This window comes from Tachysurus fulvidraco, chromosome 16 (assembly GCF_022655615.1).
Source record: "Tachysurus fulvidraco isolate hzauxx_2018 chromosome 16, HZAU_PFXX_2.0, whole genome shotgun sequence".
Classification (NCBI taxonomy): domain Eukaryota; kingdom Metazoa; phylum Chordata; class Actinopteri; order Siluriformes; family Bagridae; genus Tachysurus; species Tachysurus fulvidraco.
In genome coordinates, this window is record NC_062533.1 from 20,465,136 (window position 1) to 20,526,522 (window position 61,387).

Here is a 61,387-nt window from a genome sequence, read left to right on the forward strand (position 1 = left end):
CGAAATAGTAAAAGCACTTCATCCTCAACACTCCCCCAGGTTTGTCAGGGATCTTTCCCTTGCTGGAATCTCTGAAAGCTTCTTGTTATTACTTCAAGACGAAATGGTGGCTCTAAAAGGCACTTTTTTTTTTATCAGCAGTTACTTGCATAATCTGTGACCTGCTCAGCATGCGTATTTATAACCCAGGTCATTGATGTCCTGGTCATACAGACTTACATTATCTTTATTTACTGCCTTGGTTATTAGTACATTTTAAAAAGGAGGGCATCATGGGGTAAACGTAATGGCTGCACATTGGAGGGCGATGTGGTAACCTAGTGCTTAAGGTGGACTACCATTCGGAAGGTTGTGAGTTTGATTCCAGTAAGTGCTCAGTTGTATACAGTGCTATAATTTGTAAGTTGCTCTGTATAATTGTGTCTAAATGCTGGAACACTTGCACCGAACAAGATGTGGATTATTTAGACACTTCAATAAAACTATTTAAAATGCATGATGTCATTTTAGATTCAGCTCTCAGACAATCTTCTTTATTCAATCTCAGATATTTACATGAGTAATTATACATTTTTATGCATATGAATTAATCTATTTTAAGCAAAATATAAGCCCCAGTATTTGTGTCCTTTTCATAAAAGGAAATAAAAATGACAGGAAACTTAGCTTATAATAAAATGCAGGGAAAAGACAGATGAGAGAAACCATTACAGGAAGCAGGCTCTGAAAGCACCGCTCTATGAACATGGCAAAGTGAGGCATGAACAGGAAACAAAAACTCAATAGAATGTAAAAAAAAAATCTCTAGCTGTTGCACAGGAAATTGAACCCACAGAAAAGCAGCTAAAACAATAGCTGTGGCTGGTGTAAAAAACATCTGTGTCATCTTAAGCACACACACACACACACACACACACACACACACACACACACACACACACACACACACACACACACACACACACACACACACAGTCTGGAGATTCTGACTAGTAGCTCAGGTCTCCTTATCATGACAAGGGAGCAGCATTCATCAGAATTACATTCAACACAATCATCCCTCAGCACCTGATTGAGAAGCTGAGCCTGCTGGGACTGAACACCTCCCTCTGCAACTGGATCCTGGACTTCCTGACTGGGAGACCTCAGTTAGTCCGGATCAGGAACAGCATCTCCAGCACCACCACACTACTGGAGTACTGGAGCCCCTCAGGGCTGTGTGCTCAGTCCACTGCTGTTCACTCTGCTGACTCATGACTGTGCAGCAATGCAGAGATCGAAAGATATCATCAAGTTTGCCGATGACACGACTGTGGTGGGTCTTATCAGCAAGAACGATGAGTCAGCATACAGGGAGGAGGTGCAACAGCTAACTGTCTGGTGTAGAGCCAACAACCTTTCTCTGAATGTTGATAAAACTAAAGAGATGGTTGTTGACTTCCGGAGAACACAGAGAGACCGCTCTCTGCCGAACATCGACAGATCATCTGTAGAGATCATCAAGAGCACCAAATGTCTTGGTGTTCATCTAGTGGAGAACTTCACCTGGTCCCTCAACACCAGCTCCATCACCAAGAAAGCCCAGCAGCGTCTCTACTTCTTACGAAGGCTGAGAAAGGCACATCTCCCTCCCCCCATCCTGACTACGTTCTACAGAGGGACCACTGAGAGCATCCTGAGCAGCTGCATCACTGTCTGGTTTTGGAACTGCACCATCTCTGATCACAAGACCCTGTAGCAGATAGTGAGGACAGCTGAGAAGATCATTGGGGTCTCTCTTCCCCCTACCATGGACATTTACCCCACATGCTGCATCCGCAAAGCCAACAGCATTGTGGACCTCACACATGTTCTTCACCTTACACACCCGTCACACTGTATGGACTGCACTGGAACGTACAAATCACTCAGTCGGTTGTTGTTTTGCACACACCACATTTCAATACTTCATTTAACTGCTGTTGTAAATGTTTACAGTTGTTGCACAAGATACTTTATAGTACAGTATACACACTGGTCAGTGCTATTTTTGTCTTGCATTGTTTTGTATTGTCTGTGTGCACTGCCCTTGTCTCACACTAGGTTGCACAGGTGGCACTTTATGTGGTTTGGATGTGACATTAGAGATACTCGAGCATGAGTAGATCAGATGTCTGATAAATGGTGTGAAAAAACCTCACGCGCAGCTCAGGACTCACAGCTGAGGAGTATCACTGCCTTTTGTTTATTATACTGTATCATATACAGTACATGTGTGTTTTGAGTAAAGTGTCTATATATATATATATATATATATATATATATATATATATATATATATATATATATATATTATTTATTTTTTTTTTTTATTGTGACATATGGCTAAGTACGGTGACCCATACTCAGAATTCGTTCTCTGCATTTGACCCATCCAAAGTGCACACACACAGCAGTGAACACACACCGTGAACACACACACACCGTGAACACACACCCGGAGCAGTGGGCAGCCATTTATGCTGCAGCGCCCGGGGAGCAGTTGGGGGGTTCGGTGCCTTGCTCAAGGGCACCTCAGTCGTGGCCGGCCCGAGACTTGAACACACAACCTTAGGGTTAGGAGTCAGACTCTCTAACCATTAGGCCATGACTTGCCCAAATACATATAGAATATAATATATTAGTACAGTATACACAACACACAACATACACAACACACTGATGTACAGTACTGATATGATACACAACGTTTTCATTTATTTCATACAGAACTGATAAGAATATAATTACGACCATTCTTCTCTAATCCATTATTGTAATTTTTAGTTTGTGATTCTCTTTTTAATCAATAGAGAGTATGTTCACACACATATACTGTATACACACAAATACACATGCACAGAGATACACACACACACACACCCACACACACACTGAGCTCTGCATTAAGAGAAGTGCTGAGCTGGGATGCCCTGCCAGGGATTTCCTCAGTCTGATGTATTCCCCCACTGTAGTGCGCAGTAATCTACCCCCTGCACACACTCCAGGACGACCTCAGGAGTGTGTTTATTGGAAGAAGCCACACTGCAGATGCAATGCAGAGGCAATAAAACTAGGCAGAATGCAGAGCGGTGCAAGAATCAGTGCAGATTTGCTCAAATGCATTACTTCCAGCTCAGCTGCCACTGGACAAATGAAATGGCATTTTGTGTCTGCAGAGTTAAGATCAATTGATGCTGCGGTACTTACAGCGCCTCAAGCTTCTGCCCGTCTGCTGGACGTTTGTGATGTCCAGCTGACGTCCAGAATTTTTTGCATTTCTCCCAGAACATAAACCGAATGTGAGGATGAATTTACTGTTGGAGACAAAAATCTCACATCACAAGAGATTTATGTAGTCGTGTCTCGAGTACGACAAGCTCATATTATTACTGACTGATTTATTGGTGCTGTAACTAGAGATGATCATCTACAATCCGCCAAAGGGATGATATCTTACAGTACGACAGCAACGAGAGCCAAACCTACACAAAATATTTGCTTTAAAGACTCTGTGTGTGTTTACGAAATTGAGCCTGTTTACGCCTCAGTATAATCTGACATGGAGAACACATGCAGTCACACACTAATACAAGTCTGCTTTAATGAAAATAACCTTAAATCTACCTGAATCTGTGTCAAGCATCTAATCTGATATTGTTCTCCATCATGGTAAAGACAGAACACACTGCTATCATATTCCTTAGCATATTAACCTTTAAACATGTGTTCATTTAGACAGATGAATCCCTTGTATATAAATATAAATATAGTTCACACGGGGTTGAGGCGAAGTTCTTTATTTTATTCCTTTAAGCTATAAAGGGTTCGTCGCCAATAAGCTGAGAGAAATGTTATAAATTCAGACCTCCACAAAGTTGACCAGAATATCTCTGTCCTAAAGGATGTAGTGAAGCTTTATATCTTATTTAAACAACAGAAACAAACTCCAACATCTGCACTGAACCTCACACATGAAAACAAAGCCTGATCCTTATTGCTTGTGTTTAACTATCCGTTATTTAGCACAAATTTAATTTTTACCTGCTTTGCTAATCCTGAACAAAGCCTGATTGAAGACGAGCATGTTAAATCATCTAATTTAAATCAATCCTGAAGCAGAGATGAACACGAAGCTGTACTTTCCTGTGGTTCTTTAAGGATTAGTGTGTATTAGACTCATATTAGTGGAGGATATTTAGAATAAACATATTACTCTGGAGATCCAGTTTCTCTCTGGTGCCTGTCACAGCTTGTGGTAGACAAATGAACACCTGACTCATTATTCGCTCCAGCTCACCTTCACGCTGATATAGAAACAGTATTAAAATCATTGACAGATACGAAATACGGCAGTTTACACTGAATGTGATTTCTTAACTCCGTTAATCAGAATAGCTACAATAATATTTCAGGCTTGAAAAATATTTTATTTCTTTCAGTTATTATTTGATTTATTTAAACAGCCTGTTGTACTTTATCACGCAGCATGTGGACAATATTGACAGTCTGATTGCACTCAGTCATAGACACAGAGTCTTAAGGACACATGCTAGTAACACATGCCACCCGACTGCAGTGCATCGTGAGATTTCATGTGTGAACTAGTTTCATTTCATATATTTCAACTATACAAGCGGTATGTTTTTCTTGCACAATCGCACTTACACCAAATGATGTGTTCAAGTGAAACACATTGTGGTTAGGATGAACCAAAACAAGGTTCTCCACAGCGATGCCACAGAAGTAACATTTTTGATTCCCCAAAAAACTTTGCAGTAAACTCCGTCTTTTCTTAGTGCCATAAAAAAAAACATTTTCCACTATACAATGCATCTTTTGTGGAATGGAAAGGTTTATAAATTTTAAACGTCCTTCTTTGAGCATTCACCAAGACCAAGAACTGTTTGAGATCTTTTATTTTTCATGGTTTGTGAAAGGAGACAGGAGACAGGAGACATAACCCAAGGATCACTTTATTGCTCTGTAAACTACAATGTAAAAGCAGCAGCTGACCAAGAGCTCTGATAACAAACCCTCTGAATAGGAAGAATTTCCGTCAAATGCGTGTAAAGTGAATTTTAAACAGAATTAATCCACTAGAAATCAGCAGGACGTAGGGAGCTTTACTGGAAATGTCTACTGCCCCCTAGCGGCTTAATAATAAACCCCTGTTCGGTGAGGCAATGGTTTATACAGCATATGTTTTAGTGTCAAAGCAATAATCGGCAATGAAATAAAATTAAATATAGTTAAATAAAAACATAGTCAAATTCCGACATGATGGAAAGTCTTTACTGACACTGCAGTTTGTTATAGTAAAATAATTCGAAATTAAATCATTACTAGTCATTTTTTAAGCTCTCCTTAAGAAAACAAGCTTTACGTCGTGTGTTTTATTTACGTTTTTATGAACATTGATGTAATTCAGCTGTAAGATATGAAAAATCTCACCTTCCCATACCGGGAGTCGAACCCGGGCCGCCTGGGTGAAAACCAGGAATCCTAACCGCTAGACCATATGGGAGATGAAAACGAGTGACGTCTCAGTAAACACTTTCCCACAGTCAATCGATTTAACTGGAAACGGTGAGTAATGTTTTTTTTATTCACACGCTTTTAATTAAATTCTACTCCATAACTAACGACTCAGAAGTGCTTTACAGTCACAGACCAAAAGCTTTTACTTGATATTTCGAATATAACCCAATGATTAGTTTTATTAATTAGAATTAATTATAAACAGCTCTTTCCATCCTAAATGACTCCTTGCTGTATTTTAACCTTCATCTTTGTTAATCAATCATTAATGAATTCAGTAAAATGATTATATAATAGAAATAAGATGTTACAAATCACAGTGCTATTGTTACATGCTGGTCAGACGGACACCTGGACCACCAGGTGAGTCGCCGTGCTCCAAGACTCAGGTCGGCCCACCGCCGACCGCTTCACAGTGAGTTCTGGAATGACACGATGGTGCTGTGTCTTGGATCTGGGAAAGGCTTGACATGGCCCAGGTTGACCGCTTCACATGTACAAAAGTCAGGACACAGTGGTCCATGATAGCAAACTCGGTGGAAGCAGTAGCTTGGCAGATTCCTCCAGGAATGGACCTGTTGTCCCAAAGAGACAGAATGATAAAAGGCCAGTGTGGACACTCAGGACAACAGCAAAGTCCATTCAAAGTTGCTGGTGGTCACTGTAGTGTGTCACACAATGGAAGGTTCCTTCATCTACTAAACTCCTTCATGTGTCAGCGTGAATGTTTTTCTTTTTACATTTGATAAAATGTTGGATCGACAGGCACGACTACACCACGCTACTTCATCTGGTAAGAGACTGTGAATGTGGTGCATACATTTATTAAATTAGGTCAGAACTTCAGCTTCAGAACAGTTCATCAAAGTTACATTCATGATATTTTGACAAATATTTATGGCAAACCAACAAAGTAAACCTTATAGCTCTGATGTCCTCTTGAAGATCCGGTGGAAGATTCAGTCACCTCAAAAATTGTCTCTGTCACCATCGTGTCTATAGCACGATCTAGAAACTGTCCGATTGCTTTGAATAAATGACATAAAATGCAACAATGACAAGTAGCACAGAACAGTCATATACAGTGGTGTGAAAAAGTTTTGGCCCCCTTTGATTTTTTTTTTTTTTTGCATGTTTGTCACACTTTAATGTTTCATATCATCAAACAGATGTAACTATTAGTCAAAGATAACACAAATAACCACAACATCAGTTTTTAAATGAAGGTTTTTATTATTAAAGGAAAACAAAATCCAAACCCACATGGCCCTGTGTGAAAAAAAGTATTTCAATTTGTTTGATGATCTGAAACATTAAAGTGTGACAAACATGCAAAAAAAAAAAACAACAAATCAGGAAGGGGCCAAAACTTTTTCACACCACCGTATATCTGTATTAGTATTGTACACAAGAAGACACATGCTCACAGTTAGCAGCCCAATTTATTCAAAAGGAACATAAATTACTAGTGAAGGGTTTCTGTAAAGCAGCTCGGTGACAATAAGAGCACTACAGAAATAAAAACTCTTAACAATGTACTTGAATTTTAGGGCCAAAGAGACAAATCAAATGTATAAAAAAAAATGCACCAGAACATTTTTTTAAATATTTCGATGGCATCGGCAGCAGGAAATCCCGTAGCTGTGACTTCAGTAGTGTATATTAATGTGGAGAAGTCCGACAGCTAGAAGTTCTTACACCGTGATGACTGACATGGCTTTTCTGGCGTGAATGCGCTGGTGCGTTTGAAACGTGCTCTGCCAGGTGAAACTCTTCCCGCACTGCGAGCAGTGATATGGTTTCTCTTCTGTGTGAATCTGCTGGTGTGTTTGAAGATTACCTTTTTGACTAAAGCTCTTCCCGCACTGCGAGCACTGATACGGTTTCTCCCCAGTGTGAATGCGCTGGTGTTTTTGGAGATCGCTCTGGCGAGGAAAGCGTTTCCCGCACTCAGAGCAGTGATGTGGCTTCTCCCCCGTGTGAATGCGCCGATGTTGCTGGAGAGAACTCTGGCGAGTGAAAGTCTTTCCACACTCCGAGCAGTGATGTGGCTTCTCTCCCGTGTGAACCACCTGGTGCTGCTGGAGAGAACTCTGTCGAGTGAAGCTCTTCCCGCACTGCGAGCACTGGTACGGCTTCTCCCCGGTGTGAATGCGCTGGTGAGCTTTAAGGTTGCTCTTGTTCGTAAATCTGTTCCCACACTCCAAACAACGGTAGACTTTCTGCATTTGTCCGAGAGAGCTGTTACCGGTGACTGAATCATAGGATATCTGACGGACTCTGGAGCTTCTTGTCAATAACAGATTATCACACTGAATCTCTCCTGAAATCACCACTTTCTCATATTCATCAGTGTGGCTTCTCTTGATGTGTTTTTCGAGGTCTGTTTGTGACGTATAAGAGAGCGAACACCACGAGCAACAGAAGACTTGCAAGTGATCGTCGTCCATTTCTAGAGAAAAAATATATATATCTTGTGAAATGACGCCAGTGAGGCAGATTCTATAAAATCTGTTTAATCAAAGGTAGACATCGTTAATATTCCCTGCAAAGTCACCAGGTGTCTCACACACAGTAAGATGTATTAAAGTTGAGGTCTCTGATGTTTTAAAGCCAATGTTGACATACTGTATAAAATCACCAAAACAAACACGCCCCTAACCCAAACGGGTCCCACCCCTGTATCGATAGCTCCGCCCACACATACATACGTAACCCAGGCGACTAACAGAAAGAAACGTGTCTTTATCATAGCTGAAGGGAAGAACAATACGATTGTAGATAAACAAACAAGCAAAAATGCCACACAAGCATAATGATGTAAAGGACAAAGGCATATATTAGTTCTGTGTAACAAAGCAAAACCAACGTTACTCACCTATCGAGAAGGAAAAAAGCGCCTCGGCGTCTTAAGTAAAGTCGGCCACATATTCACAGGTCGGAGTTTCCCGAGTCGATAACTCCTGAGCTAAACGCTGTTACTACACAAAACGCGGTTGTAGCTGCCTCTCTACATTACTACGATAGAAAAGAGGTGTTATTTGTGTAGTAACAGCGTTTAGCTCAGGAGTTATTGACTCGGGAAACTCCAACCTGTGAATATGTGGCCAACTTCCTGCTCCTTCAGTTCTCTCCAGCGCTGGAAAGCTGATCCTATATTAACACGTCCTACTTCTTGTCCTTGTCGTAAGTCTTTCTTCTCTTTCTTTCTTTGTTTTTATCCTCCATGTCGATGTTAAAACCGCTTTCTGCTAATGTCACACATGTGCACTGAACACTCTCTCCGCCCATATCGACAAGACACGCCCCTTTCTGCTCATTGGCTACACATTTGTTTTGATTTTTGTTTAGTTTGTCGTCCCGACTAATTTTCTGAAGCATTTCTCAAACATCAGAGACCCCACCTTTAGGCCTCTGGGCCAGAAAAAACCCATAAATACCATAAACAAAAATTACTCAATAAATTAATACAAGTTTCAGAAACCTTAAGCAAGGTTCATGTTCAGGCTGTTTCTGTTCTACCCCAGAAGATAAAGATAGAAGAAGCACAGTGTGGAGTTTAAGAGAGCTTCAGAGTGATACAGATAACAAACTGTGTTGTGATGATTCTTCTGGTGCTGTAAGAACGTTTTAAATTTCCTGCTTCAATATAATTATTCAAAATAATTTGTTCCACACCTGGACGGATGAATGAGATTTGAAGGTCCACAGCTCGTGTGCAACATGTGCTGCTGTTCCACAGGATCTAACGAACACAGTCTAATCACCGTTACAGTCTGTCTGATTAGGATCGGGATCACCGATCAGACGTGAGCAGTAGCCGTGGGACTCGGGACAAAACAGAAAGATGATGTTTAGTTTGAGTGTTAACGTAGAAGCCTTACCGCAAACTGTCGTTGTACAGATGCTGCCATCGTCTTCGGACTCTTCCTCTTTTACAAGCATGATCTGAAATTCTTCATTCTCGTCGTCCACATGGCTGCTTTGCTCCACGGGACTCGATGTTCCCTCACCTGAAATGAGGTTATTTACAGTTAAATACTTTCATTTCAATGAAATCCCGACCCAGAGATTGTTGTCCTTCTTACAGAGGTAGTCTTCGTCTTCAGGTTCTTCCTTTATTACGGGTTTCTGGACATCCGCGGGTGTGACGTCTCCCACGGAGCTTGATGTTCCTCCACCTGGAATTTCATCAGGTGAATTTAAACAGGACAGATGTGTACGACAAAGCACAAAACAGAAGAGAACCGAGCAACGTAAGGGTGGCTCCATTCCCAAATCAGGTGTAGTTAAGACACAACAGTACATCATCAGACCATCAGACCATCAGACCAGCCCGTGACAGCCCTGTGGACTTACGGCGGTAATCTTCTTCCTGTTTAATACGTTTCCGATGGTTCACAGTGTCGACCGATGCTCCTCTGCCTGAATCTGTCTGTGTTTCTGTCCTCACATCCTCACTGCACTGAAAAGCACACAGTAATTACACTTCAGAAAAACATGAATCATCGCTGGAGATGCTGATGTTAACTCACAGACTAACCTCAGACTCATCTATAGGCCTTTAAAGCTTCATGACCGTTGAGTATTAAAGGCCCGGTGGCCTCAACTCTGAAGAGCAATCAGTCGGCCTCTGTGAGGGCCCGAGAGTCTCTGTGTCCTCTACATCAACTCTCTGATAACTAACCTACAGTAGTCTAATCTGCCTCTGTGTTGTTTATCATATACAATATTCACCTACAGGAAATGATCAGAAAACCTACAGTACATTCACACACTCAGCAAGTTTATTGCTGTAATCCGCCACCTTCTGTCCTCCCATTGGATGTCACCGCACTAACTCGCTCCACTTTTAAATAAAATTATATTTTTTCTCGACTGTGTCGTGCCACTGGACACGCCCACATCCCGTCACCAACGGTCACGCTCACTGGAGAAAATGAACGATTTTGTCACTTTGTCGCTGCGAGTCACTGTACATGTGAACATAGCATGAACCTTTACCTGACAGCAGGAGGTCCTGAAGGGGCTCGGCCGCACCTCGCCTGACTCCATTATGAAAAGTCTAAAAGATCCTGAAAAAAAAAGAAAAAGAAACCACTTTATAAAACAGAATCAGAACTACAGATTCATCATTTCATTAAATATATTTCATATAAAAAAAATTAACTGGTCTAAACTTTGACAACACAAAATAAAAAACATCCGGACAAGTCACAACAAACTGTTACCATAATACAGCTACAGTTCCCTTTGTTCCTTCTCGCTGCTTTTGAAGGCCGTGTAACTGGAGCTCTGTTTTACTCTGTGAACATGAATCTGACTGATGACTGCCACAAACAGTTCTGAGTCCATCAGCAGTCTCAGGCTCTAACGTGATGTCTGATGTCGAGACTCTCCTCTGGTGCTGATGGGAACATGTGTGAATACACAATAACATGTCAGTTGCTGGTATCATCAGACAGTCAGCATGTCTCAGGCCTGTATCAGAGGACAGGACCTTCACATATCTTGGTGTAGACTGTGACAACAAGCTGGACTGGAGGTTCAATACGGAGACCATGCGCAGGAAAAAGATGAACAGACTGGTTTTTGAGGAAGATCACATCAGCTGCATGAGCTACTGATCAAACAGAGGAACATCTTCTCAACTCAGTTCTAGCAGGAGGTCGTTCTTCCTTGTACAACAGTGTTCACCCAGTACAACAATTCATCAGTGTTTGTGAGAGCTTAGCTCAGTCACATCTGGTGCTTTGCTGCAGTAGGTTGCATTCTGTTTACTGGATCTAGATCAAGGACTTTTACAGCAGACATCTTCATCCAGAGTGATGTACAGAAGTGAAGGTTCATTTTTATTACTCCCTGAATACTTTTTACTTCCAGCTCTAATCTGGGAATTAAATTCTTTCATCTTAATGAGGGTAGTGGTAGCTCAAGTGGTAGTGAAGTTCTTGTACAGACCCTGAACAGCTCCATCAATGACATGATCAGGGACTAATCACAGTCCAGTCTCTTCATGGAGCATTAATCTGATCTGCTGGACCTGTTCTGTATTTATGTACATAATATAATAAGTAAATTAGATCATTAAAACATAATCAACACATAAATATGCATATCAGAACAGATTTGGTATTTATTCTGAAGCAGATTAACCAACGCTTTTGATCAGTAGTGTCTGATCTCATCTGATAAGGGTCTGATAACAGAAGCCACACCTGTGGAGATCAGATCCTTTTGTTTATTGTTGCAGTGACACCTGAGAGCCACAAGACGTCGCTGTTTACACCAGTACAAGGTTTCAATACATTCTGTGAAAACACTGAAAGCTTCAAAGCTTCACCCACTAATCACTAATAAACAGCGATATCACTAATTAATCAGTTAATTTATCGCTAATTATTCAATTAATTTATCACTAATTAAACAAATCTACTTCATCAGCAGGAGAAACCCAAACAGCTCAACTTACCTCATGACTTTAACGCACAGAGCAACATCTTTATTCTCCTCCCTTTTCCCATCAGTTAAAACCAAACCAGGGATAAATGTTCATTCAGACCGAAACCAGGGATAAATGTTTATTCATCTCAACTCAACCGTTCACTCGGAGGAAAAATAACAACAAAATCCTTCCGTCTTCTTCGGTGGTGTGTTCACAGCGCCGCCTGCTGCAGAAATCTGTAATCACAGCTACAAGGAACTGAGTGGTACAATCACACTAACACTTCCTCGTCCCTGTCATCACTGTTCCTCAACTTGTTTGCATTTCTTCTGTTATTAATCATGAGGCATTGTGACCTCACTATGCTGAATAGTGATTTTCATGTTTATTACCTGGTGCAGAGTGGAATGATTGAGGTGATGTGCTGCAGTAGGACTGTAGCTGGTTCCTCGGCTCCTCCGTTCCCCCGGACAGGACACGACTAAAGACGGCGGTTCAATGTCCACACAGTAATCATGATTCTTTGTGGGATGTTGTGAAAAGAAGCGAGTGTTTTCTCTGCTCTCGCACACACAGACCCACTGCGCCCTTCACCAGCCTCCTCCGACTCCCAGTGGATTTGGGCTCTATTAGTTGATCCGGTGTGAAATGTTTTGCTGCAGACCTTCGTGTGGGATGAACTAACGAGATGGTCACGGTGTGTGTTTACTAAAGATCGTGTCCTGAGCTCATTCTGGGCTGGGAGCTCAGAATTGTCTCTGAAAGTGCTGTGTTTTAAATATTTTATGCCGAATATTCATTATTCATTATGAAACTGAACATTCATTCAGTTTCTTGATTCTTCTGGATCAAAGATTAATATATTACATTTCTCTGCACATCATGTGGTGTATGTGACTAATAAACTGTTGGAAATTGTGATGCTACAGATTACAAAGACATTCAATACAATTATGTGCTTTAAAACAACAGTTTGAAGAAGAAGCACACATGGGTGTGATGGTCAGGGGTCCACAGGGTTCTTCTGGATATACAGCGTATCATCAATGTTTACAGTTCAAAAAATAAATCAGCTTTTTCCATTAAACTCACTACATTCTACAACCATCGGTTGTCACTTGTCCACACTAAGCATTAACGCAGATGTCAAGTCAAGAAGCTTTTATGGTCATTTACACCATATATATGTGACACAGTACACAGTGATATGAGATGACGTTCCTCCAGGACCAGAGAGCTACAGAGAACAACACGAGATAAAGACTGAAGTAAGTTAGTGTATCTGTACAACCTGGTGTACACAGTGTGAGACACAAGACAAGAAGACACTGTGAGACACAAGACAAGTAGACAGTGTAGGACAAAAAGTCAGTCAGGACAAAAGACAGTGAGGGACAAAAGACAGTCAGGACAAAAGACAGTCAGGACAAAAGACAATGCAGGACAAAAGACAATGCAGGACAAAAGACAGTCAGGAAAAAAGACAGTCAGGAAAAAATTACAGTCAAAACAAAAGACAGTGAAGGACAAAAGACAGTACAGGACTGACTGAAATAAAATATGTTGTTGTAGTATTTTTGTCTCGTGCTGTTTTATAGCAACAATTAAACATTATCCATTCAGTAAAGTTGATAGTTTATGAAGCTGTTTTGTTTTAACAGTTAAAGGTTACAAAACGTTTCACATCTGGTACAAAGGCAAGGTTTTCTACAAGCAGGTGTGTATTGACCACAAACAACACACCAGAGCTGAACGAGGATGTGAGGCGCGATACAATCTCCACCCACCTCCACAAAAACTCTTCAGCTTTGGATAAAAACTTTCTATCTTAAGAAACATCCGTTTGCACTTTTCACTACAGTGGTGATCTGTATCTGGAGAATACATGTTAAAGTGAGTGTGAATGAAGGTATCTGGTGTGTGTTCCTCTGACCATCACACTCAGTTTGGTATGCAATATCGTGCCATCTGTCAGAGAGACGGAGAAAAGAGATGTCTAGTATTTATGGTGAAAGTACAAGTCTTGTTACTGTTAGTATTAACAATAATGAAAAGCCACAAATAAAAGAGTTGAGGATCAGCTCAATTTTCCTACTGTTTGGAATGTAAATGGCTGGATTTGTCTTTTAAAACATGCATTATTCTTAATACAAAACTCTACGTGCTTCTGCTGGTCCTGTCGTAGATTGTTTGGATTAAGTTTAATTTCCGATGTCTGTTTTGGGTGCCAATATTTTTTTACCCTTTCTTTTATTAGTATTAAACTCAAATTAAACTGTAACTGAAAGTTCGACATTTTAAAACGTACATGTTTGAGGTTAAACACCACAAAGGTAGAAAGACTTTTCTCACGAACACATTCAGGCCTCATCCGATTTGTACAGTACAACCCTCAGGTCTTTACACACGTGCTTTACACCTTGCTCCAGCAGGCGGCGCTGTAAACACGAACTGCACCTTAAACTCACCTCAGAAGAAGACGGACTGCAGGGTAAACAGTGTGACCGGGTTTATTATTATTATGTGACAATATTCCTGACTTTTTCACTTCAGTTTTGTTTCTGTCTGTTTTTTTTTTTGAAGATGTTCTTTAAAACCTGAGGTAAGTTAAACTGATGTGCTGTAATGAGACGAACAGGGATATTAAATTGAAATAAAAACACATACAAACTCATTTATTTCTTCATATTTGCTGAATTGTTGTTGTTGTTGTTTATTACCGAGTCTCCAGCAGGTGATAATAATGATGTAGTGATGATAATGTGGTTTAACACTTTAACTCTGGGCCTCATGCATCAGCGCTTTAGTAAAGTTTCTGTATAAATGTTTGTATGTGCAGAGCTCTCAAGGCAAGAGTGACATTTCCAAACCCCCCAGCAACCCCCCCCCCCAAAAAAAAATCTATTTATTGTGTGTGTGTGAGAGAGAGAGAGAGAGAGAGAGAGAGAGAGAGAGAGAGAGAGTGAGTGAGAGAGAGTGTGTGTGTGAGAGAGAGAGAGAGAGAGAGAGAGAGAGAGAGAGAGAGACACAGACACACAGTTTGTTTGTGTGAGAGAGAGAGACAAAGAGAGAGTGTGTGTGTGTGTGTGTGTGTGTGTGTGTGTGTGTGTGTGTGTGTGTGTGTGTGTGTGTGAGAGAGAGAGAGTTTGTGTGTGTGTGTGTGTGTGTGTGTGTGTGTGAGAGAGAGACAGTGTGTGCGTGTGTGAGAGAGAGAGAGAGACACACACAGAGTGTGTGTGTGTGAGAGAGAGAGAGAGAGAGAGAGAGCACGAGAGTTTGTGTGTTTTAGAGAGACAGAGTGTGAGAGAGAGCGCGAGAGTTTGTGTGTGTGAGAGAGAGAGACAAAGAGAGAGTGTGTGTGTGTGTGTGTGTGTGTGAGAGAGAGAGAGAGAGAGAGAGAGAGAGAGAGAGATTATGACTGCTGGTGTTTATTGTAAGTTTTTGTTACCTTTTTGGACCCTTTTTATCATGTGTAATGTTGCTCCCATATAAAACAGTTCAGCACAAGCCCAGACATGTTTAGGGACATGATTGAGGATAATGTCTCATACAGAGACATGATTGAGGACAATGTCCCATCCAGAGACAAACTGTTTTGTGTTGAGTTCAAACCCACCATCGAAAATACCCTCTCTATTGAATGTTTTTTTTTCATCGGTTGTTGCGTTAAATCCTACCCAGATACAATAGTGCTATTTTCTGATTGGCTGTTGTGTAGCCTCTTTTTTTGATTGGCTAATAAGTGTCAGGCTCGACTAAGAACTGAGACGCGCTTGGTTCCTGCCCGTTTCCATAGAGACAGTGGTGCGGACTGATACGTTTTGGGCGCTGCGGCTTATCAAATATATAAAAAGTTTGTCTGCGTGAGAAATACGATGTGTGGAGGGAGAGCGTGACAAAAGACCGACATGAGGGACGTCACGTTAATGCGTGATACTTGACAGCATCGCTTGTGTATCTGTTGAACATCGTTAATCACGTGTGAAGTGCAAAGACACCACCAGACAGCTCATTTGCATATAGTCACGCCTCCATAAAAGGTCATTTGCACAAACAGGTGGGAGGGTGAAATGAACACTCAGGGTAAAGACTGAAAAACAGAAGTGAGTTATTTACACTCTTATTTGACAAATACGTAAAGATTTAATCATATGTAAAGCCAAGGCTAAATCTAGTGTTCAGCTCTGTACTGACCGACAGGCTCACACTAAGTTTATACACCTGCATTACTTTTGTCATAATAAAATTAATTGTTTTATTTCTCTTTATTTAAGGCTTTGTGTCGGCTCACCTAACACTTTCCGGTTGTCTCAATGTAGCTGATCGGGTGAACTAGCATGAGGATGTGTTTTTGATCAATACTCCATATCTGTGGACCCGGGTGTCTGCTAAATGCTGTAAAAATAAGAACAATAAGTTATTTAATCTCTAAAACATATTCCATTACTTATATATTAAAGTGCAATAATAAACAAATTGCATTAGTATGTTGACATTTAAAAAAAAAAAAAAATAAAACAAACAGGGAAAATAAGTGCTAGTTCAGGTGTTTTCAGGAAGAGGTAGGTTTTAATTCGTCCTTTGAAGACATCCAGTGACTCGGCTGTCCGGACCTCTAGGGGAAGTTCATCCCACCACCTCGGTACAGAACAGAAAAGTGTCTTGTAGTAAACGTCCCTCTTACCCTGAGAGGTGGGAGCAGTGGTGCAGTGCTGTAGATCTGAGGGTGTGGGGTGCAGTGTGAGGAGGGATGAGGGCTTTGAGGGAAGAGTGAGATGGTCTGGTTTTGGCTTTGTAGGCCAGCATCAGTGTTTAAATCTGATGTGTTCTGCTACCTTGCATGACTAGCCGTTCCACCTTATGAGCAGTCATCCGTGACAAAATGTCCACCAGTCATGCTGAGATCTGAGAAGAAACCGTGGTATTCGAAGGAGGGAAAGAGAAGATAAGTTGAGTGTCAATAATATAGCAGTGGTAAGAGAACCCATGTGAAAAATAAGTATACAGGGAGAAAAGCAGAGGACCTAGTGATGAGCGATGACCTAGTGATGAAGCTCGACTGATCCAGCAGCAGTTTCTCAGTAACAGCCAAAAGGACAGTCTCTGTGGAATGTGGCACTGTAAAGCCAGACTGTTGGGATCTTGGAGGTTGTTTTGTGAGCGAGAGACAGACAGTCGATAATAAACAATGTGTTCAGGGATATTAGAAAGAAAAGAGAGAAGTGATACCAGTCTGTGGTTACTGATGTCTGAGGGATCCAGGATAGGTTTCTCTTTATAATTGAGGGGTATCTTTAAGTGTGATATATTTTTCTGTCCATGGATTCTCCAATGATTTTGAAACAATTTTTTTTTTAACAATAGGTTATTGATTTGAACCTATTATTTCCATATAATGGAAGCAGCAGAGGTTCGACTGGGCTGTTGCAGAAACCCTCTCTACACTCCTACTCACTCACAGGTAAAGGTTCTCCACAAGTTGGTAATAGTTTGTCAAAATGATTCTTCTTACACAAGGAGATATACAAAGACTGCAGACCTTCTTTGTTAATTAATATAGTTCTTCTTTGCTCAATAGCTTTGTGATGATGTACAGACAGAAACGTGTACAGCTTCAGGCGAAGGCCCTTTGGGACCCGTCGACCCCGCAGACCATCAGAAACGTATAAAAAAGGAAGAATCTGAGGATGAAGACTACTTCTGTAATGCAACCTGGCACATTCTAGTCCAGTCTGATACTCATCGTAGTGTGATCTATGCTCAGTTTATTACTAAACACATGTCACAGCGGACTCTTCTGTTTTGTACTTCACACTTTTACTCTGTCGGATTTTCAGCTAGATGGACTTCAGTTGCTGCGAAAGGCTTCACACCTATGGATGAACAGAAACATGTAATAAAGGAAGAATCTGAAGACGAAGACTTCTACCACTGTAAGAGAACAAGGTGTTTTAGAGTCCAGTCTCAAGCTCAGTGACTTTGAATGATCTTATTTCTGACTGATCTTATTAAAGAACACATTCCTACATATTCTTCCTTTATTTTGCACAGTTTTGATTCAGAAGTAAAAGTAATTAAATTTAAATATTGGAATTTCAGGTAAAGGGACATCAAACCCCATGGGCCACTGCTCAGCTGCGGATGAACAGAGTGGTGGAAATAAGAATATAAAAGAGGAAGAGCATGATGAAGAAGACTACATCTGTACAAGAGTCTGTGGTAATGTTCTCACCGTAACACTCCATAATCTATATGATTTCACGAACACATTATAACCATTAAAGAGTTCTTCAGGAGCTTTCAAACTACACTCCTCCTCCTGTGGTCTACAGTGCGAAAAAAGAGGCCATTTTAACAGATTTTGGAGCTCTGTTTCTGTTACAGAGCTCTTAGGGCCTTTTTACACCCGGTCACTTTGTGTGTTGTCTCTGACCCGATATCTGTCTGATCTGTTAAAACTGTCCCATTTACATCAGGCCACATAAACGCGTCTCGGCGAATCGGATATCGATCCGATCTTTCTACTCCCGCCCAAAATGCTAATATATTTGCCCTCATTTCCGGGGTAATTGAAACAGAACACACTTTGGTGTCTGTGGTTTTCAGAACGCGATCAAAAAGAAGACGTAAAAACTGGTTACGTAGTCGAGTGACGTAGTTCCGTTTGGGAGGAGTATAGCGCTGACGTATGTGGCTTGAACAACCACATTCATTTACACCTGTCCAGTTTCATCTGAAACGCGTCCCAGACCACTTCCTGAAGGGGTTTGTACCATTTTTTTTGTACCTTTTTACCATCGGATAGCTATCGGATCAAAGAAAACGCAGGAAGTGACCAGGTGTAAAAAGCCCCTTTGTCTCACTCAGTTTTTTCCTGGATCAGACACGAATTTTTAACATATGGTGAACCTGTAGTTGGGTACGTTTGGTTTAAAATATTATAGATATAAATATTTACTTTGTTCATTATACAAACAATTTTTTTTCTTTATTCAAATTGTTTGTTTTCTGAGAATCTACTATTGAACACGGTATAGTGAATCAGTCCAAATTAAACCATGACAGGAGTGTCTTCACTTCCCGTGTCACACACCAGGATTACTGTCATATAGGATTATTGCTGTTGTCACACTAAGAGTGTTCGAGGGAGAAGTTAAGAATCAGGCTAATATACCGCTATAGATTCGTGAAGCGGTAATATACAGTGGGTACGGAAAGTATTCAGACCCCTTTAAATTTCAGCACCCCAGCTTGACAGAAAAAAACAGACATGTATAAATTTTTGCACATTTATTAAAAAAGAAAAACTGAAATATCACATGGTCATAAGTATTCAGACACTTTGCTGTGACACTCATATTTAACTCACATGCTGTCCATTTCTTCTGATCCTCCTTGAGATGGTTCTACTCGTTTTTTGGAGTTCAGCTGTGTTTTAATTATACTGATTGGACTTGATTAGGAAAGGCACACACCCATCTATATAAGACCTTACAGCTTAAGACCTAAACATAATTGAGCATCTCTGGAGAGACCTGAAAATGGCTGTCCACTAATGTTCACCATCCAACCTGACAGAACTGAAAAGGATTTGCAAGGAAGAATGGCAGAGGATCCCCAATTCCAGGTGTGAAAAACTTGTTGCATCATTCTCAAGAAGACTCATGGCTGTACTAGCTCAAAAGGTTGCTTCTACTCAATACTGAGCAAAGGGTATGAATACTTATGACCATGTGATATTTCAGTTTTTCTTTTTTAATAAATTTGCAATCAATTTATAGATGTCTGTTTTTTCTGTCAAGATGGGGTGCTGTGTACATTCATGAGAAATAAAATTAACTTTTCTGATTTTAGCAAATGGCTGTAATGAAACAAAGAGTGAAAAATTTAAATGGGTCTGAATATTTTCCATCGGGGGGCACGGTGGCTTAGTGGTTAGCACGTTCGCCTCACACCTCCAGGTCTGGGGGTTCGATTCCCACCTCCGCCTTGTGTGTGTGGAGTTTGCATGTTCTCCCCGTGCCTCGGGGGTTTCCTCCGGGTACTCCGGTTTCCTCCCCCGGTCCAAAGACATGCATGGTAGGTTGATTGGCATCTCTGGAAAATTGTGCATAGTGTGTGAGTGAATGAGAGTGTGTGTGTGTGAGTGAATGAGACTGTGTGTGTGCCCTGTGATGGGTTGGTACTCCATCCAGGGTGTATCCTGCCTCGATGCCCGATGACGCCTGAGATAGGCACAGGCTCCCTGTGACCCGAGAAGTTCGGATAAGCGGTAGAAGATGAATGAATGAATACTTTCCGTACCCACTGTATATTAAATAAAAAATAAAAAGATTACATAAGTTTGAGGTTATAATCTTCCATGTAACATATGTGCTTATATTATTGTTTATATCAGAGACTTTTACATTCGTACTTTGTTACAAAAATGGTTCAGATAGTGCCTGTTCTAAGTTTCTAAAGCTGTTTATTTTCTGTCCCAGAAACGAATGAGCCCCAATTAAAAGACTTCTCTTGCTCCTGGTGTTCCCTTTCCTACACATCTCAAATTTACCTCCAGAAACACATCAGACAATGGCATGATGATGAATATCAGAGACTCATAATATCAGGAGAGTTGAAAAATGGGAATCTGCCCAGTCATAAACAAACCGTCTCTGATCGCCTGAACAGAAACGTGTCTCATGGACAGAAAGAAGCGTATCCCTGTTCAGTGTGCGGTAAGAGTTTTTCTCAACAGAGCAACCTCCAACGACATCAGCGCATTCACACAGGAGAAAAACCTCATAACTGCTCAGAGTGCGGGAAAACTTTCGCTCACAAATGTAATCTTCAACGACACCAGCGCATTCACGGCCAAGGGAAGAACTACAGCTGCTCGGTGTGCGGGAAGAGTTTTGCCCAACAGAGTTACCTGCAGCAACACCAGGTCATACATACAGGACAGAAACCGTATCAGTGCTCAGAGTGCGGGAAGAGTTTTATTCGACAGAGTGATCTCCAGCAGCACCTAGTGATCCACACAGGAGAGAAGCCACACCGCTGCTCAGAGTGTGGGAAGAGTTTTATCAGACAGAGTCACCTCCTCCGACACCAGAGGATTCACACCGGAGAGAAGCCGTATCGCTGCTCGGAGTGCGGGAAGAGTTTTGCCCAGCAGAGTTATCTCCAACAACACCAGCGTGTTCACACGGGAGAGAAGCCGTACCGCTGCTCACAGTGTGGGAAGAGCTTTATTCGACACGGTAACCTCCAAGATCATCAGCTCGTTCACATAGACGTGAAACCGTATTGCTGCTCAGAGTGCGGCAAGAGTTTTATCCGACAGAGCGAACTCCAAGCACACCAGCGCATCCACACGGGAGAGAAGCCGTATCCATGCTCAGACTGCGGAAAGCGTTTTAGAGGCAAGAGGCATCTCAAAGCACATCAAGTCATTCACACAGCCGAGAAGGCTTATTATTGTACAGGGTGCACGAAGAGTTTTATCAGACAGAGCGATCTCCAAAACCACCCGTGTCTTCACACGGAGGAGAAGCCGTACCACTGCTTTACACTGTGGGAAGAGTTTTATTCCACCGAATGCTCCTGATACGTTCACACAGGATAGGAGAAATTTCACTGCTCAATATGAGAGAAAAACTGTCAGTCATCGTTTCTAATATTCCTTTAGTTCTCTTATTCTTATGATAATATTGATGTTACTCTGATGCATTTAAGATACCTTTTACTGACAAGGAGGCCTGACTTCCTAGTGATAGATTTCACATGATCATATTGGCATGATTTGTTTAGAATATGTACAAGTACTGTATATTTCTGTGTGTTTGTATAAAGTTTTATAGTAAATCATGTATTTATATTGTATAAAGACCAGTGAGTGTAGGAATTCAATGTCATGACATATGACCACTTTTAGTATAAATAATATAAAGCAATGACTGTGGATTTTGATCTCGGGTTTCATTCTCCCCGCCTTAATCAGAAGTTATTATAGCAGGTTGCTTAATTATTAATGATTATAACATGATGTATTTGGAATAAAGACTGTCACTCTCTCCATGTTATAACACATCATACAGTCATTTCCTCACCAGCCCCTGTCTTTCCTCTTCTTTTGAAGCTAATAATAATAATAAAAATATTCATTGATAAACTGAAAATCATAAACTTTTAAAAGATCTATAGTGAAAACTACCATGGTGGAACATTTAAAGCTGTATCTTTAATAGATTCTGTCCATAAACAACAAACAGTGTTTACAATGTCAATGATTATAGGGTTTTGTTTGTTAAATAATAAATGCTTTATTTATCAATTCAGTATTAGTCCTAGGTTTTCGATCATAGATGTAGATTGTCTTTGTGAATGAAGTGTTATTATAGGGAGAAAAGGAGAGGACCGTGTACTGAGCCCTGTGGGACATCAGTAGAGAGACTGCATGGAGCAGATGTCACCCCCTTCCATGCTACCTGATATGAGCAAATTTCCAGGTAGGAAGCAAACCATTCCGATGCTGATCCACCAATTCCAAGACTCCTGAGGTTGGACTAGAGAGTCTTGTGTTTGACCGTATCAAATGCTGTTGAAAGGTCCAGGAGGATGAGGACAGATGAAGCTTGGCTGATCAAGCAACAGGTAGTTTCCCAGAGACATCCAAAAGGACAGTTTCTTTGGAATGTGCTGCTTTAAAATCAGCCTGTTGTGATTTTGGGTGTTTTTCTGTGAGTGATAAACAGACAATAGATTATAGACAATGAGTTTAATAAGTTGTTAGATAAAAGAGAAAAGTGATACCAGTCTGTAGTTACTGATGTCTGATGGATCCAGATCAGGAAAATAACCCTTGCTCTCTTGAGGGTAGTTAGTACATAAAAATATGTTAGGGATCTATTGATAATCATTGTGATGAAAGGCAGAAGGTCTTGCGAGATGGTCTGGAGCATAGTGGAAGGGAGTTGTTCCAATGGGCAGGTGGTAGGATTGCAAGACTAGATGAGTTGTAAAATCTCCTCTGCTGCTACTGTTGAGAAATGCGACAATGAAGGAGTGGGGGGAATCCAGACTGTGAGATGTAGGTGCAGTTGATTTTCTCAATCATTTGAATTTAAGTTGGAGGTGGAGCCGGGGGATTGAGTAAAGAAGAGATGATGTAGTGGAGCTTATGAGTGTTTTGTGCAGAAGCTTCAAGCCTTTCCTTGTAAAAGGAAGTCTTGGCAGAAGTCACATCTGAAGAGAACTTGGCCAGGAGTGTAAGATCTGCATCAGGTTGTGATTACTCCCACTTTCTCTCTGACTATCTTAGCTCTCTTTGATTGCTGTGCAACACATCTAAAAGTCAAGGAGCAGAACAAGTCTTCTTGGGTTTAGTGGACAGAGGGCAGAGAAAGTCCTTGGTTGAGGAAAGGAAAGTTTCTGTGCCTGAGTCCAATGGTAGTGAGGAAAAGGAGACAGGATCAGGAAGAGATGAGCATGCCAGAAGCTACAGAAGAAGGGGAAACAGAGTGGAGGTTGCAGTGGGCAAGAGAGAGGGAATGAGAGTTAGTTTTGGGTAGGATAGGGTGAGTGATGGTGAAGGATACTAATCAAGGATACCAGGTGATGATCAGAGATGTGAAGTGTCACAGACATTCATGTCTGTAGCTTTGGAAGGACGGGTGAAAGCCAGGTCCAGGACATTTCCTCCCTTGTGTATGGGGAGGCAGTTTTCAGGCAGCCTCATTTGCCCAATCCATCAGGGCAAATGAGTCCAGAAGAGTCAGGAGGGAAGAAGAGAAAAGACTGAGAAGCGTGTCCATTACTTCCAGGAAGATTCCTAGGGGACCAGGAGGGCGAAGGACAACAATTATGACAACTTTGGTTTGAGAGGTTACTGAAATGGCATGCAATTCAAAAGAGGAATTGGGTAAATGAGAGGAGAAGTGTGAAACATCATCTCCTTGACAACAGAAGACTGAGATTTAAAATATGGTTTTGTAAAGTAGATCACAGCAGTACTAGACACTAAACACCAACCCCCGATCAAATGGTACCGCGCCGCCCAAAGAACATTAAATTATTTCCATTTTATTTACTGTGGTATATTTCTCTCCGGTTTAACCGGGAGACGTCGAGAGGTTAACAGAGACCGTGAGAGGTTAACAGAGACGTCACCTAAAGCCGCACCAATACCGTGCATGTGTATCGGTACTTTGTCATGTTTAACAGAACTTGGTGTACGTATATATTGTGTTTGCTCAAATTTAACCCACAAATTGGCAAAAATGAGCATGAAACAGATGTCGTTAGAACTCTGTGCACTGGATTAAAGTCATGGCGGAATACCCTGAGCTTGCCACCACAGCACTTAAATCCCTATTGCCATTTCACACATGCTATCTGTGTGAAGCGGGTTTTCTGCAGTGACAGCAAAAAAAAAACAAAAAAAAAACCGGAATAAACTGGACATAAGCGACACACTTCGGGTGTCATTGTCTCCTATTACCTCAGATGGAACCGTCTCGTTGCAAAGAAACAAGCTCAGGGTTCTCATTGATTTAGCGTTGTAGTGAGTTAAAATGTTAAATCACTTTATATTCATTTTTTGGTGTAACTATTTTATTTTGAAGGCATGTTTAAATACAATTAAATAAAAATTATTAAATAAAAACAATCTAAAATATAAACAATCAGACACCACCCCCGGAATATTCGAATAAACTTCTAATATGGCTAATACGCAAACTAGCTAGATACTGGTAACAGCTCAAATTTAGAGATTAGCTGAGTAGTTATATATTTTACATATATATATAACATGAACATGAGCATGAGACAGCTGATCATGTGTGTGTGTGTGTGTGTGTGTGTGTGTGTGAACAATGCCCTCCCCCCTCTATATAGAAGTGAAAGTGAATTTTTTTTCGATAGCAAAGCACTTCTTGAGACAAACACAGTAAGTATCTAAATCTAAAGTTATAATATTATGTTCAAATATGATAATTAGTATCTGTCTTTTACTAAATTAATAAAAAACTGATGAAATTAATAATTCATGAATATAAAAATGTTTATCCTTCGCCTCAACTCTTGTAAAACACTGAGGTAAGATGAGAGGTATAAACAAATAGTCTTTTAAATTGTATCAGCCTTTAGAACCCTCCAGTTTTAATCCATTTTAATCAATTACCATGATTTTTCTGTTGTAATTCTTCCTTCAGATGTATAGACAGAGAAGCTCCTTGTTACATGGTTTCATCATGATGTTCAGAATAATGTTTTTTTTTTAGACAAATAGAAATATGATCTTAATATGTACATTTCCCTAATTATTATTCAAGATGAATTTACTCAAATAATATCTGGATTCTAGAATAATGAAGAGAAAGACATCAGACCCACCAGATCCCAGCTGTGTGTCAATAAAGAGTGACCACTCATTGGATTATATGCATAACTTCTCAGCTGGAGAATGTGCTACTGATCAGAGGTCAGTAAAGTGAAAGAGTTTATTACGCAGGCACAAATTTGCACTCAACTTCCATTTTATTTCCATGTAATTGCATTACATCTCCATGTATACAGATTTGTAGCTGTATTTGGAAAGTCTCCTTCAGTAAAGTTTGTTCATTACTGAGCTCCTGACTAAACACTCTATCTATCTATCTATCTATCTATCTATCTATCTATCTATCTATCTATCTATCTATCTATCTATCTATCTATCTATCTATCTATCTATCTATCTATTTATTTATTTATTTATGTCTGTTATTATTGTTTAATTATTTTTGTAGATATAATACAGCTGGAAGTAATGCTATGAACCATTTAACCCCATTTTGTCACTTCTAAGCCTTTGATTTGACTTTGGTTGTTTCATTATTCTTACATGTTTTGTGGCTGATTATGTTCAGAAATTTTAAGTGCAACACAATTAAAGTCTATATACAATCCACCATATATGAAATATTGTATTAGCACAAATGTGCATCAGTATTTGTTTTTTGTGCAGTTATGAATTCAGTCTATATTATGTGATGTGTTTTGTTTGTTGACAGTCGACAAAAACAGACATTAAACAAAACTCATTTGGAGCTAATATTCAAGGTTTGTATCGTTTTCTTGTGGATTACTTATGAAAATAGTTTGCAAACTTTTATGTATCCTTACTTACTTTGTAACCTTATAATATTTAGATCTCTTACTATGTGTTTCATACAGGATGTGGAACACAAAGTCATCACTCTGATAAAGAATGAGCTGAAGAGGTTTAGGAAGCTCCTAAGTCCAGATTACCCAGCATGCACTGAGAGGGAGGTGGAAGATGAGGAGGATCTGCACAGTGTCAGAGAGGGAGCGCTGAAGATCACACTGCACGTCCTGAAGAACATGAACCAACCAGACCTTGTTAACACACTGAAGAACAGTAAGAGATCTGAACCATCAATTCAATATTTGACCACATTGTGTTGGAACGACTGACAAAACGATCAGGAATCACCAACAGATTCCAACTATCATGATAGCTAGTAATGTAGATCATTCAAGATTCTGTTGGAAAATGTGGTGTTTTTAGCTTTAAGATATACAAAAAAATATAGACAAAAGAATGAAATAATTAAAGCAGTCATTTCCTCTTCACAAAACATAAACAGAGATTGTGATGTTGTTTATCAGGGATCCCTCATTATGTAATAATTCAGTGTCTCCACTGCTGTTCACTCCAGAGCATTGGCACATGTAGTTTATACAAATTTATTTCAATTGTATAGAGCTTAGTAACGTTAAGTGTTTGAAGATGCCACGGGGAGCTCTATGCCGGCAGTGTCATCCAACGGTTGGCTGGTGAGTCAGTGATGGTCTATGGAAGAAATATCCTTGGAGGGTTGTAGAGACCTCCTCATGTTAGCGAACAGTACTCTTACTGCAGCTTCCAGGGTGAAATACTCAGAGCCTTCAGACCAGGATTCCTCCTGGTGCATGGCAATGCCTGGGCCTCATGTTGACAGGAGGCAGTTTCAAGGCTTTAATGCCACTGACTGTCCCTCATGTTCCCCAGAGCTGAATCCAACTGAGTACCTCTGGGATGTTGAGTAAGGGAGCAACAAGTTACCAAATAACACTACAGACTGTTCAGAAGCTCACTAGTGCCGTATCCAATTTCAGTCTTTTACTTTGATTTTCAGTGTGATTTTTGACTCCAGACTTCAGTAGGTTAATGCTTTGGTTTCCACTGACCCCTCCGACATCATTTTGTTTTCAATGAATTACAAAATGTATATTTTCAACTTGAATATTTCAATCATCAAGATCCAATTCATGATGTAAGTGTTCCCTTAATTTTTTGTGCAGTGTATTATCAATTGGCAACAAATAGTGGGCACAATAAGACAATGGCATTTTTCCCATTTTACCCACTCATATTCTACACCTAAATGTTTTCATCATTAGCAAATTGCAATGTTATTAGAGGAATAAAATACATGCTAAGAACACACTGAAGTTGATTATTTTCCTACCTCTTGTAAGTGGTAGTATAACTGCCCTTAATGTTCAATCCTTTTTAATGCATTAAATTTAACCGTAGCACATTTTATTTCTTTGGTTATTAGAGTTGGACCCAGTCTCTGAAATTCAGCAAATGCTCAAATCTACCCTGGGAGAGAAATGTCAAAGAATTAATGAAGGAATCTCACAGCCTGGAAGCTCAGCGTTACTGAGTGAGATCTACACAGAGCTCTACATCACAGAGGGTTGGAGTGGAGATGTTAATAATGAACATGAGGTGAGACAGATTGAGGCAGTGTCCAGGAGACCAGCAACACAGGAGACACCAATCAACTGTAATGATCTCTTTAAGGACAAGTCCATCAGAACTGTGCTGACTAAAGGAGTTGCTGGAATTGGAAAAACAGTCTCTGTGCAGAAGTTCATTCTAGACTGGGCTGAAGGAGAAGTAAATCAGGACGTCACCTTCATGTTCCCACTTCCCTTTAGAGAGCTGAATCTGATGAAGCAGAACAATCTCAGTCTGATGAAACTTCTTCATTACTTTTTCCCAGAAATGAGGCAACTACAATTAATAAACTGTGACTCCTTCAAAGTGGTGTTCATCTTTGATGGTCTGGATGAGTGTCGACTTCCTCTAAATTTCCAGAAGAATGAGAGAGTGTGTGATGTGACAGAGTCAGCATCAGTAGATGTTCTGCTGACAAACCTCATCAAGGGGAATCTGCTTCCTTCTGCTCTCCTCTGGATAACCTCTCGACCAGGATCAGCCAATCAGATCCCTCCTGAGTGTGTAGACCAGGTAACAGAGATACGAGGCTTCAGTGATCCTCAGAAAGAGGAGTACTTCAGGAAGAGGATCAGTGATCAGAGACTGGCCAATACAATCATCACACATGTGAAGTCTTCAAGAAGCCTCTACATCATGTGCCACATCCCAGTCTTCTGCTGGATCTCAGCCACTGTTCTAAAGAGAATGTTGGGTGAAGCAGAGGGCGGAGAGATCCCCAAGACTCTGACTCAAATGTTCACACACTTCCTGATCTTTCAGATCAAACACAAGGACCGAAAGTACCATCAGAAATGTGACCCTGATCCTCAGCAGACCAGAGAGAGTATCATGGCACTGGGAAAACTGGCTTTCCACCAGCTGGAGAAAGGCAAACTTATCTTCTACGAGGAAGACCTGAGAGAGTGTGGCATTGATGTCAGAGAAGCATTGGTGTACTCAGGAGTGTGTACCCAGATCTTCAGAGAGGAGTTTGGGCTTCACCTGGGGAAGGTGTTCAGCTTCGTACATCTGAGTGTTCAGGAGTTTCTGGCTGCTTTATACACATTTCTCTCCTTCATCAGCAGAAATGTAACAGAACATCATACCTCTGATCTGTCTGATCTTCTTAACAAATCAAACATGTCTGATCTCCTCAGGACTGCAGTGGACAAGGCCTTACAGAGTGAGAATGGACACCTGGACCTGTTCCTCCGCTTCCTTCTTGGTCTTTCATTGGAGTCCAATCAAACTCTCTTAAAAGGCTTAATGCCACAGACAGGAAGTAGCTCTCAGAACGAACAGGATATAGTTGAATACATCAAGGAGAAGATCAGGGAGAATCCATCTCCAGAGAAAACCATCAATCTGTTCCACTGCCTGAATGAACTGAATGATCATTCTCTAGTGCAGGAAGTACAAACTTATGTGAACAGCATAGGAAACGGCCGCCTCAGTGGAACCAGTCTCTCTCCTGCTCAGTGGACAGCTCTGGTGTTTGTGTTGCTTAATTCATAACAAGAGCTGGGTGAGTTTCATCTGAAGAAATATGACCCATCAGAGGAATGTCTTTTAAGGCTGCTGCCAGTGGTCAAAGCCTCCAGAAAAGCACTGTGAGTATTTTTATTAAGTAAAAAAAATGGTCAAATGGTTAAAAAGATGGTTTGTTTGTTATTATTTATATTCGAAATTACTGCTAATATTTTAAGAAATATTTTACAGTGTCTATTTATAAATAAAAATTCTATAATCACATTTTCTATTAAGTGACCTACAGTATTAAAACAACCTCTATGAGAACCAGTAACACTCAAATTTCCAATAGACTTTAAATATTAGGTGTTCTGTGGTTATTTGTACTGTATATTTCATATTTTTTCATTTCTCTTCCAGTCTGCGTGAGTGTAATCTGGGAGAGGAAAGCTGTAGGGTTCTGTCCTTGGTTATCAGCTCAAGCTCCTGCAGTTTGAGAGAACTGAACCTGAGTTACAATAACCTGCAGGATTCAGGATTGAAGCTGCTTTCTGAAGGACTGAAGAATCCACAGTGTAAACTAGAGAAACTCTTGTAAGATTAATACCTACACACATACTAAGACATGTTTGTGTTAAAAAAAAACCCCTCTGCTTCCTGACAGGATTTATTCTCCACATGCAGATCATCAGTATTCTGGAACATTTACAGCATTTACAGCATATGCCCTTATCCAGGGTAGTTTATAATCTCTATCAAAACATATTCTCATGCTACTTCACTAGGTATTTTTGTCTCTGTAGGCAAAGGTTTGATAGATTTTTTTAAAATCTGATCTGGGAAGGCAGTGTGGCAGAATGGGGTGCTGTAGAAGAACTTGCGGAGCTGCATTCAGGATCAGTTGCAGAGGTTGTATTGCACATAAATTGACATTGTGTGGCAAAAAGGGACGTTGATTGGCTGCATGCTCAGTCGGATAGTATGATCTGAATTTTGTCTATGGAGTTCACAAGATATTTATATAAGGAGGCTTGTCCTGGGATAAAGTTTTAGCTTCTAACAATTGTCTGCCGGACATTCTGTGATCTATGCAGGAACACGAGTGTGTGTGGAAGGGAAGATTATGACGAGAGTGTCATAATCAGCATAGCAGTGTTATGAAAACCAGTGTGAGTATTTGACCTCACTGAGAAAGTGGGTTTACAACTCTCTGCGACCTGATATTACTAAGACTTTAGGTAAGACACAAACCACCACCATGCTGTGAGTCTTTCCGAACCTCTTGAGAATGGACAGGAGAGTCTTGTGATTGACTGTGTAAATGAGGATGAGAAGTTAATGAGGATTTATGGTAGTTTTGGCTGATCTTGGCATGAGGTTGATCAGTAACGGCAGTGGCAGTTTCTGTGCTGCATTGAATTCAAGACTGGTTAGGATCTTTGAGAAAGATGACAGCGAGAGCACTGATAGTAAACAATATAGTAAGGTGTGTGTTCATGTACTTTAATCTTTTGCCATTTTAATTGCAATGAATTTTGATTCATAAAACTGAATATGTTAAGTTTAAGACATGTTTTTTTCTGCAGGATGTGTTGCTGCAATATAACAGGTGAAGGCTGTGCTGCTCTGGCTTCTGCTCTAAAATTAAACCCCTCATCAAACCTGACAGAAATTTATCTTTTTGGCAATAAAACAGAAGAATCAGGAGTGAGGCTTTTGTCTGATCTACTGAAGGATCCACAATGTAAATTGGAGAAACTACAGTAAGTTACTGACTTTTTGCTGCTTTTTTACACACACACACACACACACACACACACACACACACACACACACACACACACACACACACACACACACACACACACACACACACACACACACACACACATACTCACAAACACGCATACAGAGGCAATTACTTTAAGACTATAAGACTTTAAGATTGTGGCAATTAAATGTTTACCAAACCTCAAAGGGGCCTCACGGCCATCTGCCAATCACTGATATGGTAATAACTATGACTCATGTACATGTAAATTTTAAGTGGTTAGCTGAGTCCGCTTATCTATAACAGTTAGCATGATAATTTATCTTTGTAATTTGTACATATTTAAATTTTAGATATAAAGTTCTGTTTAATCATTTGGATTTGTTTAAGATATTTAGGTCTCACTAGCTTTTAGGTCTCACTAACTCAAGTGGGCTGCTATTGTCAGTCCTCTATATCCTGTAGCTGGAATACATGTTAACACCAGAACTCTGGTGTAACACATAACAGTTGGTGTGTTTGAGAAATCTATTGCATATGATAGACTTTAAACTGCTGCAAATTGTAGCAGCAATTTTGGTAGTAAAATAAAGTGTTTAAAAAAAGTGTGTAAAACAGCACTGTAATAAACACTGTGCCTTGGTATCCCAGGTGAGCACCAGGAGGTTTGTTGAAGGTTTTCATATTTGTCTGTTGGAGAATTTAAGCGTTGTATGATATTTATCGCCATAACATAATTGTTAGTTTAATTATGGTTATGTTACATAGTTATAATTTAAATACTTTATGTTTTAGCTATTTTAGATTTTATATTGTTACAGCTGAATTTGTCAATCAGTGATGACTAGCTGTGATAAGCTTGTGTCTTGTTTTCTGTCTTACAGTATTGAGACATATTAACCCACCAGCAATTACAGACAAGAGCAGTTTGGTGAACAGATACCATCCCACATTCCCCGCAGTTACTGATTACTGATTGCATCCTTTTCTCCTTATTTTGATAGCAGTGGTGCATCACCAAGTTTAACATGACTGTAAAATGTTTGTTTTTGCAGATTATTGTTATATGAATTTAATCCTAAAAACAATAAAAAATAAACCTTTTGTTGACTTTTTAGAGATAAATTTTTAATCATGTGTTGCTTGTGTATATCCAGAAATGTATTGTTTACTTTTTAAACATAAATAATAAGAATAGAAAAATATAAGAAAATATTAATGTGAATCCATTTCATGTTTATTAACACATAAAGTAATAAAAATACTAATAGGAATCATCATTCCATAGTCATCCTAATCATCATTATCTTCAGCAGCACCATTTTCATGCACCAAGTACCCAAGATTATGTGACCAAATTTGGTAAAATATTTTACAGGATTTTGAGGAGGAGTAATAATTGCTATTAGATGAAATCAGTATTAGAAGTTATAGGCTAGGGTTCCCAAGGTAGGAACATTAGAACTGGACTTGGGGGAGTCAAGTCGTGGCCTGATAGTTAGAGAGTTTGACTCCTAACCCTAAGGTTGTGGGTTCGAGTTTCGGGCCGGCAATACCATGACTGAGGTGCCCTTGAACCCCCCAACTGCAATGGAAGACATCGGCCTGGTCTGACGAATCCCGTTTTCTTTTATATCATGTGAACAGCTGGGTGCGTGTGATTTGAATATCCATAGGAAGAGATGGCACCAGGATGCCAGAGACTGCTGAGCTCTTGGAAATTTTACACAGTCTCAAGTTTACAAAGAATGGTGCGTAATACAAAAAACATCCAGTGATGAGAGATTTCAAAATTGAAAATTGTGAGAACAAGACACAGTGGTGTGAAAGAAGGGAAAGCAGGAGATGAAAGCATGATTTAATCAGTTAGAAATAAAAACAAGCTACATGAAAAAGGTTAATTTACTTTATAGCAAACTCACCAACAATTACACCATTATCACTGCTGCCCACTTCTGCTCTCTGGACCTGCCTGATCTCTTTTGATGCTCTGCTTCTAGTTGGAAATCTCACCAACTGAAGGCACAAATGCTACAGATGGCCACAATTGACAAACTAATTCAATTTCAATTGCCTTAATGCAATTAATATTTAGTAGCATTAATATCAGAATCAAACATATTCACCTTCCATTTCAGAAAACTGTCTTGAGTTACTTTAACAGATAAGCTTGATTGATCTACTACTGTACACTGGTATATTACTTTATTCCTGTTTTCTTCAATGACATGTAAATTCCCGTTAGTGGAGAAGCAGCTTCATGTCTAAATGACCCCACACTTCACTCTGTACTTCTCTGTAGGTATGATGCTCTTTTTCTAAACATGGAGACTTGAATCATTGCTAAAGTGTTTTATTTTTGTTTCTTTGCTTGTTGTTCTCAGTGCAACTGTTTCTGTTCCTGCTACTTTCAGGTCATCCTGTAGCTCTCTTGGAGCTGCTTCTGTACAACTGGTACTGCTGGGGAATTCCATGTCACGACCAAAGGGCATATAGAAGCATATAGAATTACAGCATATAGAAGTGAAGTTTACCTCATTAACCCTGGCTGTGTGTCTCAGTATTATAATTACAGCACTATAGAAATGAAGTTTACCTCATTAACCTCAGCTGTGTGTCTCAGTATTATATTTATAGCATATTCAAATTTTTATATTTTGATTCAAGGAACACAGGATAAGATGTTACTATCCTTTGTGCAAGCATTTCCAAGAGTTCATGAACAGAGAACCTGAAGAAATTTAGGAACGCATCATCAGTAGTGTACCTTTGGTTCCTAGGGTGTTTCGGCCTTTCACACTATACACCCTCCCCAGAGGCGTCAGCGACAGGGTGATCAGTCCTACGCTTGCGTCCTAAGTTTACCTCATTAACCCTGGCTGTGTGTCTCAGTATTATATTTACAGCAGATTAGAAGTGAGGTTTACCTCATTAACCCTGGCTGTGTGTCTCGCTATTATAATTACAGCATATAGAAGTGAAGTTTACCTCATTAACCCTGGCTATGTGTCTCAGTATTATAATATAGAAGTGAAGTTTACCTCATTAACCCCGGCTGTGTCTCTCAGTATTATATTTATAGCAGCATGGAAGTGAAGTTTACCTCATTAACCCCGGCTGTGTGTCTCAGTATTATAATTAATGCATACAGAAATGAAGTTTACCTCATTAACCCTGGCTGTGTCTCAGTGTTATATTTATAGCAGTATGGAAGTGAAGTTTACCTCATTAACCCTGGCTGTGTGTCTCTGTATTATAATTACTGCATATAGAAGTGAAGTTTACCTCATTAACCCTGGCTGTGTGTCTCAGTATTATAATTACTGCATATAGAAGTGAAGTTTACCTCATTAACCTCAGCTGTGTGTCTCACTATTATATTTATAGCAGTATAGAAGTGAGGTTTACCTCATTAACCCTGGCTGTTTGTGTCAGTATTATAATTACAGAATATAGAAGTGAAGTTTACCTCATTAACCCTGGCTGTGTGTCTCAGTATTATAATTACTGCAGTATAGAAGTGAAGTTTACCTCATTAACCCTGGCTGTGTGTCTCAGTATTATAATTACTGCAGTATAGAAGTGAAGTTTACCTCATTAACCCTGGCTGTGTGTCTCAGTATTATAATTACTGCAGTATAGAAGTGAAGTTTACCTCATTAAGTTCTGGTGTTCTGAGTTCCTAGCCTGATTGTCTCTTCGTACGTAGCTAATCCTGATGTTCTACCCCTGATTGGAGTCTTGTCTCTCGGTGGTCACCCTGCCAGGGATTGATCTTCATGGTCAGTCTCATGGGATTGTTGTGTATGAAGCCACCCGGAGACGGTCATGTCTTCTTCTGTACCAATGTTGTGTCAGTCAGCTGTATGGTCTGGTCTTTATCAGCAATCAGGTCTGTGCTGAACTCAGAGTTTATGATGACCCATTAGTTCCTCAGGAGCTCTCGGCTGCACTGTTATAAACTGTCATAGAAAGGAAATTATTTACATTTACACTATTTACTGTAGAGTGTCACCCAAATTAAGATGAGTTTCCCTTCTGAGTCTGGTTCCTCTCAAGGTTTCTTCCTCTTATCATCTCTGGGAGTCTTTCCTTCCATCGCCTCCAGCTTGCTCATTAGGGATAGGGTTAGGGTTAAATAAATTTTAAACTTTATTTGTATATAATAATTAATTTATTTATATCCTCATTTTTTCTTATCAGTATACATTTGTTTCTTTTTCTCTCTCTTCTGTTTCCATACTTCTGTAAAGCTGCTTTGAGACAATGGGAAATTGTTAAAAGTGCTATGGAAATTAATTGGATTGAAATTTAATTGAATTGAATTTAATGGCACTGGCCAAGAATATGACCATGACCCTGGAGAAAAGACTTAAAGAAATAAATCCAAAATATGCAGCCAAAGCAGCCCAAGAATGATTTGTAGATATCTTTATAGTTATAAATACATACATTCTGTTCACATTAATAATACAAAATACAATATGGACTGGAATACTTTTCCCTCAGTGTATGTACTGTATATATACACTAATTGTGTTACAATACACACATATACACACATCTTAGCAAATCACTAGTTTAAATAAACTAGCTTTCTTAAAACACGTCTTGATTTATTTCATGCTACACAAGCTGACGGCTCCACGTTGGGGCATTTATGTATATTAAAAGCACCTGAATAAGTAAATCTCTGTCCGCACTGCAAACACTGTATTGGTTTCTCAGCTATATGAATGCGCTGGTGTTGATGGAGGGAACTCTGCTGGGAAAAACTTTTCCCACACTCCGTGCAGCAGTACGGCTTTTCTCCCGTGTGAATGCGCCGATGTATTTGGAGGTTTGAGTGTCGAATAAAACTCTTTCCACATTCCAAGCAGTCATAAGGCTTCTCTCCTTTGTGAATGACCTGGTGTGCTTTTAGATACCTGTTGGTTATAAATGTCTTGCCACACTGAGGGCAGAGAAACGGCCTTTCTCCTGTGTGAGTGCGCCGGTGTGACTCGAGATTGCAGTGTCGAATAAAACTCTTTCCACACTCTGAGCAGCTGTACGGCTTCTGTCCTGTGTGAATGTGCTGATGTTGTTGCAGCGAACTCTGTCGAACAAAACTCTTCCCACACTGGGAGCAGCAGTACGGCTTCTCTCCAGCATGAAGGCACTGATGCTGCTGGATTTTACTCTGTTGGTCGAAACTCTTCCCACACCGGGAGCAGGAACAGAGTCCACTCGACGTGTTACTGTTCACACTACGATAGATTGTTTGTTGAATGTTGGAGCTGCACGCAGGCATCAAATTCTCACATTTAATCTCTCCTGATATGATCAGGCCTTTATATTGTTCATGGTGACATCTTCTGACATGTTTGTGGAGATACATTTGAGCTGTGTAAGAAAGCGAACACCAGGAGCAGGTGAAGACTTGAAACTGGGAATCTTTCACTTCTGGAACAGAAATTAATTCAGTTTAGACTAAAAGGGAACAGAACTAATGACATTAAGTGTAAAAGTATTTGTAAATTATTAGAAGTTGGTAGGAATCATTAAATAACCCAAGCTTCTTTTCCTATAGCTTTTTTTTTTTACTATATAGTGCTAGTGTCTGTGTTACTTTACCACAGACTGATGTACAGACGTAGCCCTCATCTTCAGACGCCTCCTCTTTTACGTGTTTACTTTGCAATCCGTTGCTCTTTTGGTCCACAGGGGTAATTTGTTCTATGGTTATCTTTTCATCTGAAATTCAAATCTTTACATTTAGATCATTTAGAGCAAATCTTACATGTATAAAACTAAGCAATAATGTGGACAGAAGTAAATTCTGGGAGCCACAAGGAATATGTTTAGGCCTCCGATACATCCTGTTGTCTTACAGAGATTGTCTTCATCTTCAGGTTCTTCTTTTTTTATATTTTTCTGTTGGTCCACAGGGTTAATGTGTCCTGCAGAGCTGGACATCCAACCTGAAATTCCAAAATATTTACATTTCCATTACATTAAATTGTGATGTGTTTTGGTGGCTGGATCATTTTCAAACTGGCCCAATTTGAATAAAAATGATTATTCATTATCAGATTGGACTGTAATATAATGTGCTGTCATACAGAGATAGCCTTCATCTTCAGGTTCCTCTTTCTTTACATGTTTCTGATGGTCCACATGGGTGATGTCTCCCAAACACCCCGATGTCCCTCCATCTCTTTCTGTCTGCACATCCCCCTGATGCTAGTGATCAAAGAGTAAGATTTATGTAGATTAGAAATTCAACAGTTTTTATATCACAGCATTTAACAGTAAATGCACCCAAGTCCCAAAAACATAAACCACCATCGACATTATCACCTCTTCTAAAGGCAGGTTTCAGGTGTTTTGTATGTAATAAGGATGGTTCATGATAACAGAATCAAACAGCTCACACAACACATAATGGACGTTGGTGGTTGTGTACCAGAACCCCGGAGCTACTGCTTCTCTAACATCCTGTTAAAGCTTTTTATGACTCGTCGTTCTGCATTTTAAACACAGTCAATACTCTTGGTTTCAGCAGGAGACAGAAACGAGTGAGCGCTTCCTCGTGTGTCTCGATACTGAAGCAAAACTTTTCTTTATCTTTACCAACATAATTTCTGGATCAGTTTTATATTACCTGGGGTTATTTCTAGTGGATGTTAAATAACAGAAGATAAAATACATCTTTCCAGACTTGTGAACACAAGGTTTGTATAAACTGACAGGATTTAAATCCCAGATATTCTCCTTGTCTAAAACTAATCCAGTCAGAATAGGGCTTATGATACTATAGTGGGAACATTGAACAGACCATTTAAATGATTAGGCTAACCAGTGAGAGAGCAGGAGCAGGAGGATGTAGAGATCTTGGGAAAGAGCTCACATCATCTTCTGCAGATTCCATTAAAGGGTTGAGGTTCTGGGGGAAAAAAGACAAGTGCATCACAAAAAAAAACCCTGAATAAGGAGATCACGCAGTGCTCCAGATCCTGTTGATGAGCTGCACACAATGTATTGAATAGCTTCCACCTAAGACCATAAAAACCCCATGAGTGCTTGTGGACTTTGCTGCTAGATCTCCAGTTTGTTCATTAATTCATTCCCAGAGACCAGAAGCACAGACACTGGACCACAGACACTAGACCACAGACACTGGACCATAGACACTGGACCACAGACACTGGCCCTAACTCTGAATAATGCATCATCATCCTGGGACAGCAGATCTGCTCTGGGAGGAAAACACCAAGCTGCTGCACCAAATGTGACAGCAACAGCAGAAACCACAGACTTTCGCAGGTCCTGATGATTAAATTCAACAACGGGGATAATAAATACTAACATTCTATACAGCTGTTATACAGACATCAGACACGTCATTCAAACGCTCTCAAAGTTAGTATTATTCTAGTTCTGTATATTAGTAGTTAGATAAGCAGATGTTTACCTGATGCTAACTGGTGTAGTTGCTGATGTAGATAAAGATCAGACATTTTACTTAATAAACAGAATAACTGTCAAATTATTATTATTATTTATATTTATATTCCGTACATTATTTACTTTGTATTGATGTGTGAATTATTCCTCGTTCCTTACGTTACTATAATAATATAAAATATTGTTTTAAATCATTTTATTTTGTGTTTCTGACTTAAAAAAATAAATACATAAATAAATAAATATCTAAATAAAGAAATAAATAAATATAAATCTAAACAAACAAACAAACAAACAAATAAGTAAATAAATATCTAAATAAGGACATAAATAAATAAAAAAAATCTAAATAAATAAATATCCAAATAAACAAACATCTTAATAAAAAAGTCAAAGTAAATAAACAAACAAATAAATCTAAACAAATAAATAAATATCTAAATTAAAAAAATCTAATATATATATATATATATATATATATATATATATATATATATATATATATATATATAAACAAACAAACAAATATATAAATAAATATATAAATGAATAAATAAAAATATACCACATTAAAAAACAAATAATTCTAACGTAAATCAGCAACCAATAAATTGGTTACATTTTTAAAATTATTTTATTTTAGTTTTTTAATGAGATCAAATAAAAAGCTGTTTATTACAGATGACTTTTATGTAACGTTGTTGACACAAACACAGTAACACGCTTTTACTATTAGAATGTTTACATGAAAGTTGCAGTAAAATCCATTTTATATTAAAGATCATTAATTACCTCAGAAATGTTTACACAGATAAATATAATGAAACCTCAGCTCGACTTCTTCTGTGGTGAGTTACGGCTGCGTTAATGCTCACAGCACCGCCTACTGGACAACGCTGTTAATTACAGACACGTTACCAAGGAAACCAACCAGGAGCTGATGGTGTTTATGAAACTCTGATTTTGTTATTTAAGGTTTTTTATTTGTGATACAAACAGAAAGCTAAATGAATGATGTGCTTTTACAGCTGCTTATTGGCTGTTTGGTTGTATGTTTATATTTATTTAGGCTTGTACAGGATTTAAAAACATGTTGCTAAAAGTTTAAGCCACCAGACACCACGTCCCACAGAGCCGAACACGAGACTGAGCTTTGTAGCTGTACCGAAGCTGAAGGTTTGTCTGGTGTCTGTGATGCAGGATTAAAAGCTCTCCTGGACCTGGTGGCAGATCAGAAGCAGATGATGCCAGGTTTTAATGCTTTAAACAGGATGTCGTGTTTCTACAATAAAAAACAGGATCGACTTAATGATACGTCTTCAGGAAACATCAGGAACTAAGCTAGTGGTCCAAACAGATTTATCAGGTTACTAAATCCTTTGTTGTTTTATATGTTGTTCATATCACTTACATTTTACACTTCCAGCATTTAGCAGACGCCTCTATCCAGACTGACTTACATTTTTATCTCATTTTTTTTATACAACTGAGCAATTGAGGATTTAGGGCCTTGCTCAGCAGTGGCAGTTTGGTGGACCTGGGAATCAAACTCACAACCTTCTGTTTGGTCGTCCAGCACCTTGACCACTAGGCTACCACATCCTCTATTATCCTATTATAACGCTACTGTCTGGATACTTTTCACAGTTTAGGAAATTTTACATTATTATGGGTAAATATTTTCTGCAGCAGATACAATGGTGCTGTTGGAGGTTACCTTGCTGGGCAAAACTCTTTCCACACTGAGAGCACTGATACAGCTTCCCTTCGTTATGGATGCATTGGTGACATTGATTACCGTGTTGAGTAAAACTCTTCCCACAGTGAGAGCAGTGATGTGGTTTCTCCCCCGAGTGAGTGCACTGGTGCGCTTTAAGTGTATCCTTCCCAATGAAATTCTTTTTCTGAAAATTTCAGAAATTTCTGAGACAGAAACTTTGCCCATTCTGTTACTGACTTCTTCATTCTCAAGTTTCATGTCGATCAACAGCAGTCTGTCTGTCTGTCTGTCTGTCAATCTGTCCATCCACACACTCACACACACTCTCACACACACACACACACACACACACACACACACACACACACACACACACACACACACACACATACACACACACACACACACACACACACACACAATTAGCATTGTTTCAATTTACATAACAATTTACAAATTACATAACTTTGCTACGTACGGTTCTATGGGCTTCCATAGACTGGTCTATTATGTAATAATAATAATAATAATAATAATAATAATAATAATAATAATAATAATAATAATAATAATAATAAAATATAGCGATTCCGGGGTCAAGCCGATCAGTTGCGCTCAGAACATGTCACTGATGAACCATACCAAGTTTCGTAGCGATATGGCATTGCATTCATAAAATACTTAACGTGAAAATTCAAAATGCTGACACACAAAATCGCCGTCGGAAACCGCTTGGTAGTCTAACAACACCTCCTTCATGATTTTCGACTCAAGTTTGCAGTAGTTATAAGCGAAAATATCTGTTTTTGAGTGTGTGTGTGTGTGTCTATGTGTGTGTGTCTATGTGTGTGTGTCTATGTGTGTGTGTCTGTGAGAGTGTGTCACTGTGGTGCTGATTCTGATATTAGCACCCAATACTTAGCATTATTATTATATTATACAATAGCAGCTATATTGAAGATATAGCCTCACCGATGAACATAATTGGATGCTTGGACTGTTGGTGGCGCTAGAGGGTTTAAGCTAGACTTCAATGGCAGAAGAGGAAGAATAATAAATATAGCTGCAAGCAGCGATTCCGGGGTCAAGCCAATCAGATGCGCTAAGAATATGTCACTGGTGAACCATACCAAGTTTCGTAGCGATATGGCATTGCATTCGTAAAATACTGAACTTAACATGAAAATCTCTTGGCCACTAGGTGGCGCTGTCACAAAACGTTGCGAAATGTGTGTGTGTGTGTGTGTGTGACTGTGGTGCTGATTCTGATTCTGATATTAGCACCCGATACTTGCAGCTATATTGAAGATACAGCCTCACGATGAACATAATTGGATGTTTGGACTGTTGGTGGCGCTAGAGGGTTTGAGCTAGACACACCAAAGTTGCTATAGTAACTTCTAAGACTGGCCTCTACATGTGTGCCAAATTACATAACTTTCCTACGTACGGTTCTATGGGCTGCCATAGACTTCAATGGCAGAAGAGGAAGAATAATAATAAGAAAAACCGACAATAACAATAGATGTTTACGCCCCTTCGGGGCTTGACCCCAGTAACTAAAAACTGCAGCTTGTCTTCTTCAGTTGCGTTTTTGGTGTAGTTCATGATCACATGGCCACCTGCTGGAGAATCTCCACAGGTTCAGTTTGCACTCAGTTATTAATTTTATTTATTTCCCTTTACTTCCTTTTATTTAATTTATTTCTTTTCATTTATTTCACTTCTTTCCTTTTATTTAATTCCTTATATTTATTTTCTTTTATTTCCTTTTATTTACTGATTGATTTTAAATATAAAAATAAACAAAATCTATATCACCACACTACATATCTATTACACCAGTTTTGTTCTTTTTTTTAGCATCTTAGTTTATGAAAGAAATGATGAGGTGTTAAAATTAGAACATTATTTATATTGCTCATACATGACATGGACCATCAATAATAAATGGAGGATCGTCTACTTTGATCCATCCACAAACATCGTTAACAAGAGCGTATTCATCCGCAAACATCGTTAACAAGAGCGTATTCATCCGCAAACATCGTTGCCATGACTAAAATTTGTGGCTATGAATAACAAGAAATCCCCCCAGACAAGTATAGACAATCACCACAGCAGATCAAATCAAGTTGTCTTGTAAAGCAAAACCTTACAGCATGAAGAAAGAGTTTCATCCATTGCAGGACAAAAAACCCTGTGATTTTTGGTCCATCCACGTATATGTAAAACGTGGCTTATATGTAAAAGATGGCTTCCTTAATTTTTATCATTTTACTTTTTAACAGCTTGAATAAAAACCTTTAAAATAAGAATACATTAGCAGTGTTAACCCCACACCATCAATGAAGGAGGTCCTCTTCTTTTATATACATGATTTGAAATCTTCCACTCTGTTGTTTTGTTTTTCCTCAGATATTGATGTCCCATTACCTGAAATTCAATTATTGACATTTACACACTTCACCTGAAATGTCAGTAATTTATTTTAAGTACTATCATTTAAAGTCCAAAACAATGGTGGACAGGACATGTCAGTGATGTGTTTAACACACAAATAAAGCCTGAACAGAATAGACATACTGAACATCAGGATCGTGTCCTTCTCTCTTGCAGACTCCAGGCTTTCTCATGGTCCATGTGATTAATGTGTCCCACACAGCTTAATGTTCCTCCATCTGAGTCGGTATAAACTTCTCTTCACAGATCTCCACAAAGCTAATGAGCAAACTGTTACAATTATTTACCAAGAAATTTAACATTATTTGTAGATCCTGAGTGGTAATATAGTGGAGTAAAAGTATACATTTTATCTAGGAAATGTAGTGGAGTAAAAGTGAAAGTTGACATAAATTTAAATAGCAAAGTAAAGTACAGATACGTGACATTTCTTCTTAAGTACAGTAACGAGGTATTTGTACTCCGTTACAACACTGCACAAGGCAGATGTTCTCAATAAGATCAGCCTGAGGAACTATACTCCAAAGATGTCTTTCTTCCAACATACAGTTAGCTTTAACAAGTGAAAATGGATTTTGCTTACATGAAAATGACAATATTAAATTAATTCATCTCAGAACTGAGTATTGTGGAAACACCACACAAGTTATTTCCCTGAAACTGACATTTTATTCCTTTATTGAAGCTGAACAAAATAAATCTCTGCTTATCATCACCAATAATTCAGTAGAAGCTGAAGTGGTGTAACTAAGTAGACATGAAACACACTGCTATGCAGTTTAAGCTCCTTTCCTCCTTTACTTTACATTTCCCATATTTATATTCACCTGTGTGCTCTGCAGATACATTCTCATAGGTCTTCACTAGGTTAAAAACAACTAACTCTTCAGTTTAGTAAAATAGGAAATTGCAGTTTAGGATGCTCTTTACAAAACCACAAAATTCAATATCAGTTTAGTTTTTAATTTCAGATTTCATGACTAACTGCATATGGCTGTCCTGTGTGAGTGACCCTGTGTGCTCTCAGAGTGCTCAGTCGAGTAAACCTCGTCCCACACCGTGCTCAGTGACACGGATTCTATCCTGTATGAGTGCGTAAGTGTCGTTGTAGACAACTCCCTCGAACAAAACTCTTCCCACACTCTAAGCAGAGAAATGGCTTCTCTCCAGTGTGAACACGCTGGTGTGTTTGTAGAGAACACTGTTGAATAAAACTCTTCCCACACTCTAAGCAGATAAATGGCTTTTCTCCGTTGTGAATGAGCTGATGTCTTTTGAGATTTCTCTGTAGGCTGAAACTCTTCCCACACTCCTTACAGCAATGTGGCTTCTCTCCGGTGTGAACATGCTGGTGTAATTGGAGATGACTCTGTCGAATAAAACTCTTCCCACACTCCGAGCAGCGATGCGGCTTTTCTCCAGTATGAATGTGCTGATGTCTTTGGAGATTGCTCTTTCGGGCAAAACTGTTCCCACACTCCGAGCAGCGATACAGCTTTTCTCCGTTGTGAATGTGCTGATGTCTTTGGAGATTGCTCTTTCGGGCAAAACTCTTACCACACTCCAGACAGCAATGTGGCTTCTCTCCAGTGTGAGTGCACTTGTGTAGTTCGAGATGATGCTGTCGAACAAAATTCTTCCCACACTGTGAGCAGTGATGTTCTTTCTCACCTGTGTGAATATACTGATGTCTTCTCAGTTTTTTCTGGTCAGTGAAAATCTTGCAGTGCTCAAACTGCAAGCACTGATGGACCTCTTTCTGCAGAGGCCCAGAGATTGTTTGCTGAATACTGGAGCTTCTTTCTGGCATAAGATTCTGACATGTGTCTTCTGATTTGATCGGCGTCTCATGTTGATCAGGGTGGCATATTGTGATGTGTTCATGGAGCAAAATTTGAGATGAATACGAAAGTGAACACATGAAGCAGGGGAAGACTTCCAATTGGGGATCATCTTTTTCTGTAGATGAAAAAAATAGACATTAAAAATTCATTGTGTAATGAGGGGATTTTAGTTTTTAACCACTATAATCACAAGATCAAGCCAATACAGTAAACCAACATCAAGCCCTTAGTGCTGTGATGGATCCCTGTGCTTTTCTCCTGTCCCCAAGGCCCCTGTTAGTGCAACGAACAGATGACATCGGGCCCCATTACAACACTAAGTGCAGATGTGAAAAGGTTCAGCATTTTTGAACTCATTTAATATGATCACAAACATCATTCCCCACAAACTCAGATCTCTATGCCAAAACTCACCTGTAACTGGATCACAGGTTTCCTAACCAACGTAGAGCAGCAAGTGAAGCTATAACAAATGACACCCAGTACTTGGATGCACTGCATGTTCTTCTCTCTGCTCTTCTCCATTAAACTTCTTGTCAAAATCCATAAAATGTGCTAATGGTGACAGGTCTAGGTCTACATAGGAGGTGGAAAGGCGTTGTGTCCTTTCACTATGTGCTGCAACAGTATATATATGGTTGAAATGACAAAAGCTTTTTGTCTCTCTCTCTCTCTCTCTCTCGAGTGCAAGGTTTAAGCTCGAGAAGGCAACGACCTTACTGCAATGACGTAACATACTGCAATGAACTCTACTTTACAGAAACTTGGCTGAGACCAGCATTACTGACCATGCAAGGGCTGTTCAAAAACATCAGGAAAATCATAGGAAGTGGAGTGTGGCATTTGGCAGATGCCCTTTTCAAGAGTCACGTACAAAAGTCCATTGTAGACTATCAGTGAATACATCAACACTGATTCACCAGGTGGGGAGCACGATGGCTTAGTACATTCGTTTCACACCTCCAGGGTTGGGGGATCAATTCCTGCCTTCGCATTGTGTGTGTGGAGTTTGCATGGCCTCCCCGTGCCTCGGGGGTTTCCTGCCCGGTCCAAAGACATGCATGGTAGGTTGATTGGCATCTCTGGAAAAATTGTCTGTAGTGTGTGATTGCATGAGCGAATGAGAGTGTGTGTGCCCTGCGATGGATTGGCACTCCGTCCAGGGTGTATCCTGCCTTGATACCCGATGACGCCTGAGATGCCCAATGACGCCTGAGGCACAGGCTCCCCGTGACCCGAGAAGTTCGGATAAGTGGTAGAAAATGAATGAATGAATGAATGAATGATTCACAAGGTTACAGACTAATGCCTACTAGACTAGAACAGAAATGTGTCTTGCTGTATACTTACCGCTTACTGATGGACCAGTCAAGCAGTGCTAGTACATCGGAAGGAGCAATGTGCAGTGTGAGGAGTGACAAGAGTTTTGACGAAAGAGGGTGGCTTTGAAGGGAAGCATCAGTGTTTTAAATATGCAGCAACTGGAAACCAGTGGAGAAGCACAGCAGTGGAGAAGTATGTGAGAACTTAAGCAGGTTGAAAACAAGTCCTGCAGCTCCATTTTGGATTATTTGCAGAGGACAAAAATGACTTCAGACCAATCTTAAAATGACAAGAGACTGAATAATCACCTGAGCAACATGTGTGAAAAAAATGGCCAGATCCTTCTGATGTTGTTGTAATAGTATCTCAGAGACAGCTGTAAGGGCTAAGACATTCTTTTAAAAAGAAAAGCTTGAAGCTTCTGCACAAGATTCTCATAAGTTCCACATCTTCATCCATTCTGACTGCTGAAGACTTTTCAACTGTAGCAGCAAAAGAGATTCTAGAAGTCATCCAGTCTTGCACCACTGCTACAGTCAAATATGACTACATGGCAGAGTCTCGTCCGTCATTTGGGAGATCGTTTACCACGCCCCATCTTCCTTATTTCTAGATACAAACAAAGGCTGAAACAGATAGTTCCAGTTTAGAGGAAGGCCTGATGATAATAACCAACTGGTGGCCACTGTGCAGAACACTTTAGCGTGGGCCATTGCACTCGGCGACAGTGTTCAGTGCGATCCCGCTCGGCCTCCTGCACATGAGGCCCCTCCATCTGCTCTGGGGCAGAGGGTTTTCTCTCAGGAGAAACCCATATCATACCATCAAGGTCTTGCGGTGTGCCCTTCGAGCCTTGGATGTTTGGAAAGACCGAACGTTTCTGTCCCAAGGCCCCGTGTTGGGGACTCCATGTCGTCACGTGACGCTAACGATGGACACTTCCCTCACGGGGTGGGAAGCTGTCATGAGTGGCCACTCCGCCCAGGGTCTGTGGAGCGGCCCATAAATTGCCTGGAAATGATGGGAGTGTTTTTGAGGTTAAAACACTTCCTCCCAGACCTAGGAGATCGCCATGGATTGGTCCGCACGAACAATACTGCGGTGGTCTCCTACATCAACCACCAAGGGACGAGCAGTCCTCTTGTGGTCTCGGGACAGACTCCTCTCTTTGAGGGCCATTTATATCCCGGGACGGTTGAATGTCAGAGCAGATGCCCTGTCGAGGCAAGGGCTGAGGCCTGCGGAATGGCATCTCCACCCCGAAAACTCATATGGCGGAGCTCATATGGCGGAGGTTTTACAGAGCCCTGGTGGATCGTTTTGCGACTCAGGAATCCTCGCACTGGACCCTTCTCCACTCCCGAGCTTCCTCCACGAGGAGGTCGTAAGCCGCACTATGGCGACTGTTCACGTCGTGGTGCCTGGCCTGGAACCAGTTAACTGCCTGATCGGCTCAGTTCTGGAGTTCTTACAGGAACAGACTGCCGCTGGGTTAACCCCTCGACCTTGAAGATTTAATTGTCCGCCATCGCAGCATATAGCACTCAGCCAGCGTGGCAGTCGCTGTGTAGGCACCCACTGGTGACACATTTCCTCTGCAGCGCCTGGAGGCTGAGGCATGGGAAGCGACCTAGAGTGCCTGTCTCGAATCTGGCAGTTGTGCTGGCGGCTCTATCAAAGCCCCCCTTAAAGCCATTGACCAAAGTGGCCCATAGAAGGTGCCTTCGGCCCCCTCACGACCTGTCGTGTTGCAAGTATTCTGCCCTCCTCAATTTACAGCCCCCGAACAGGAGCAACAGAACCGATTGTGTCCAGTGCGAGCACTGGTCAAATACCTCTGCAGGACGAGTCCGTGGAGAAAGTCGGAGCAGCTGCTCGTCTGCTATGGCCCTAATTGGAAAGGTTTCCTAGAATGAATAAACAGACGTTGAGCAGATGGGTAGTGAATGCGTTTGTGTCGGCTCACGAGTCCTCTGGCCTCCCCGCACCGCTTGGGGTCCGAGCTCACTCCACCCGGGGTGAGGCGGCCTCCACGGCCTGGTCCGCTGGAGTGACACTCCAAGACATCTGTGACACTGCGTTCCTGTTTACGCGACGTCACCCGCCGATGACATCACATCCCAACACCTATTGGTCAGATTACACGCGTGGTTCAGAGCGCGGTCACGCATTGGCGTTCCCATAGCGTTTCGACGCAGCGTCTCGTTCCTCGGGGAACTAGGGTTACGGTCGTAACCCAGAGACGATATACAGTAGCTCTGATGATGTCACTGTTTATGTAAGTAGCTGTAGGACACATCAGGAAACTGACAGATGATACAATCCCTAAAACCATCATGAGAATTTTTCCCAACAGAAGCCATTGATGGTTAAAACCATTGGAACATCAAGTAGAAGGCTGCGTTTAAGGACCATGAATGAGGCCTATGGAAGGACACTAAAGTAACAGCACCAACAGGGTCATTCTATAAGCTTGTAGATGCAGATGTGCAGCTTGGGCAGTGTAAAGGATAGTGTAATGCTTTCATAATCCCTGATCACAACATGAATAATGTTTTCAGGTTAGGAAGACAGGAACATCAGGAGGGTAGCCTACCAGGCCCTTAGAGTCTGTGCTGACAAGTTAGCACCGGTGTTCACAGAGATATTCAAACTCTCCCTGGCTCAATCAATAATTGTTTCGATGGCTCCTCAGGGCTACAGTGCCTAATGTTTAGCTATGGAGTCAGCCTTAACCAATGCCATGGACCAGAGAATCACAATGAAAATCTCTATTATGCTATATTAACTTTTATTACCATGAATAGGGTGTCACAGGTACAGCCATGTAATAAACTTTATGCACAGCAGTTCCAGAGCTGAGATAGCAAACCAAATCAATCAAGCTGCACCGCTGCTTAAGTCAGTGAGGATGACCACAGCTGTTTTAAGATAATTCACATGCTAAAGATTGCCTCTCAATGTATAATAACTTTAGAATTAGTATTAATTAATAATTAGCATGAACATACATTTATATTATTTACTCATTCCTGTTATTAATATTATATTTATCTGACTTCTAGTTTATAACAACATGGTTAGAAGATATCCCAGCTTTAGAGGTTGTGGTCAGAGTGCAGGGTCAACCATGGTACGGCACCCTGTGGCAGAAAGGGTAATGGGCCTTGCTCAAGCTCAAGGGTTTTGCCCAAAAGTGGCAGATTGACATTGCAGGAGCTTCAAGCCAGATCTTCTGATCAACAGATTGATTTTTCTTTACAATGTAATGTATAAGAACAGACAGCATAGATGGAGTGTTACAATATCAGTGATACTTAACCCCATACTGTGGTTGTATAGAGGAAGTCTTCACCTGTAGTCTCTTCCTTTTTAACATGCTTGCTCTGAAATCCACTTTGTTCACCTAGATTTTCCACAGATGCATCTACACCTGAAATTCCACCAATTACATTAAAATTATTTCACCTCAAGTAAACCTCTGAATAACAGGTTGCAACATTTATATCTCATAAAATGTATGAGGTCCAATCTGGACCTTAATACATCCTGCTGTCTTACTGAGATAATCTTCATCTTCAGGTTCTTCCTTTTTTATATATTTCTGTTCATCCACAGGTGTGATGTGTTCCACAGAGTTCCTCATTGCATCACATGACATTTCATCACCTGAATTTACAAAACACAAACAGGATACAAGTCAATGCTATGGGACTGGTTTATTGTACACAGGGTTGCTAAATACTAGGAATTTTCAAGGCTGGAAACTTTCCATGGGAATTAACTGCAATATATGGAAATAAACTAGGAATTTAAAAAAAATGCAGAGTTGCCTAAAACAAGGAACTTAAATGTAGTTAAAAAAAGTCTTGCAGCATAATTTTGTTTAACCTTCCTATTTTCCCTGGGTCTATTTGACCCGACTGGAAGGTTTTAATGTGTCATAACCTGAAATTTACCAGGATTGTTCCAAGTTATGAACTTTGCAAGTAAAATTAATTTTGTCTATTTGCGTTTTGGATCCACTTGGGTCATTTTGACCCGGCCATATTTAGTGGGGTACTTTTGCCCTTTTCAGCACAATGAACATACATACAGACACAAAAATGCACACATAAAATGTCCACTAAAACACACACACACACACACACACAAATTGGGCATTGCATTTCATTAGGCCTCCAGACAAAAAAATGGCAAACATTTGTAAATATTTCTCACTTTTGATATGCCTTTGCCTAGCAGAGGGCAAAATATGATCTACCAAAATGATGCTACACACACACAGACACACAGACACACACACAGGGCATAGCAATTCATTACGCCTCCAGAAAAAACAAAAGCTACTCATTTGTAAATATTTCACACTTGTTAGATGCATATGTCCAGCTGGGCAAAATATCTTATCTTCTTCTTCTACCAACAATCTTCACACACACACACACACACACACACACACACACACACACACACACACACACACACACACACACACACAAACACACAAACACACACATGTTGTGTTTTCATATTCAAATCATATTTGTTTCCTCTCTTTATGAATTTAGTTGCATCAGTCAGCTTTGGCCTGGAGATATGCTGAGTAATGTTCGACATTTATCAGTCAGTGGTTATCCAAAATAATATTTAATAATTTCTGCTTATTTTACTCAAAACATGGCAAAATTTCATAAGGTTTATCATTCATAAATTAAGTATAATAAAAAACCTAAGGAGTGTAAAAGAAGTTTTATTCACATGAAGATATGCCATGTTTTTGAGTGGTGTGTGTGGGGGTGTGTGTGTAGCCTGTTGTTGTTTGATCAGATGACATCAGGTGTTCAAAATAGATATTACAAGTTTAAAATAGATATTACACACAGAATGGTGATAATTGTAGAATTTTTGATTTATAAGCATTCAAGTCAATTTGGCCTGGAGAAAAACAGGTTTTATTATTTACTGACATTAAAAATGGTCAAAATTGTTTCGAAACAATCTCCTGCCTTTTAAATATACCAGCCTGTAATTGTGCATCAACTTTTGTGCCTCTATAGTGAAAATAATTCAAAATTTCTGTTTTTTTTTTTTTTTTTTACTAAAAAATGAGTAATATTTTTTATATAAATAAGGTTTATTATATAAGGTATATTATATATATATATTTTTGGAAAATATATGTTAATATGTTGGAAACAAGTTAGACTAAAAAGGTGGAAAAAAAAATGGCTATCACATATACTTCAATTTATATAAGCAGTCAAAACAAACGTTGACTCAGCGCTCCTAATTAGTATAGGACAATAGGAGGGTTAAAACAACAAGATTTAATGCAGTTTACGTTGAATTTGTACCCTGCATTCCTCGGTCACTTGCACACAGCACACTGCTTACTGGAAGGCCATTGAGGCCAAACCCCCTGCAGGTACTTGCATTCCTCCGTAAAATCCACAGTAACACTTTATTTTAGGGTCATTTAACTAGTTGCTTATTAGCATGAATATTAATAGAATATTGGCTATTTATTAGTACTTATAATATCATATTATATTTATTAGCACATATTAATGTGTTTATTACAATTATTAAGTTCATTAAGTTTATTACAAGCATAATAATGTTTATTATGCTTTTGTGTTACTCAATGAAAGAATCAATTAAAGTTCTACTTACAATTAAATCAGTCAAGACGTCATTTATAAATTAAATTTGTATTACTTTGCATGCATGTCTGCTTATGACCAAATAACATGTTTATTTATGTTTGTATATGATATAGTTTATATACATTTCCCTATATTTCCAAATAATTCCCATAAATTCCCATAAAGTTTCCAATTTGGAATATTTAGTTCCGGTGGAAATTTACCGGAAGCTTTCCGCCCCTTTTTGGGTTAAAAATCAGAGTTACAGAAACTTTCCTCATTCTGTTACTGACTGTTCTTCATTCTCAAGTTTCATGTCAATCACCATCAAGCTGTCTGTCTGTCTGTCCATCCATCCATCCATACACACACACACACACACACACACACACACACACACACACACACACACACACACTCACTCACTCACTCACTCACACTCACACACAGGTCTATTAGGTAATAATAATAATAATAATAATAATAATAATAATAATAATAATAATAATAATAATTATAAATAATTATGTACTTACATCCCCAAAAAACAACAACTGTAAAATTCCTTTTAATTCTTTGCAAATTAATATTATTTTTACTGACACAATATTGCAGGTCATCTAATAACCATCTTCAATTTATATTACAGTTTTTTTCAGTCGCTAACAAGCACTATTCAATACTGAAACCACATTTTCAAAACTCTTCACACAGTCACCGAAACAGAAGTCAATGCACCAAACTGTGAACCATTTTTCATTGCTTTCAGAGAAAATGCATTCAGTGACCACACTTTTCAAAATTCAGGACACTTTTCCCATTCGTACTCCACAACATGCAAAATACTGTGTATTTTCAGCACATTTTTCTAATGCTAACACACTGCATTTGAAATGATTAAAAACACATTCAAAACAGAATGATGACAAATTCCAAGCATTTATGCAGTAATTATTTTATAATATTCTCAATTTTATAGCCAAAACATAAAATAAGGATGAAGCAACTGTACACTGTACCCTTTGTATTATACAAACAATAAAAATAATCAAAAAGCAAGATATCTCAAAATAAGTGTTGTAGTATAACTATCAGGACATCAGTGGTGTGTGAGCTGAAATTGGTGACAGTACAGTGTATTACAGTGAAGTTATTGAATATAATTTCCGAAATAGTGAAGTTATAGAATTATTTTCATATTTAAAAAAAATCATAAAAATTATACAAAAGGACATTTCTCCAAAATAAGCTGAATTTGGTGACAGTACAGTGTATTACAGGCATGTTATTGTTTTTTTGATTATGAAAAATCAAAAAAGATACAAAAATTTCTCCCAAGTAAGTGTTGTAGTATAACTTTCAGTGATGTGTGAGCCGAGTTTGGTGACAGTACACTGTATTAGAGTAAAGTTATTGACTGTTTTTTAGTATTTGCTTTTCAGGTTTTGCACTTTGCAGACGGTCCCTTGTAATCTGTTTCTCAGTTGTCTATTTTGTCCACCGCGGAGGAAAGCTGATTTTGAGGAAAACTGGGTTGTAGTTTCCTCTCTACTATGATAGAACAGAGGTGTTATTTGTGTTGTAACAGCATTTAACTCAGGAGTTATTAACTCGGGAAACTCGAATCTGTCAACTTTACTTAATCGTGCTTCAGCATGATACCAGCTTCTGTTGATGAAGTAAACTCTCCTCCCTGTAAATGCTCGGTGAAGTTGGTACATGACAGCTGTCGGGGGCGGGGAAAGTGGGCAGAATTCAAATAAAAATGAACCAATTACAACTAAGTATTGCAATGCAGTTAAAGTGGAAGAAAAGACCAGGGTAAATTATGGACGTTTTAAGCAGCAAAACAAGTGGGTATACCGAGGGTATGCGAAAATATTAAGCCATAGAAGTCGTTATATGCAAGCAGCGCTGGGGGAAAAAGTAAGCCCCGTATACGTGCGTATGGCCCCGACTACACCACTGATGCCAATCAACCTTCCATGCATGTCTTTGGACCGGGGAGGAAACCGGAGTACCCAGAGGAAACCCCCGAGGCACGGGGAGAACATGCAAACTCCACACACACAAGGTGGAGGTGGGAATCGAACCCCCAACCCTGGAGGTGTGAGGTGAACGTGCTAACCACTAAGACACCATGTCCCTGGAAAATCATTGAAACTTTAAAAGAGAAAAGTCCATCAATTATGTAATGTTTCCTGTTGTTAGTGTTTTTTGAGGTCAGTGTGTTGTAAATGAAATGTGTGGTTTCTGAATGAGAATTGTTGTCAGTGTTTGTTGGTCTGAGTTTTGTAGGTGAGATTAACTGTTTGGACAACATTCATGCTGTTAATGCAGACTGTGTGGTTTCAGCTCGTTAGCAAGTGAAAAAAACTGTAATAAATAATGAAAGTTTGTTCATTTATTTTATTTATATCCATTCATTTCTATGTAGTGAATATTTATATATAAATAAATATATATAAATAAATATACTTAATACATATAATATATAGTGAATATTTATATAGTAAATATAAACAGTATGTAGATCTTTACAGAGTTTAAATAAACTCTTACCTCCGTCTTATAAGCAGGACGAAGTGAAGCCTTAAAAACAGAAACAAAGCTTTTATTATTAAATCTGTTTAAAAGTGATGATGAAATCCGGCAGAAAATCAGCTTTTGACTCCAAGAAATAAAAACTGCAGCTTGTCTTCTTCAGTTGTGTTTTTGGTGGAGTTCATGATCACAGCGCCACCTGCTGGAGAATCTCCACAGGTTCAGTTTGCTCTCAGTGCAGAATTTGATAAAGATGTTAATAAGATGTAAAGTACATTAAAGTGTCAGCTGTTCTGTTCATCTTTACACTGAAAACAGCTTCCTGCCTGTATATTTATTGTCCTGTTTGTTCTCAGTGTTCAGCAACAGTGTAAAGAGTGGACAAGAAGCTGAGGGTCTTTATTTATTTTATTTATTTGTTTTATTTATTTGTTTTATTTGTTTTATTCATTTCCTTGTATTTATTTTATTCATTTGTTTTATTTATTTCATTTTATTTATTTATTTCATTTGTTTAATTTCATTTATTTTCTATTTTCTTTTAATTATATCCTTTTATTTATGTTATTTCCTTTTATTTATTTCCTTTAATTCCTTTTATTTATTTTATTAGTTTCCTTTTATTTATTTTATTTTATTTATTTTATTAATTTCCTTGTATTTCATTTTAATTATTTCATTCATTTCCTTTATTTCCTTTTATTTCCTTTTATTTAATTATTTTTATTTATTTAATTTATTTCCTTTTATTTATTGTTTTATTTCATTTTCTTTCTTTCTTTTTATTTATTTTATTTAATTACTTTTATTTATTTTCTATTATTTACTGATTTATTGTAAAAAAAACAAAAAACAATATCTATATCACCACACTACATATCTATTACACCAGTTTTGTTCTTTATTTTTTTTTTAACCATTTTAGTTTATGAGAGAAATGATGAGGTGTTAAAATTGGAACATTATTTTGTTTATATATTTTAAATTCATATTGCTCATATATGACATGGTCCATTATTAATAAAAATAGAGAGGATCTTCTTCTACTTTGGTCTTTTCCCCATTAGGAGTCACTACAGCGAGTCATCAGTTCCACCTAAATCTATTCTCAGCATCCTCGACTCTCACACCAGTTACCTTCATGTCCTCTTTTAACTAATCCATGAAAGACATGAACACTGAGCATGTAGTTTATTATATAATAACAATAATACATTTAGCTCCTTTTTCACTACACTATGTATTAACTAGACAAGTTAAATACCATTTGCAGCATTAGTATTAGTGAACACAACATACAAGTTATTTCCCTGCATATTAATATTTCATAAATTCTTCCGTTTATTGTCTTCACCTGTGTGTTATTTGTCTTATACAGAGTAATGTACAGAAATGCTCCACGGTCTCTATAAAAATGCATCCTCATGTTTCTCCACTAGGTTAGGAATAACCTTTCAGTTTAGAATATTTAGTTTCACTTTTATTCAAAACCACAAAATTCAATATTAGTTTAGTTTTTAAATGAAAATATAAAAGTCATGATCCTGAAGCAGAAGAGACACATTTGGGATTCAGTCCATCAGCTCAAATTTCCCCAGACATCAAATGAGTCTTAAACATCCTCAAGTTTATACACAATAACAAGCTTCTGTTTTAAATGAATTTACAAAATCAAGCCAAATTTATTTTTTATTGAGAACAGTTCACTCAGAGTGAGAAAAGCGCCGCCTGCTGGAGCATCATGTGAACCACAACACACACTATTTTTTATTGCTGTTGCAGATCTAATCTTCCTGCAGTTAAACATTTGTTCTATAGCAGACACTAGAATGAGATATTTACAGTTTATTTGTCAAGCTTGTATTATTATAACACTATTATAACCTTCTGAAGTTTATTTTCAGGTAATCCCTGACAGACAGAATGTTTGTCTATTGTATATGATGCACTGACACTTTCTTTATAGATATACAAACATTTATTTGGCAGATATTTAGAAGTACTTGTTTTGACTGACTTAATTTAGAAGTCCTCAAATATTTGTATAGATCTGTGGAACTTGGAGGAAAAGTCAACACATTTTTTGTTGTTAAGACATTTACTCTGTAATAGTGTGGGACCTTTTGGCCAGATCTCCATCAAAAAGGATATTTGTTCTTAAGGGACGCCCTGCTTAAATAAAGATTAAATGAATAAAAATAAAATAAAATCTCTATCCGAGTGTTTCTATGCGGTTGGACTGTCAGTTAGAACGCAGAGCAGGTTTGTCCGTTGTGAATGCTCTGGTGTCGTTGCAGTGTACCGTGTTGGGCGAAACACTTTCCTCACTCTGAGCAGCGATAAAGGCTTCAGACCTGTGTGAATACACTGGTGTTGTTCAAGGTCACTCTGTCGAGAATAACTCTTCCTGCACTCTAAGCAGTGATGGGGCTTTTCTCCTGTGTGAATGTGAAAGTGTACTTGAAGAACACTTTTCCGTACAAAACTTTTCCCACACTCTGAACAGTGATGTGGTCTTTCTCCTTTATAAATGTTGTTTTTCCTCAGATCTTTATGTTCCATCAGCTGAAATTCAATTATTTAACATTTAACTACAGCGTTCAACAGTACCTGAAGTCACTTCACCTGAAATGTCAGTAATTTAGTTTAAGTACTATCATTTAGAGTCCAAAACAATGGTGGACATGTCAGTGATGTGTTTAACACACAAATAAAGCCTGAACAGAATAGAAATACTGAACATCAGGATCGTGTCCTTCTCTCTTGCAGACTCCAGGCTTTCTCATGGTCCATGTGATTAATGTGTCCCACACAGCTTAATGTTCCTCCATCTGAGTCAGTATAAACTTATCTTCCCAGATCTCCACAAAGCTAATGAGCAAACTGTTACAATTATTTACCAAGAAATTTAACATTATTTGTATATCCTGAGTTTACGGACTGTGGAGGCTATTAAACCACTGGGCTCCTGCCAACCAGATCAAAGAGTGTTTTACTTCCCCCATGAGGAGGTACAGCAGATCTGTAAATATTTGGTTAGGTACAAGTGGACCTGTTTGCCCAGTGAACATGAGTTAGCACATGCTAACTCACAGCCTCAGCTCATAGTGTACTGTATATTCTCAGGCTAAATTCACCTCAAAGCAACAGATTTGAAATATATGCTCCTATCTGCTCTCAGATTTTACTCTCCACTAGTGATGCACGGGTTGGGTTTATTTCAACCCACGGGTCCCGCATTTATGAAATTATTGGTCCACCCCGCACCACTCTATCTATTTTAAACAACCCGCCCCGCCCCCGCGACCAATTGCACGCAACATGTTTTTTATAATTTGTTTTGAATGCGAAGCTGCCCAATGACCCTTGGCATAGACTTCTACCTTCAACAGCATGAACAAGCGCTCAAAGCAATCACTGAGATAGTAGCACTGGAATAAAACACACAGAATTCAATACTGTCAAGGACGTAGTGACGCCTCAGAGCAAAGACAAAGAACAGGACTCTGAGAGTTTGCAGTTTTTAAACCACATAACCTTCATTACACTCCATCTCGACAGATACCACCAGATGGATCATGGTAGTACTTACAGTGCCCTCAGAAGAGGGATGTAATGGATGAGGGTCATTTTTCTTAAAAGGTAAATAGATTTGGGTATCGACCACGTAAAAGAGAAACGACACTCCGTATTTCCTCAGAATGGAGCCCAGTGGTAACATGTACAGGGAAAACATGTACAGGCGCCAGAATTGATCCTTGAGGAAGTCCACAAGACAACGGGGCAGTGGAGAAGAAAAAGTCACCCAGTGTAACTACAGTGAGGAAAATAAGTATTTGAACACCCTGCCATTTTGCAAGTTCTCCCACTTAGAAACCATGGAGGAGTCTGAAATTGTCATCGTAGGTGCATGTCCACTGTGAGAGTCATAATCTAAAAAAAAATCCAGAAATCACAATGTATGATTTTTTTAACTATTTATTTGTATGATACAGCTGCAAATAAGTATTTTAACACCTGAGAAAATGAATGGTAATATTTGGTACAGTAGCCTTTGTTTGCAATTACAGAGGTCAAATGTTTCCTGTAGTTTTTCACCAGGTTTGCACACACTGCAGGAGGGATTTTGGCCCACTCCTCAACACAGATCTTCTCTAGATCAGTCAGATTTCTGGCCTGTCACTGAGAAACACAGAGTTTGAGCTCCCTCCAAACATTCTCTATTGGGTTTATGTCTGGTGACTGGCTAGGCCATGGCAGAACCTTGATATGCTTCTTACAGAGGCACTCCTTGGTTATCCTGGCTGTGTGCTTCAGGTCATTGTCATGTTGGAAGACCCAGCCTCGACCCATCGTCAATGCTCTAACTGAGGGAAGGAGGTTGTTCCCCAAAATCTCGCAATACATGGCCCCGGTCATCCTCTCCTTAATACAGTGCAGTCGCCCTGTCCCATGTGTAGAAAAACACCCCCAAAGCATGATGCTACCACCCCCATGCTTCACAATAGGGATGGTGTTCTTGGGATGGTACTCGTCATTCTTCTTCCTCCAAACACGTTTAGTGGAAGTATGACCAAAAAGTTCTATTTTGGTCTCATCTGACAACATGACTTCCTCCCATGACTCCTCTGGTTCATTCAAATGGTCATTGGCAAACTGAAGATGGGCCTGGACATGTGCTGGTTTAAGCAGGGGAACCTTCCGTGCCATGCATGATTTCAAACCATGATGTCTTAGTGTATTACCAACAGTAACCTTGGAAACGGTGGTCCCAGCTCTTTTCAGGTCATTGACCAGCTCCTCCCGTGTAGTTCTGGGCTGATTTCTCACCTTTCTTAGGATCATTGAGACCCCACGAGGTGAGATCTTGCATGGAGCCACAGTCCGAGGGAGATTGACAGTCATGTTTAGCTTGTGGACCAAGCTGCTTGGCAATTTCCCCGTAGCCCTTTCCAGCCTTGTAGAGGTGTACAATTTTGTCTCTAGTGTCTTTGGACAGCTCTTTGGTCTTGGCCATGTTAGTAGTTGGATTCTTAACGATTGTATGGGGTGGACAGGTGTCTTTATGCAGCTGATGACCTCAGACAGGTTCATCTAATTTAGGATAATAAATGGAGTGGAGGTGGACATTTTAAAGGCAGACTAACAGGTCTTTGAGGGTCAGAATTCTAGCTGATAGACAGGTGTTCAAATACTTATTTGCAGCTGTATCATACAAATAAATAGTTAAAAAATCATATATTGTGATTTCTGGATTTTTTTTTTTAGATTATGTCTCTCACAGTGGACATGCACCTACGATGACAATTTCGGACCCCTCCATGATTTCCAAGTGGGAGAACTTGCAAAATAGCAGGGTGTTCAAATACTTATTTTCCTAACTGTACATACTTTTTGTTTGATAGGTATGACTGAAACCATTTTAGAACTGTGCTTGATAGCCACAGACACTATTTTTTTCTAAAATCTTTGAGGTAAAAGGTAAGACAAATAAAGGGCGTAATTTTTTTAAGATTGAGGACGGACTGAGTGATAAGGAGAGGCCTAACAGTAGCCACTTCAAAAGTAAACAACCCGCCCGATTATTTTAAACAAAAAAATCATTTTTATTTCCATGTTTTATTTATTCATACAAAACGCATCAAAACACATTTATTCTGCAATAAGTTTAAATAAACAGAAAAGCCTTTTGTACTTTTTTATAAAATCAGTAAAAAGTGTGCATCGATCACCATTTACAGTAAAACATATCAGTAAAAAGAAATAAATCCCACATATATAAAGAAGGAGGAAGGAGTTTGAATAATTTGAACTGAATTGACCGCAAGCTTTAGTAGAACATATTAAAAGATCCTCACACAAAAAGACAAACTTTTTTTCCCATCCAACTGGTCAATGTAAAACACATTGAAAACTATTTTAAGGTAAAAACTGATTACTTCTGTGAGAAAGCATCTGTTCACTCACAAGAACAAATGGTTGTGTTGTGAGTTTACAGCAGCGTTAATGTGCACAGTGTCGCCTGCAGAATTGTGTTATTCACAACGCTGTAAACTACATCAACATACGGCTCACTGCTTCAGCTTGGCTCACTGAGTTGGTGTTTCTCACACATTATCTATTAGGTTGCAGTTAACTGACATTTTCAAACAATTAAAACCAGGTAAACAGGTAAAAAAGCTATAGGAACTATAGAAAGCTAGAAAGGATGTTTGTACTGTAATGTAGTGTTGTATAAAGTACTAGAAAGCAATACTTGAGTAAAAGTACAAGTATCGTACTAGAAAAAGACTTCGGTAAAAGTGAAAGTTACCTTTTAGAATATTACTCAAGTAAAAGTCTTAAAGTATCTGATATTTACTGTACTTAAATATTAAAAGTTATTTTCTGATATTTAATGTACTTAAGTATTTGAAGTAAAAGTAAAAAGTAAAATTTCAGTGATTTTCGGTAGGTATAAAAGACACTTCATCTGGTAGGAAGAATCTTTTGATCCAATGTACAGAAACATTTCTTGCAAATACAGCGACGAGTGTATAACATTATCTTCTTCACCCTGTTCACTGGTATCGTCGGTGTGGTCGTCTACGACAGGGGTGGCCAACCCGAGGCTCCATGCGGCTCTTTGCTTGGTTTCATGCGGCTCTTTCATTCATATCTAAGTTTGTGTGTCTTTTTATTGTGCGTGTTCGCTTCACTTGAGTTCAATACAGTATTTTCATCAAACGCGCATGTGAGTGGGATGAAAATACCTCAAAGATCCCCCGTAGGAGCAAAATCATTTGAGTAAACAATTTGTGTCAAGTTCGCTCTCAAAATGGCAGGGAAAAAAGGTGATGATCATGTGTGCCCATGTGTACAGTATGATGTGACTCTTTGCGGTAACACAGTAAAAAATGTGGCTCTTGGTGTTTCCATGGCGGTTTCAGTTGTGCTTCCGCCTCCTTTGGCAACATTACACTGAAATACAGCGTGCGGAGCATAATGTAATCTAGGAGCAGTGATTCACCAAACCTCCCTTATTGCAGTCTCACACATTTCTGCTGATTTTATTTTGTAGTAACGAGTAACAAAGATGCTTAGTGGAAATATAGTGGAGTAAAAGTATACATTTTATCAAGGAAATGTAGTGGAGTAAAAGTAAAAGTTGACAAATTTAAATAGCGAAGTAAAGTACAGATACGTGACATTTCTACAGTAACGAAGTATTTGTACTCCATTACAACACTGCTGTAATGCCAAGGCAGATGTTCTCAATAAGATCAGCCTGAGGAACTATACTCCAAAGATGTCTTTCTTCCAACATACAGTTAGCTTTAACAAGTGAAAATGGATTGTGCTTATATGCAAATGAGGAATCGAGAAAGATTGTGTTAGTGCCGATCTTTAAG

At 39.3% G+C, this 61,387-nt stretch overlaps 3 protein-coding genes, 1 non-coding gene and 2 pseudogenes across 14 annotated transcripts; 2 read left to right on the top strand and 4 right to left on the bottom strand.

Annotated features, from left to right (window-relative positions):
- Window positions 1–5,473: 5,473 nt before the first annotated feature.
- Window positions 5,474–5,545, bottom strand: trnae-uuc. The gene has a single exon. It is a non-coding gene; the product is annotated as a tRNA-Glu (tRNA).
- Window positions 5,546–6,982: 1,437 nt separating this feature from the next.
- LOC113647979 (gastrula zinc finger protein XlCGF7.1-like) lies at window positions 6,983–12,533 on the bottom strand. Of its 6 annotated transcripts, none has more exons than XM_047801740.1 (7): window positions 12,032–12,206; window positions 10,791–10,966; window positions 10,564–10,634; window positions 9,919–10,024; window positions 9,648–9,740; window positions 9,444–9,572; window positions 6,983–8,011 (listed from the first exon to the last, which is right to left on the bottom strand). In XM_047801740.1, exons 3-7 carry the CDS (start codon window positions 10,612–10,614, stop codon window positions 7,254–7,256), a joined length of 1,137 nt encoding a protein of 378 aa, XP_047657696.1. In that variant the 5' UTR covers window positions 10,615–10,634; window positions 10,791–10,966; window positions 12,032–12,206; the 3' UTR covers window positions 6,983–7,253. The 6 variants fall into 6 exon arrangements, with proteins under 6 accessions (XP_047657696.1, XP_047657697.1, XP_047657695.1 ...); XM_047801741.1 differs by having other exon boundaries at window positions 10,791–11,040; XM_047801739.1 differs by having other exon boundaries at window positions 10,791–11,607.
- Window positions 12,534–14,394: 1,861 nt separating this feature from the next.
- On the top strand, window positions 14,395–22,326 carry LOC113647973 (zinc finger protein 501-like). 5 transcript variants are annotated; one of them, XM_047801729.1, is made up of 6 exons: window positions 14,395–14,495; window positions 17,369–17,465; window positions 17,583–17,706; window positions 17,842–17,937; window positions 18,104–18,223; window positions 20,488–22,326. In XM_047801729.1, the coding sequence occupies exons 2-6, from the start codon at window positions 17,400–17,402 to the stop codon at window positions 21,594–21,596; spliced, it is 1,515 nt and encodes a 504-aa protein (XP_047657685.1). In that variant the 5' UTR covers window positions 14,395–14,495; window positions 17,369–17,399; the 3' UTR covers window positions 21,597–22,326. The 5 variants fall into 5 exon arrangements, with proteins under 5 accessions (XP_047657685.1, XP_027010811.2, XP_047657686.1 ...); XM_027155010.2 differs by having other exon boundaries at window positions 14,472–14,606; XM_047801730.1 differs by having other exon boundaries at window positions 14,472–14,606; window positions 20,497–22,326.
- Window positions 22,327–24,663: 2,337 nt separating this feature from the next.
- On the top strand, window positions 24,664–32,163 carry LOC113647964 (annotated as a pseudogene).
- Window positions 32,164–35,421: 3,258 nt separating this feature from the next.
- Window positions 35,422–40,519, bottom strand: LOC125138425 (zinc finger protein OZF-like). Of its 2 annotated transcripts, XM_047801736.1 has the most exons (7): window positions 40,172–40,519; window positions 39,247–39,736; window positions 37,847–37,933; window positions 37,110–37,230; window positions 36,879–36,968; window positions 36,622–36,741; window positions 35,422–36,450 (listed from the first exon to the last, which is right to left on the bottom strand). In XM_047801736.1, the coding sequence occupies exons 3-7, from the start codon at window positions 37,916–37,918 to the stop codon at window positions 35,627–35,629; spliced, it is 1,227 nt and encodes a 408-aa protein (XP_047657692.1). In that variant the 5' UTR covers window positions 37,919–37,933; window positions 39,247–39,736; window positions 40,172–40,519; the 3' UTR covers window positions 35,422–35,626. The 2 variants fall into 2 exon arrangements, with proteins under 2 accessions (XP_047657692.1, XP_047657693.1); XM_047801737.1 differs by lacking the exon at window positions 40,172–40,519 and having other exon boundaries at window positions 37,826–37,933; window positions 39,247–39,904.
- A 2,120-nt stretch (window positions 40,520–42,639) lies between these two features.
- On the bottom strand, window positions 42,640–54,320 carry LOC125138445 (annotated as a pseudogene).
- Between the last annotated feature and the right edge of the window lie 7,067 nt (window positions 54,321–61,387).

Coding starts and splice junctions, on each gene's coding strand:
- LOC125138425 (XM_047801736.1), bottom strand. CDS start 37,918: ATGGAATCTGCAGAAGATGATGTGAGCTCTTTCCCAAGATCTCTACAT. Junction 37,231..37,846: donor CTGCTCCTGCTCTCTCACTG/GTTAGCCTAATC, acceptor TTTGATCACTAG/CATCAGGGGGATGTGCAGAC. Junction 36,451..36,621: donor CGTCTGTACATCAGTCTGTG/GTAAAGTAACAC, acceptor TTTCTGTTCCAG/AAGTGAAAGATTCCCAGTTT.
- LOC113647973 (XM_047801729.1), top strand. CDS start 17,400: ATGGAAGCAGCAGAGGTTCGACTGGGCTGTTGCAGAAACCCTCTCTAC. Junction 17,466..17,582: donor ACACTCCTACTCACTCACAG/GTAAAGGTTCTC, acceptor TTTGCTCAATAG/CTTTGTGATGATGTACAGAC. Junction 17,707..17,841: donor TGAGGATGAAGACTACTTCT/GTAATGCAACCT, acceptor TCGGATTTTCAG/CTAGATGGACTTCAGTTGCT.
- LOC113647979 (XM_047801742.1), bottom strand. CDS start 10,614: ATGGAGTCAGGCGAGGTGCGGCCGAGCCCCTTCAGGACCTCCTGCTGT. Junction 10,025..10,563: donor TCAGGACCTCCTGCTGTCAG/GTAAAGGTTCAT, acceptor TGTGCTTTTCAG/TGCAGTGAGGATGTGAGGAC. Junction 9,741..9,918: donor ACAGGAAGAAGATTACCGCC/GTAAGTCCACAG, acceptor ATGAAATTCCAG/GTGGAGGAACATCAAGCTCC.